General features: G+C 42.7%; 1 protein-coding gene and 1 long non-coding RNA gene across 4 annotated transcripts; one reads left to right on the forward strand and one right to left on the reverse strand.

Moving 5' to 3' along the window:
- The first annotated feature begins 293 nt into the window (after positions 1-293).
- On the forward strand, positions 294-34189 carry snupn (snurportin 1). 3 transcript variants are annotated; one of them, XM_021564755.3, is made up of 9 exons: positions 294-422; positions 16948-17118; positions 25278-25461; positions 25770-25874; positions 31540-31636; positions 32042-32139; positions 32312-32389; positions 32700-32780; positions 33170-34189. In XM_021564755.3, exons 2-9 carry the CDS (start codon positions 16961-16963, stop codon positions 33512-33514), a joined length of 1146 nt encoding a protein of 381 aa, XP_021420430.3. In that variant the 5' UTR covers positions 294-422; positions 16948-16960; the 3' UTR covers positions 33515-34189. The 3 variants fall into 3 exon arrangements, with proteins under 3 accessions (XP_021420430.3, XP_021420423.3, XP_090057901.1); XM_021564748.3 differs by having other exon boundaries at positions 306-799; XM_090201775.1 differs by lacking the exon at positions 294-422 and adding an exon at positions 16449-16577.
- Positions 34190-48612: 14423 nt separating this feature from the next.
- LOC118940482 (uncharacterized) lies at positions 48613-52861 on the reverse strand. Its single transcript, XR_016487090.1, has 2 exons — positions 49984-52861; positions 48613-49798 (listed from the first exon to the last, which is right to left on the reverse strand). It is a non-coding gene; the product is annotated as an uncharacterized LOC118940482 (long non-coding RNA).
- Between the last annotated feature and the right edge of the window lie 592 nt (positions 52862-53453).

The following is a 53453-nucleotide window of genomic DNA, read 5'->3' on the forward strand; positions in this document are numbered from 1 at the left end:
TACATTGAAAGTGGTGGGGAAACATCCGACTGGGAGTTGTAATCATTGTCAGGAGAAGTTGGAGGCAATGTTCTATTTCAGTGCCAGAAATATGTGAGAGAAGGGGAGCGATTGTTATTAGATTTGAGGAGTAATGGGGTTGAAGAGACAGGATTAAGTGAACCGCTGTGGAAATCTTCAGGGGATGTAGCATTTATTATTGGGTAGGATTTAGACCTTCACTGTCACTGGTCTACACTCCAGTCCAGTTGGTGGCGGTAATACACCTTAAAGTTGGTTGCCAACCGCTATATAAATCTCCCAGTAGAAGAAAGGACCTGGAACAATGCCCGACTCTGGGAAGTATTTTGCTTGGCCAACAAAACAATCTGCTGGTAGGAGAAACGTGACATCTCAGCCCGCCTGCCTCGTTCTTCGTCAAGGTAGTTTACAATCTGGCTAGCTAGCTAACCACTTAGCTAGTCGGTTTATTTATTTTAACAACAGATCGCACAAATGTGAAGAGTTTAAATGCAAGGCAACCAGCCAGCTAAAAGTATTTGAATGAATGCTGCGGTGGATGTAGCTAGCTACAACAGCTAACGTTAGCTGCTAATGCGTATCCATTTGGTCCAGCTCGCTGTTTCTTGTCAAGTTGATACAATGTGACACTGACTGACACCCTCTCAGTTGTTACATTTTACATCACCCAGTCGTCGCGCACTAAATTGTGACATGCAGTGAGCAACGTTACAGAACATAGAAGTAACGTTGGAAACAAACGTATCCAGGACATGAATTATTCCCATGGCAGCCCCAGGTCTGTAACCCGGGTCCTACGTCTAGCTATTTTATTTATTTTTTATTTCACCTTTATTTAACCAGGTAGGCTAGTTGAGAACAAGTTCTCATTTGCAACTGCGACCTGGCCAAGATAAAGCATAGCAGTGTGAACAGACAACACAGAGTTGAGCTAGCTCAGCCACAAAGTCAAAATTGGCTATATCGTAATGGAAACAAATTACTTTTGGGCCTTTAATATAAGTTTAGGGTTCGTCATAAAGTTAACGTTGTGGTTTGGTTTAACATTAGATTTTAAGATAAATTGTAGAAATAGGCAGGGTTTATTAATGGTTGAGCGCAGTGGCGTCAGTTCCGCTAAACCAAGAGAGCTAAGGCCCCTTTACATGTCACCTTGTCAAACCTGTTTTACGGGTAGTCAAATTCTCAAAGAAAAACCTCAATGCAGAGCAATGTGTGTTCTTAGCTTATTTTTGCATTTGCTTGTCTGCATTATTCTCCAGGGAAGGAACAGTGGTTAAAAATAAGTGTCAAGAGTTGTGGAACAGGGAGAGTAAGGGAAGACCCCTGTATAACATCCAGGAAAAGGTGGGGGCAGGAAGGTCCTCAGGCTGAGAGAGACGGGAGGAAAGTGTAGTCACACAACGCTAAATAGTACATTGAAAGTGGTGGGGAAATGTCCGATTGGGCTCCAGAGTGGCACAGCGGTCTAAGGCACTTTATCTCAGTGCAAAGCGTCACTAGTACCTGGTTCAAATCCTTGCTGTATCACATCTGGCTGTGATTGGGAGCTCCATAGGGCGGCGCACAATTGGCCCAGCGTCGTCAGGGTTTAGCCGGAGTAGGCCGTCATTGTAAATGAGAATTTGTTCTTAACTGACCTGCCTTGTAAAATTTAAAGGTTAAATGTATAAAAAGAGAAACATGCAAATATTAAAGCATTTATCAACAAAGTGGCTCTGAGAATATTGAAACATTGTATAAAGGAAACAAACAACAATAGTATCAATCAACAATATCATCAATAGTCTTTTATCCTTCTTTCCATATACCATAAGGGTCAGGCAACATGCACTGACCACTCCTGGGACTTTAGTAAAAAGGGACTCGTTAGAGCTAGATGACGACACTCCAGATATAACTCCTTTGGCAGGGTCCTGCTCCGAAGATGAATACAGGTTTCTTCCGACATGGGCAATTTTGCTAGATCCAGTGCATGCATCTATTCTTCATCTCCATAATTAACCAAAACAAGACCACTTCTAGTCACTTTGATTGAATCCACCTTTCCCACTGCTCTCTTCACGGTCCTTGATAGTACAAATGTACCTCCCAAATGAATCTTCTTGTCCAAAAAACGCAGTCCAACTGAAAAGGCTTTATTGGAACGATCTTTGTCTTCCACTATAACTTTTGCTAATTTTGTCCCATTCTTCAATTTCTCCATTTTCCTTTCATTGTCACACACTTCACTTGCCGCACTTTCAGATTCAAGCAACATTTCCATGGATGCTGCCATTTTTTTACCTTCATCCATCCTCTCCTCAATCAGGCCACTGAGGTATATTAAGAACAGCAGTTCAAATCTTCTTCTTTGGGATTGGGTCAGGGGATCGCATTCAACTTAAAGGTGCATACACTGCCTCCTATTGTACTACATTGAGGCCAGTAATGGCCTACCTATATTAAATTATCTTCATTATTCCTGTTCCTAAAATTGTACCACCAACGAACCCTTCACCTATATACCACTATTTCATAAACTTATACATTACCACCCCATTAACTCTTCAACAGTAAAATCTCATACACCCAGGTACTTCTCTGCAATTTCCACCTAAACTCATTAACAACCCACTACTAACAGCCTGGGAGGTCAGCACACCACCCTTCAACACATCCTGTAACTCATCTGAAGTCAAATCTTGTGTACCCAAATACTTACCTGCAGCTGCCATCATAACATCTATTTCCTGTGATTTAGTTTCCACTTCTGCAGTACAGTTGATAACCATTGCAATGAACGTCAAGAAGCCAACCTTACTGAAGCATAACTCACTCTGTACCCTATCACTCGGAACTGGCACAAATCTACTATTCACTGGGATCCTCTCAGGATCCCTCATCCTTGACCCATCCTCCTGCACTTTCTTCACTGCCTCAAGATATGACACCCTCTGCACTACTCTGACCTTTGCCATTTCAATCTGCCTCAATTGCACCGGACATTTCTGATCTCCAGCAACATGAGCACCCCTAAAATTGACAACTTTATCCACCGAAACTTCACAATCATCTGTCCCATGCCTTCCTGCACACTTCCCACATCTTTGAATTTCCCTCTTCACACTGCTGCAGCATGACCATAAACATTGCATCTGAAACAGCGCGGTGGATTCTCCACAAAAGCTTTAACAGGAGAATGGATGTATTCTAACATTACATGATTTTGCCTGGTAGACTGACTCAAAACTCAAAAGAACTGTCAATGACTCTTCTGGTTCAGCACGCTCCCCACTGGGTCTGTCGAACCAAACGGCGGGCATCGCAAACACCCAGATTTTTCAACTTCAATTGCTCCACCTCTGCACTTAACGCTACCCCAGAAATCCCTCCTTTCAATGGTGCCCTATTCCTAAGAGCAAAGCAAGAAACAGATCTTGACCCAAGTTGCTTGACACAAAGTGCCTTCTCCCGCTGGTCAGAAGTAACACAAACAAATATAACAATTCCACTACAGGTTACCTTCACTGATTCAACTACACCCAACTCCTTTCTTACCCACCCTGAAACCACAAATGGATCCACATAGGCAAGGCTCCACTTTCTGCAAAAATGTACTACTACTGGTCCAGATTCCTCTTTATCATGTCTTATGCCATTTTTCCTCAACACACATCTTGGCTGTTCTTCCTCACAGTCCATAACGATGTCTATCCATTCACCACGCTCTTTCCGTGCCTTCATCCGCCGCATTGCTTGCAAAGCACTCACTGATGCCATTTCTCCAAAACCCAACTTCTGTTCCTTAGCCTACTGGCTACCTCTCCATGCTTCCTCAGTTTCTTTCCGAGCACCTACACGTATGCTATCCGGTTCAAATATTACAATCAGAAACAACATTTATAGGAAACACGTGAGCAGAGTCCAGGTGCTTCTAATCAGTGTAATTGGTCCTCTGCATATCAGGGATGGCCTCTCTCGTCTACCTGTGTGTTAAAATCACAAGGAGAAGGAAATAGATTTTTAATTTTATTATTTCACCTTTATTTAATCAGGTAGGCTAGTTGAGAACAAGTTCTCATTTGCAACTGCGACCTGGCCAAGATAAAGCAAAGCAGTGTGAACAGACAGAGTTACACATGGAGTAAACAATAAACAAGTCAATAACATAGTAGGGGGTAAAAAATCATCTATATACATTGTGTGCAAAAGGCATGAGGTAGGCAATAAATAGGCCATAGGAGTGAATAATTACAATTTAGCAGATTAACACTGGAGTGATAAATGATCAGATGAACATGTTCAGGTAGAGATACTGGTGTGCAAAGAGCAGAAAAGTAAATAAATCAAAACAGTATGGGGTGAGGTAGGTAAATTGGGTGGGCTATTTACCGATGGACTATGTACAGCTGCAGCGATCGGTTAGCTGCTCAGATAGCAGATGTTAAAAGTTGGTGAGGGAGATAAAAGTCTCCAACTTCAGAGATTTTTGCAATTCGTTCCAGTCGCAGGCAGCAGAGAACTGGAAGGAAAGGCGGCCAAATTAGGTTTTGGCTTTAGGGATGATCAGTGAGATACTGATCTCCAGCATTCCTGTGTTTTTATAGCAAAGCCTCATCTTCAATCAATTGTTTTATTTGTTTGTTCCTCTTGGTGGTATTAGCAATATTAATGGATTTATGCTGGAGCGCGTGCTACGGGTGGGTGTTGCCATCGTGACCAGTGAACTGAGATAAGGCGGAGCTTTACCTAGCATGGAGTTGTAGATGACCTGGAGCCAGTGGGTCTGGCGACGAATATGTAGCGAGGGCCAGCTGACTAGAGCATACAGGTCGCAGTGGTGGGTGGTATAAGGTGTTTTAGTTACAAAAAGGATGGCACTGTGATAAACTGCATCCAGTTTGCTGAGTAGAGTATTGGAAGCTATTTTGTAGATGACATCGCCGAAGTCGAGGATCGGTAGGATAGTCAGTTTTACTAGGGTTTTGCGGTGTGAGTGAGCTTTGTTGTGAAATAGAAAGCCGACTCTAGATTTGATTTTGGATTGGAGATGTTTGATATGAGTCTGGAAGGAGAGTTTGCAGTCTAGCCAGACACCTAGGTACTTATAGATGTCCACATATTCTAGGTCTGAACCATCCAGGGTGGTGATGCTAGTCGGGCGTGCAGGTTCAGGCTGCGAACGGTTGAAAAGCATGCATTTGGTTTTACTAGCATTTAAGAGCAGTTGGAGGCCACGGAAAGAGTGTTGTATGGCATTGAAGCTCGTTTGGAGGTTAGATAGCACAGTGTCCAAGGAAGGGCCAGAAGTATACAGAATGGTGTCGTCTGCATAGAGGTAGATCAGGGAATTGCCCGCAGCAAGAGCAACATCATTGATATATACAGAGAAAAGAGTCGGCCCGAGAATTTAACCCTGTGGTACCCCAATAGAGATTGCCAGAGGACCGGACAACATGCCCTCCGATTTGACACACTGAACTCTGTCTGCAAAGTAGTTGGTGAACCAGGCAAGGCGGTCATTAGAAAAACCGAGGCTACTGAGTCTGCCGATAAGAATATGGTGATTGACAGAGTCGAAAGCCTTGGCCAGGTCGATGAAGACGGCTGCACAGTACTGTCTTTTATCGATGGCGGTTATGATATCGTTTAGTACTTTGAGCGTGGCTGAGGTGCACCCGTGACCGGCTCGGAAACCGGATTGCACAGCGGAGAAGGTATGGTGGGATTCGAGATGGTCAGTGATCTGTTTGTTGACTTGGCTTTCGAAGACCTTAGATAGGCAGGGCAGGATGGATATACAGTGCCTTGCGAAAGTATTCGGCCCCCTTGAACTTTGCGACCTTTTGCCACATTTCAGGCTTCAAACATAAAGATATAAAACTGTATTTTTTGGTGAAGAATCTACAAGTGGGACACAATCATGAAGTGGAACGACATTTCTTAGATATTTCAAACTTTTTTAACAAATCAAAAACTGAAAAATTGGGCGTGCAAAATTATTCAGCCCCCTTAAGTTAATACTTTGTAGCGCCACCTTTTGCTGCGATTACAGCTGTAAGTCGCTTGGGGTATGTCTATCAGTTTTGCACATCGAGAGACTGAATTTTTTTCCCATTCCTCCTTGCAAAACAGCTCGAGCTCAGTGAGGTTGGATGGAGAGCATTTGTGAACAACAGTTTTCAGTTCTTTCCACAGATTCTCGATTGGATTCAGGTCTGGACTTTGACTTGGCCATTCTAACACCTGGATATGTTTATTTTTGAACCATTCCATTGTAGATTTTGCTTTATGTTTTGGATCATTGTCTTGTTGGAAGACAAATCTCCGTCCCAGTCTCAGGTCTTTTGCAGACTCCATCAGGTTTTCTTCCAGAATGGTCCTGTATTTGGCTCCATCCATCTTCCCATCAATTTTAACCATCTTCCCTGTCCCTGCTGAAGAAAAGCAGGCCCAAACCATGATGCTGCCACCACCATGTTTGACAGTGGGGATGGTGTGTTCAGGGTGATGAGCTGTGTTGCTTTTACGCCAAACATAACGTTTTGCATTGTTGCCAAAAAGTTCAATTTTGGTTTCATCTGACCAGAGCACCTTCTTCCACATGTTTGGTGTGTCTCCCAGGTGGCTTGTGGCAAACTTTAAACGACACTTTTTATGGATATCTTTAAGAAATGGCTTTCTTCTTGCCACTCTTCCATAAAGCCTGAAGCCTGAAATGTGGCAAATGGTCGCAAAGTTCAAGGGGGCCGAATACTTTCGCAAGGCACTGTAGGTCTATAACAGTTTGGGTCCAGGGTGTCTCCCCCTTTGAAGAGGGGGGTGACTGCGGCAGCTTTCCAATCCTTGGGGATCTCAGATGATACGAAGTACAGGTTGAACAGGCTGATAATAGGGGTTGTGACAATGACGGCGGATAGTTTCAGAAATAGAGGGTCCAGATTGTCAAGCCCAGCTGATTTGTATGGGTCCAGGTTTTGTAGGTCTTTCAGAACATCTGCTATCTGGATTGGGGTAAAGGAGAAGCTGGGGGGGGGGGGGCTTGTGGCCGAGGTTGGAGTAGCCAGGAGGAAGGCATGGCCAGCCGTTGAGAAATGCTTGTTGACGTTTTCGATTATCATGGATTTATCGGTGGTGACCGTGTTACCTAGCCTCAGTGCAGTGGGCAGCTGGGAGGAGGTGCTCTTGTCCATGGACTTCACAGTGTCCCAGACCTTTTTGGAGTTAGAGCTACAGGATGCAAATTTCTGCTTGAAAAAGCTGGCCTTTGCTTTCCTCACTGACTGCGTGTATTGGTTCCTGACTTCCCTGAACAGTTGCATATCGCGGGGACTATTCGATGCTATTGCAGTCCGCCACAGGATGTTTTTGTGCTGGTCGAGGGCAGTCAGGTCTGGAGTGAACCAAGGGCTATGGTCGGTTCCTTGATGATTTGTGAGATTGAGGGCATCTAGCTTAGTTTGTGGGAATGCTGGGGTGTTAAGCATATCCCAGTTTAGGTCACCTAACAGAACAAACTCTGAAGCTAAATGGGGGGCGATCAATTCACAGATGGTGTCCAGGGCACAGCTGGGAGCTGAGGGGGGTCGGTAGCAGGCGGCAACAGTGAGAGACTTATTTCTAGAGAGATTCATTTTTACAATTGGAAGTTCGAACTGTTTGGGTATGGACCTGGAAAGTATGACATTACTTAGCCTGCAGTAGACTGCAACTCCTCCCCCTTTGGCAGGTCTATCTTGACGGAAAGTGTTATAGTTGGGTATGGAAATCTCAGAATTTTTGGTGGCCTTCCTAAACCAGGATTCAGACACGGCAAGGACATCAGGGTTGGCCGAGTGTGCTAAAGCAGTGAGTAAAACAAACTTAGGGAGGAGGCTTCTGATGTTGACATGCATGAAATCAAGGCTTTTTTGATCACAGAAGTCAACAAATGAGGGTGCCTGGGGACATGCAGGACCTGGGTTTACCTCCACATCACCGAGGAACAGAGGAGGAGTAGGATGAGGGTGCGGCTAAAGGCTATCAAAACTGGTCGCCTATAGCGTTGGGTACAAGGAATAAAAGGAGTAGATTCATGGGTGTGGTAGAATATATTCAGGGCATAATGTGCAGACGGGTATGGTGGGGTGCGGGTACAGCGGAGGTAAGCCCAGGCACTGGGTGATGATAAGAGAGGTTGTATCTTTGGACATGCTGGTTATAATGAGTGAGGTCACCGCATGTGTGGGAGGTGGGACAAAGGAGGTATCCGAGGAGTGGAACTAGGGGCTCCATTGTAAACTAAAACAACGATAACTAACCTGAACAACAGTATGCAAGACATATTGATATTTGAGAGAGACATACAGCAAGGCATAAAGTAATCGCAGGTCTTGATTGGGAGAGTTTGCAAAAAAAAAACAGGTGAGACAACAACAGCTAGTCAGCTAACACAACAACAGCAGGTAAAATGGCGATGAGAGGGTCGGATTAACTACACACAGAGCCTGAGTTCGCGTCTGGGGCCGACAGATAAAATATAAATAAACAGAATGGAGTACCGTGATTAATGGACAGTCCAGCAAGCATCAGCTATGTAGCCAAGTGATCCTAGTGTCCAGGGGGCAGCAGTAGATGGAACAGGGAAGGCGCCACTACGCTAGCATGCGGGCGACACAGCGTTTAAAGTTAGTAGCCCGGGGGTGGTAGGGTGGTCTGCTCAGATGGAGGCCGGTTGAAAGCATAGCGGATGGAGTATTCGTCGGCAGACCAGTCGTGGTGGTGGTGCGGCGGGGGGCCGTGTCGACAGAGAATCAAAGCCAGATGGCGAAAGAGGTATTGTAGAATTTAGTTTGTTAGCAGGGAGATGTGCCTGGCTCACGGCTAACTGGTGCTAGCTTCGTGTTAGTGGCGTTAGCCAAGGTCCAGAGTTTCCAGCAAGGATCCGGTGGAGTATTGGGCTCTAGCCGTGTATGAGTGGGGTTCGGGTGAACAGCTGAGTAAGCCAGGAGGTGGGCCTCAGGGATAGCTTCGGTGCTGGGTGCAAGCTAGCTGTGAAGATCAGAAGTATTGGTCCAGGGATTACGGCAGGAATCCGGCGTTGTGGTGGTGAGACAGTTCGATACTGGTAGACTGGCGAGTATTATCCAGGCTAGAAACAGGGCTGGCTGTGCAGAACGTAAAAGCCGCTAACAATGACTAAACAGCTTGTAGCTAATTAGCTGGTTAGCTTCTGGAGGTTCTTGAATGTATTCTAAACTTAAAAATAATAGCAATTCCGTATCACATTGGGTGAGGCAGGTTACCGGAAGGTATAATCAAATAAAATATTGAAAAGAGATTGAAAATAAATATGGGTCCAGTGAGTGAGTGAGTGGTTGGGCTGGCTGGGGACACGGCGATTCAGACAGTTAGCTTGTTAGCACAGGCCTGCTTACAGTTAGTAGGCCGGGGCTAAACAAGCTAGCAGTTAGCAGACCGGGGCTAAACAAGCTAGCAGTTAGTAGACCTGGGCTAAACAAGCTAGCAGTTAGTAGACCGGTGCAGGCTAGCAGTTAGCAGGCCCAGTTAGCAAGCAAACAGATAGGGGCTAGAAAGTTAGCCTTTGGGGGACGTTGCGATGGGGTTAAGTCTGTTTTTGCCTCTTCATGCGGTGACGTCGATAGACCGGTCGTGGAATAAGTAGTGTTCCAAGTAGCTCTAGGTAGCTAGCAGGCCTAGCTGGTTAACATAATGGGCCTTCAGCGGGCGTCGCGCCTGAGGGGCCTGTTGGAGTCCTCGGGCAGATTATGTCGGTATTCCAGTCGTAGGGGATCTGCGGGGTTCCATGCCCCGTACCGGCTGTAGAAGGGGTCCGGATATTGTAGCCCAGGACTATGCTTCGGTGGTAGCACAGGAGCTCTGGCCGGGCTAGCTTCAAGCTAAGTGGATGGAAACGCTAGCCAGGAGTAGTCATCCGGGGTTGCGATTAGGTAGTTGTGAAAATCCAGATGAAAATGTTCAGTTTGTGGTGGGAATCGGGGGATAAAAATAATAGGTTCGTTATGCTCTGGTTAGAGTTACGTTGTTCGAGCTGGCAAGAGCTATTCGAGCTCAAATCAAATTTTATTTGTCACATACACATGGTTAGCAGATGTTAATGCGAGTGTAGCGAAATGCTTGTGCTTCTAGTTCCGACAATGCAGTAATAACCAACAAGTAATCTAACAATTCCAAAACTACTGTCTTATACACAGTGTAAGGGGATAAAGAATATGTACATAAGGATATATGAATGAGTGATGGTACAGAGCAGCATAGGCAGTATACAGTAGATGGTATTGAGTACAGTATATACATGAGGTGAGTATGTAAACAAAGTGGCATAGTTAAAGTGGCTAGTGATACATGTATTACATAAGGATGCAGTCGATGATATAGAGTACAGTATATACGTATGCATATGAGATGAATAATGTAGGGTAAGTAACATTATATAAGATAGCATTGTTTAAAGTGGCTAGTGATATATTTACATTTCCCATCAATTCCCATTATTAAAGTGGCTGGAGTTGAGTCAGTGTGTTGGCAGCAGCCACTCAATGTTAGTGGTGGCTGTTTAACAGTCTGATGGCCTTGAGATAGAAGCTGTTTTTCAGTCTCTCGGTCCCAGCTTTGATGCACCTGTACTGACCTCGCCTTCTGGATGATAGCGGGGTGAACAGGCAGTGGCTCGGGTGGTTGATGTCCTTGATGATCTTAATGGCCTTCCTATAACATCGGGTGGTGTAGGTGTCCTGGAGGGCAGGTAGTTTGCCCCCGGTGATGCGTTGTGCAGACCTCACTACCCTCTAGAGAGCCTTACGGTTGTGGGCGGAGCAGTTGCCAAACCAGGCGGTGATACAGCCCGCCAGGATGCTCTCAATTGTGCATCTGTAGAAGTTTGAGTGCTTTTGGTGACAAACCACATTTTTTTCAGCCTCCTGAGGTTGAAGAGGCGCTGCTGTGCCTTCTTCACGATGCTGTCTGTGTGAGTGGACCAATTCAGTTTGTCTGTGATGTGTATGCCGAGGAACTTAAAACTTGCTACCCTCTCCACTACTGTTCCATCGATGTGGATAAGGGGGTGTTCCCTCTGCTGTTTCCTGAAGTCCACAATCATCTCCTTAGTTTTGTTGACATTGAGTGTGAGGTTATTTTCCTGACACCACACTCCGAGGGCCCTCACCTCCTCCCTGTAGGCCGTCTCGTCGTTGTTGGGAATCAAGCCTACCACTGTTGTGTCGTCCGCAAACTTGATGATTGAGTTGGAGGCGTGCGTGGCCACGCAGTCGTGGGTGAACAGGGAGTACAGGAGAGGGCTCAGAACGCACCCTTGTGGGGCCCCAGTGTTGAGGATCAGCGGGGAGGAGATGTTGTTGCCTACCCTCACCACCTGGGGGCGGCCCGTCAGGAAGTCCAGTACCCAGTTGCACAGGGCGGGGTCGAGACCCAGGGTCTCGAGCTTGATGACGAGCTTGGAGGGTACTATGGTATTGAATGCCGAGCTGTAGTCGATGAACAGCATTCTCACATAGGTATTCCTCTTGTCCAGATGGGTTAGGGCAGTGTGCAGTGTGGTTGAGATTGCATCGTCTGTGGACCTGTTTGGGCGGTAAGCAAATTGGAATGGGTCTAGGGTGTCGGGTAGGGTGGAGGTGATATGGTCCTTGACTAGTCTCTCAAAGCACTTCATGATGACGGAAGTGAGTGCTACGGGGCGGTAGTCGTTTAGCTCAGTTACCTTAGCTTTCTTGGGAACAGGAACAATGGTGGCCCTCTTGAAGCATGTGGGAACAGCAGACTTGTATAGTGATTGATTGAATATGTCAGTAAACACACCGGCCAGCTGGTCTGCGCATGCTCTGAAGGCGCGGCTGGGGATGCCGTCTGGGCCTGCAGCCTTGCGAGGGTTAACACGTTTAAATGTCTTACTCACCTCGGCTGCAGTGAAGGAGAGTCCGCATGTTTTCGTTGCAGGCCGTGTCAGTGGCACTGTATTGTCCTCAAAGCGGGCAAAAAAGTTATTTAGTTTGCCTGGGAGCAGGACATCCTGTTCTGCGACTGGGCTGGATTTCTTCTTGTAGTCCGTGATTGACTGTAGACCCTGCCACATGCCTCTTGTGTCTGAGCCGTTGAATTGAGATTCTACTTTGTCTCTGTACTGACGCTTAGCTTGTTTGATAGCCTTGCGGAGGGAATAGCTGCACTGTTTGTATTCGGTCATGTTACCAGTCACCTTGCCCTGATTAAAAGCAGTGGTTCGCGCTTTCAGTTTCACGCGAATGCTGCCATCAATCCACAGTTTCTGGTTAGGGAATGTTTTAATCGTTGCTATGGGAACGACATCTTCAACGCACGTTCTAATGAACTCGCACACCGAATCAGCGTATTCGTCAATATTGTTATCTGACGCAATACGAAACATGTCCCAGTCCACGTGATGAAAGCAGTCTTGGAGTGTGGAGTCAGCTTGGTCGGACCAGCGTTGGACAGACCTCAGCGTGGGAGCCTCTTGTTTTAGTTTCTGTCTGTAGGCAGGGATCAACAAAATGGAGTCGTGGTCAGCTTTTCCGAAAGGAGGGCGGGGCAGGGCCTTATATGCGTCGCGGAAGTTAGAGTAACAATGATCCAAGGTTTTTCCACCCCTGGTTGCGCAATCGATATGCTGATAAAATTTAGGGAGTCTTGTTTTTAGATTAGCCTTGAAGGTTAGCTGATGACCGCTGGCAATGGTTTGCTGACTGATAGCTGGTAGTTAGCTGGCTAGCTTCAGTTGAGGGATTCCAGATCCGAAGTAAATATACATACTTTAGAAGAAAAAAAAGCAGATCCATGCTACATTGGATGAGGCGGGTTGCAGGAGAGTATTTAGATGTTGAGGTTTAGCAAAATATTTTAAAAGATATGCGAAGAAAAATATGTTTAAAAAACGATATATACAAGGGACACGACAGGACAAAGACGTCTGACTGCTACGCCATCTTGGATCACACAGAGCATAGTATAAGGGCAATTGGGAGTAATATCCGGCGTGAACGTTCATGAGTCAATTGCCTTGTGTCGACTCACTTGGGTACATAATATCAACAGGGCGGTTCAGGGATATTGATATTGCAACTAGTGATGCACCGATATGACATTTTTGGCAGATACCGATATCCAATATTTTCCTTGCCAAAAGAAATGATACAGATAACCGATATAAAACAAATTGCGGCCGTTTTAAGCATTCTAGCACAGTTAAATAGTTAACACACACGGATGCAGCGGTCTAAGGCACTGCATCTCTTTGCAAGAGGTGTCACTACAGTCCCTGGTTCAGATCCAGGCTGTATCACATCCGGCCGTGATTGGGAGTCCCATAGGGCGGCGCACAATTGTCCCAGCGTCGTCTGGGGTAGGCCGTCATTGTAAATAATTTGTTCTTAACTAACTTGCCAAGTTAAATGAAGGTTAAACACGCACACCACACTGACCAAAAAGTTATTTTGTTGGCATTTACATATGTCCCCATTACCAGTAAAACATAATCAAAACCTATTTCTTTCACGTACTTGCTGTGCTGTTTCGTTGTTCAGTCGTTTCATTCTCTTTTTTTTTTTTTTTTTTTTACCCCTTTTTCTCCCCAATTTCATGGTATCCAATTGTTGTAGTAGCTACTATCTTGTCTCATCGCTACAACTCCCGTACGGGCTCGGGAAAGACGAAGGTTGAAAGTCATGCGTCCTCCGATACACAACCCAAACCGGCCGCACTGCTTCTTAACACAGCGCGCATCCAACCCAGAAGCCAGCCTCAAATAAATAAAAAAAATGTTACTGTATCTGTATGAATTTTCTTTTTAATCCTAAAAATTAACTATATCGCCAGACTGGGTAGAATGCTTATCTATACTGGATGACCTTGGCTCTAGGCGAGGTGGGAAGGCTAGAGAACTATAGAGCCTTTCTACCAGTGTCAAGAAGAGACGGAACATTTAGAAAACGCTGACGTCATTTTCAGTTTATAACCTGTGGTAAAATGTGTAAGGAGCAGTACTCTCGTGAATAAAAGCTGCTGTTTGACTTTAAGACTGGGCTCTGTCCATTTCTATAAAATAAGGGTCATACAAATCCTTGTGAATTGACCGTGTTTAATTTTAATTGGGTGTTATAACATAGAGGAATTAAATTCCTACAACAGTCTTTTACTTTCAGTTTTGTACGCCAGCTTCAACCAGCTGAAAATACAATATTTTGGTTATGGGAAAATATATTTCAGAGGTTTAATGGTACAATGATTCTCTACACCTCTTAAACTCAACTCTGGACCTTTTTAAGCCAGTTCCACTGCATTGTTCTCCTCTAATCAGGGACTGCTTTAAACCTGGGACACCAGGTGTGTGCAATTAATTATTAGGTAGAACAGAAAACCAGCAGGCTCAGGACTGTGGGGTAAGAGATGAGTACCGCTGCTCTACACTATAGTTGCTTGTTTTGTCACAAACTGAGATTAGGTAAACTTAGAATTTTAGCAACCAGGAAATGGCAGAGAAATTTCTGCATAGTTCATATTTTTGATATTTCTGTTACAAAGCAATTTGAGCATTTGTTTACTGAAAGTACATTTATTGCCATGGTGGATGAAGTTTAGAACTTTATCTGATTTACTAGCCCCTTTAATGGTTTCTTAACTGGTCATTCTGTGTGATTTTAAAATATTGATTAGTTATCCTCAGCCTCAGATCATTTTAAAGAGTATCTTTATCGATTTCAACTTAAAAGGATAATTCAGGATTTTGGCAATTAAGCACTTTGTCTACTACCCTAGATTCAGATGAATTTGTGGATACTATTTGCAAATCAAAGTTTATTTGTCACGTGCGCTGAATACAACAGTGAAATGCTTACTTACAGGCTCTAACCAGTGGTGCGAGGGGGGGGGGGGGGGGGGGGTATATGTAAGTAAAGAAATAAAACAGTAAAAAGACATTTGAAAAAAGAGTAGCAAGGCTAAATACAGACATCTTTTAGTCAGGCTTATTGAGGTAGTATGTATATGTACAGTGGGGAGAACAAGTATTTGATACACTGCCGATTTTGCAGGTTTTTCTATTTACAAAGCATGTAGAGGTCTGTAATTGTTATCATAGGTACACTTCAACTGTGACAGAATCTAAAACAAAAATGCAGAAAATCACATTGTATGATTTTTAAATAATTAATTTGCATTTTATTGCATGACATAAGTATTTGATACATCAGAAAAGCAGAACTTAATATTTGGTACATAAATTGTTGTTTGCAATTACAGAGATCATACGTTTCCTGTAGTTCTGGACCAGGTTTGCACACACTGCAGCAGGGATTTTGGCCCACTCCTCCATACAGACCTTCTCCAGATCCTTCAGGTTTCAGGGCTGTCGCTGGGCAATACGGACTTTCAGCTCCTTCCAAAGATTTTCTATTGGGTTCAGGTCTGGAGACTGGCTAGGCCACATTCTTATGGAGCTACTGCTTAGTTGCCCTGGCTGTGTGTTTCGGGTCGTTGTCATGCTGGAAGACCCAGCCACGCCGCATCTTCTTTGCTTTTACTGAGGGAAGGAGGTTGTTGGCCAAGATCTCGAGAAACATGGGCCCCATCTATCCTCCCCTCAATACGGTGCAGTCGTCCTGTCCCCTTTGCAGAAAAGCATCCCCAAAGAATGATGTTTCCACCTCCATGCTTCACGGTTGGGATGGTGTTCTTAGGGTTGTACTCATCCTTCTTCTTCCTCCAAACACGGCAAGTGGAGTTTAGACCAAAAAGCTCTATTTTTGTCTCATTAGACCACATGACCTTCTCCCATTCCTCCTCTGGATCATCCAGATGGTCATTGGCAAACTTCAGACAGGCCTGGACATGCGCTGGCTTGAGCAGGGGGACCTTGCGTGCGCTGCAGGATTTTAATCCATGACGGCGTAGTGTGTTACTAATAGTTTTCTTTGAGACTGTGGTCCCAGCTCTCTTCAGGTCATTGACCAGGTCCTGCCATGTAGTTCTGGGCTGATCACTCACCTTCCTCATGATCATTGATGCCCCATGAGGTGAGATCTTGCATGGAGCCCCAGACCGAGGGTGATTGACCGTCATCTTGAACTTCTTCCATTTTCTAATAATTGCAGTTGTTGCCTTCTCACCAAGCTGCTTGCCTATTGTCCTGTAGCTCATCCCAGCCTTGTGCAGGTCTACAATTGTATCCCTGCTGTCCTTACACAGCTCTCTGTTCTTGGCCATTGTGGAGAGGTTGGAGTTGGTTTGAGTGTGTGGACAGGTGTCTTTTATACAGGTAACGAGTTCAAAGAAAAACTAGCAGGTCTGTGAGAGCCGGAATTCTTACTGGTTGGTAGGTGATCAAATACTTATGTCATGCAATAAAATGCTAATGAATTACTTAAATATCATACAATGTGAATTTCTGGATTTTTGTTTCAGATTCCGTCTCTCACAGTTGAAGTGTACCTATGATAAAAATGACAGACCTCTGCGCATGAATTGCTAGTTTGGTGCAGCAGACTGCAGGGGTGTAGTGTTGCCGGGGCATCCTATCAGCCACGGTGTGTTTCATTGACCTCTTTACTGCATCTATCCTTGTAAGGTTCCAAACGTTGCACCCCCACTGACTTCATATAGCATATAATTGATTGACTTCCACAGAGAGCTTGTATTAGATGTGCAAATAGCTTGTGATGGGAAGAGGTACTTCACACATGCCAAATTGCCTGGGGTGGTGACACTATATGCACTATAGCAAATTAGCTAACGATTTTGGCATATTGATCATTCAACTTGCATTAACGTCCTGTTTGAGTTGTGTAGCTCTGTCAGCTCCATATTGTGCTCTAGTAGAAGTGGCTCCTTGATATATCAAGGGTCCGCTGAGCTCACCATACACCTCCTAACTCATGCCTTTGTGTGTATTTCCAGGCTCCCCATCACCATGGATGACCTCACCCAAGCTCTCTCGGCCAGCTTCGCCGTCTCGAAGGAGGCCAACAGCACAGCGGCCCCCCACCCACGGATGGCCCAGTACAAGACCAAGTTCAGCGTTTTGGAGCAAAGCGAACGACGACGGCGCTTTCTAGATCTGCAGAAAACGTTAGTTCCCTAACCAATTACAGGCCAAGTCCATACACAACTTGGCCTATTAGCCCCTAGGAACTTCATATGGATGTGGGCAGCTTCATCCTGCCCTCTAATAGGCTATGTGGGTTTCAACAGATGGCTTATTGCTAGCTGCTAATGAATATATCTGACTGAAGCGCTGTAGCTGTTAACAACTTCGTTACAGGGGGCAGTATTGTCACGTCCGGATGAAATGCATGCCCAAATTCAACTGCCTGCTACTCATCCCCAGAAGATAAGATGCATATTATTAGTATTTGGATTTGGATAGAAAACACTCTGAACTTTCTAAAACGGTTTGAATCATGTCTGTGAGTATAACAGAACTTATTTAGCAGGCGAAACCCCGAGGACAAACCATTCAGATTTTTTTTGAGGTCACTCTCTTTTCAATGGGTTTTCATTTGGAATCCATTTCTAAGGGACCTTCTTGCAGTTCCTATCGCTTCCACTGGATGTCAACAGTCTTTAGAAATTGGTTGAGGTTATTCCTTTGTGTAATGAAGAAGTACGGCCATCTTGAACAAGGGTCACTTGAAGTGTACTGTTAGAGGCGCGTGACCAGAAAGCATGTTTCAGTTTGTTTTCTTCCTGTATTGAACACAGATCATCCCGTCTTCAATTTGATTGATTATTTGCGTAAAAAAATACCTAAAGATGTATTACAAACGTAGTTTTGGCAAAGTTTACAGGTAACTTTTGAGATTTTGTAGTCACGTTGCTAAAGTTGGAACCAGTGTTTTTCTGGATCAAACGCGCCAAATAAATTGACATTTTGGATATATATCGATGGAATTAATTGAACAAAAGGGCCATTTGTGATGTTTATGGGACATATTGGAGTGCCAAAAAAGAAGCTTGTCAAAGGTAAGGCATTAATTATATTTTTATTTCTGCGTTGTCGCGCCTGCAGGGTTGAAATATGCTTTCTCTCTTTTGTTTATGGAGGTGCTATCCTCAGATAATAGCATCGTTTGCTTTCGCCGAAAAGTATTTTTGAAATCTGACATGTTGGCTAGATTCACAAGTGTAGCTTTAATTTGCTATCTTGCATGTGTGATTTAATGAACGTTTCATTTTTATAGTAATTTATTTGAGTTTGGCGCTCTGCATTTTCCCTGGCTTTTGGCCAGGTGGGACGTGTCCCACATATCCCAGAGAGGTTAAGCCCGTATCCATATCAGACTCATTACAAAAGGTCAGACAATTTAACGGTAATTTATATCTGGATGAGTCGGAAAAGGTAGCCCTTACCTGGACACTGATAAGCTTCTAAATTGGAATGCAGTGGCTGTACAGTAACATGCTATACATGACATCAGAGCTCAAGAGTCGCCACTTCACAAATCTGTATATGTTTTGACTGACAGCCGTTCTGAATTTGAGCACCACACGACAAGAAGTTGCCCCCATCCCTCCAGCTAATTGGGCAACTTTTGCAAATGTTTTGTTTAGGGATGCACCGATATTTTTGGTTGATACTGATATCTGATATTTTCTTTGCCAAATAAAACGATACCGATAACCGATTCTTTTTTTAAGCATTCTAGTACAGTTAAATAGTTGAAACACACACATAGACCAAAAAGTTGTTTTGTTGGCATTTCCGTATGTCTCCATTAGCAGTAAAACATAATCAAAACCTATTTTGTTCACTTACTTGCTGTGCTGTTTCGTTTGATCAGTCTCAACCAGGATTTCATCATACATATCAAGAGGTGAAGTTTCAGCTCTGTCTGTCCGTGGCCTCTCTTCCTTGTGCGCACTGTCACTGTGTCCATTTCCATCTTGTCCAGCTGTGTGTAACATTCAATGTAAACCCTGTTTCTTGTCTGCATCGAAGTAGCAGACTTTGTACCTAGCATCGAGCATGATGGTGAGGCTCAGAGAGAATACCACAAATCGCTTGTTCACAGCCTCTAGAGTACTTTACCAAGTTAACCCCACGGTCTGTCGGCAGTTTTGTTGAGCAGGCATTTCAATGCCATGACAGAGGGTATCACGTCTGCTGCAGACACAGTTGACATCGCAGGTCCAAATTGCAGGTCCAAATGTCAGCCGTGAAGCTAATAGCAGTGACGCTCATAGCAAGAAGTACATGGATGTGAGTGTCAACAATACTGTGTAACTCCGGTAGGGCAACATCTGAAAAATAGTGCCTACTTGGTAGTGTGTACCGGTGCTCGACCAGTCGGCAAAAGCCAACATCATCCACAACAGAGAACGGTTGATTGTCAAGGGCAATAAATTCCATTATCTTGGCATTAATGGATTTCGCCTTTGAGTTGTCTTGCTGAAATGTCCTTACTCTTTAAAATGACTGCTCGACTTGTTGACTGATTGATCCACACAGCAGACATTGTGGGCTAGGTTAGGAATGCTGTGTTGCGCGTGTAGCGCTATATTTGTCTTGGCATCATTACTTCATGTACCTACGTTATATAGGTATGCACGTCAGCTTTGACATCAGTTTTACACATCGCTGTTATACTAGACATCGGGCCAATGTTAACATTTTTAGCTTATATAGGCCGATTCCAATAGGCTCACCGATTTAAAAAAAAAAAAAAATTTTATTTAAAATATTTTTTATATCGTGCATCCCTAATTTTGTTGTCTGGGTTAGGGAAATGTTGTAAATTGTTTGATGTACAGTTACAAGATGACATGGCGTTATACCCTGGGTTGTCCTGAACAGAATGGTTGTATTGTGAAGAGAATTTGTTACGGACCAAGCATCTAAATGCACTCATGACTCCATTCTATGCATACCAAAATTACGATTTATTTCTCTGAATTGTTTAGTGGAAGCCTAGCACTGTAAGATGGTATTTAATAATTTAGCTTGTAATCTTGGCAATAGAACAAGCGTTCAAATGATGCACACCTGACCCAAATTGACATATGCAGAACCAGTCAAAAGTTTGGACACATCTACTCATTCCAGGGTTTTTCTATTTTTGACTATTTTCTACATTGTAGAATAATTGTGAAGACACAAACTATGAAATGACACATGGAATCATGTAGTATCCCAAAAAGTTTTTAAAAATCTAAATTTTATTTTTGACTAGCCTCCCTTTCCCTTGACAGCTTTTGCGCATTCTCTCAACCAGCTTCATGAGGTAGTCACCTGGAATGGATTTCAATTAACAGGCGTGCCTTGTTAAAATGTAATTTCTTTCCTTAATGCGTTTGAGCAAATCAGTTGTGTTATGACAAGGTAGGGGTGGTATACAGAAGATAGCCCATATTAAAAATAAAATATTATTTCACCTTTTATTTGATCAGGTAAGCCAGTTGAGAAAAAAATAATACTGGCGTGCAAAAGAGCAGAAAGACAAACAAATATGGGGATGAGGTAGCTAGTTGGATGGGCTATTTACAGATGTGCTGTGTACAGCTGCAGTGATCCATAAGCTGCTCTGACAGCTGACGTTTAAAGTTAGTGCGTGAGATATGTCTCCCTAACTTGAGTGAATTATTTTTTTTTTCTCAATTTGTCCCAGTCATTGGCAGCAGAGAACTGGAAGGAAAGGCGGCCAAAGAAGGTGTTGCCTTTGGGGATGACCAGTGAAATATACCTGCTGGAGCTACGGGTGGGTGTTGCTATGGTGACCAGTGAGCTGAGATAAGGCGGAGCTTTACCTAGCAAAGACTTATAGATGACCTGGAGCCAGTGGGTTTGGTGACGAATATCTATCGAGGACCAGCCAACGAGAGCTTACAGGTCGCAGTGGTGGGTAGTATATGGGGCTTTGGTGACAAAACTGATGGCACTGTGATAGACTGCATCCAATTTGCTGAGTAGTGTTGGAGGCTATTTTGTAAATGACATCTCTGAAGTCAAGGATCGGTAGGATAGTCAGTTTTACGAGGGTATGTTTGGCAGCATGAGTGCCATATTATGGCAAGAACAGCTCAAATAAGCAAAGAAAAACGACAGTCCATCATTACTTTAAGACATGAAGGTCAGTCAATCCGGTAAATTTCAAGAACTTTGAAAGTTTCTTCAAGTGCAGTTGCAAAAACCATCAAGCGCTACTATTAAACTGGGTCTCATGAGGACCGCCACAGGAAAGGAAGACCCAGAGTTACCTCTGCTGCAGAGGATAAATTCATTAGCGTTACCAGCATCTCAAATTGCAGCCCAAATAAACGCTTCAGAGTTCAAGTAACGGACACATCTCAACATCAACTGTTCAGAGGAGACTGTGTGAATCAGGCTTTCATGGTTAAATTGCTGCAAAGAAACCACTACTAAAGGACACCAATAAGAAGAGACTTGCTTGGGCCAAGAAACACGTGCAATGGACATTAGACTGGTGGAAATATGTCCTTTGGTCTGAGTTCAAATGTAACATTTTTGGTTCCAACCACCGTGTCTTTGTGAGACAGAGTAGGTGAACGGATGATCTTCGCATGTGTAGTTCCCCCTGTGAAGCATGGAGGAGGAGATGTGATGTAGAGGTGCTTTGCTGGTGACACTGTCTGATTTATTTAGAATTCAAGGCACACTTAACCAGTATGGCAACAGCAGCATTCTGCAGTGATACGCCATCCCATCTGGTTTACGCTTAGAGAGACTATAATTTGTTTTTCAACAGGACAATAACCCAACATACCTCCAGGCTGTGTAAGGGCTATTTTACCAAGAAAGATGACCTGTCCTCCACATTCCCCCGACCTCAACCCAATTGAGATGATTTGTATTAGCATCTGAGGTTATTAATCAATAACACAGACCCCAAAGCAAATCAGGGGGAGAAATGTATTTGAGCAGGACAAATCATAGGTGCTATGCTGAAAAGTAGACGCAGTCTTCCCTGTCCTTCAGTATTTCTCCACAGAACAAAGGTCAGGATGCCACTTATAACCCCCCCACCCTAGCCTGGGGTTGGCCAATCAGAAGTCATTGCAGGACAACTTGGCCAATGGCCAAATAACAAGTATCCCACTCCAGACTCAATGTACAGACAAATGAAAATGTGGCCCATGTAGCTCTGTCATGACTGACATCCCACAGATCCTTAACAGATGTTGAACTGAAAACCAACTCTTATTGATTGTTAATCCTTGTCCTCTCATCCCCTGCGTTGTGTATTTATCTTCAAAATATTCTTATTTGGGTTGAGTTGGACCGCAGAGTGAAGGAAAAGCAGGTAACAAGTGCTCCGCATATGTGGGAACTCCTTCAATACTTTTGGAAAAGCATTCCAGCCCTACCATATCACAACACAACTTGATTGGCTCAAATGCATTAAGAAGGAAAGAAATCCCACAAATTAACTTTTAACAAGGTACACCTGTTAATTGAAATGCATTCCAGGTGACTAACTCATGAAGCTGGTTGAGAGAATGCCAAGAGTGTGCAAAGCTGTCATCAAGGCAAAGGATTGCTACTTTGAAGACTCTCAAACACTTTTTTTTGCTTACCACATGATTCAATGTGTTATTTCATAGTTTTGATGTCTTCACTATTCTACAATGTAGAAAATAGTAAAAAATAAAAAACCCTTGAATGAGTAGTTTTTGTCAACTTTTCAGTTTTTTAAATTTATTTAAACATTTCTAAAAACCTGTTTTTGCTATGTCATTATGGGGGTGTTGTGTGTAGATTTGAGGAGGGGGTAACAATTTAATACATTTTTGAATACGGCTGTAATGTAACAATGTTGAAAAAGTCAAGGGGTCTGAATATTTTCAGAATTCACTGTATCTGATTGACATTGCGGTTGCATAAGTGTTCGAAATTAAGGGTGTCCCGCAAACAAATTCTGGGACGTTCAAATCAACTCTGGGACCTTTCTGGGACGATGGTTACAAAGTTCAACAACCGCTGTCAATCCCAAAATGTTAAAACATATGGGACTGATGGAAGAGATCCGAACACTTAGCTTAAAATGTTGATAAACGATTATTTCTTCACATTATAAGCACAAATGTACCAAAATGCAAGTAGCAGGAAAACACTGTTCTGATGCGCACTGCACATGCCAGTGGTTTCAAATGACAGAATAATTTGGAGGGTAGCTCTAAAGATGCATCAACTAGCATGGGTTGCTAATATGGCTATTATTGTGACGTTGGCTGTTAAACATTGACATCCTAAATTATATTTGTGAAATCTGACTGGTGTTTAGCCCATCTCTTATGTAATTAAAAGGAATGTTTTTGGATTCATTTTCTGCTGCCTCCCTCATGTCAGCATCGGTGTGCACATGAGGCTATAGCCAATGCACATATCACCTTTACCATGTGGGACAATTATTTAAGCACATTTTAAAGCAACTATTTTCAAATATTATTCCAATGTTGGCCTTTTTAGAGGTACCTTTTTTTATTTTTTCTGGCTCAGTTGACAGACCCATTCATCTATTTCAGTAGGCCCTGTACTCTTATTTGCCTATTAAATCACTGTTATGCACAAAACAATGAACCATCATTTTGTGTTCTCTCCCAGCTTCATGGTTTGAAAGAGGTGCGTAATTCCAGTCCATATAATAGGCCTACAGTATGCTTAGCCGAATCACTGATACAATTTCTGCCTCAAGGCTCTGCCCCTTTCTTTGTGTGCTGTCGGGAGCAACATTCGGACTGATATAAATTGCTAGTTGGACCATAGGGTGGGGGTATTACAATGAGTTGGGTCCGGGGCTGTTGGAACCGAATCTGTTTTATATTTATAGCTAACTTAACAAGTCACCTAATTAATACAGTGCCTTGCAAAAGTATTCAGACACCATGGATTTGTTCAAATTTGATTTTGTTACGTGGGATAAAAATGGATTTGTCATTTTTTTTGTTAACAATATACACAAAATACTCTATCGAAGTGGAAGAAATATTCTGTCCCGATACATGCAGCATCTATAACATCCCTTAGTCAAGTCAACTACAAAGACCAGGAAGCTTTTCAAAGCCTTTTTTTTTTTAAAAGGGCCGTGATTGGCAACAATAACAAATCAGACATTGACTATCCCTCTATGCATGGTCTAGTTAAATTATGCTGTGCATTGTATTATATCACCCAGATACCTCAAAGATAGTCGTTCTTCTGAACTGAGCTGCAGGACAGGAATGAAACTGCTCAGGGATATTACCATGAGGCCATTGGTGAACTCCATGGTTGTGATGGGACAGAACTGAAGATGGATCAACAACATTGTAGTGACTCCATAATAATGACCTGAATTACAGTGAAAGAAGACCAATCTAAAAAATGCATCTTGTATGCAACGGCACTAAAGTAATACTGGGGGAAAAAAACATGGCAAAGGGATACATGTTTTGGCCTAAATACAAAGCCCTATGTTTGGGGCAAACACAACACATCGCTTAGTAACTGCCACCTTATTTTCAAGCTTGGTGGTGCCTGCACTAAGCTAAGGACCCTGGGACTCTGCTACTGGAGCCTGTACTTTCTAACGGGTAGCTCCGAGGTGGTAAGGGTAGGCAACACATTCGCCACGCTGATCCTCAACACGGAGGCCCCTCCCATGACTGCGTGGTTAAGCAGGGCTCCAACCTGATCACCGACAACGATAACACAGCCTATAGGGAGGAGGTCAGAGAACTGGCAGTGTGGTGGCATGACGACAACTTCTCCCTCAACGTGATCAAGACAAAGGACCTGGTCGTGTACTACAGGAAAAGGAGCACCGAACACACCCCCATTCACATTGACGGGGCTGTAGTGGAGTAGGTTGAGAGCTTCATGTTCCTTGGTCCACATCACCAACAAACTGTCATGGTCCAAACACGCCAAGATAGTCACGAAGAGGAAACGACAATGCCTATTCCCCCTCAGGAGACTGGAAAGCTTTTGCTTGGGTCCTTATCCTCAAAGTTCTATAGCTGCAACATTTGAGATTGAGGGAGGCAGCAGATTTATGAATCTTTATTTTTTAAATAGATTTTATTACCACTTTGACATTAGTGTAGATATTTTACAAAAAAAAGTCCATTTTAATCCCATTTTGTAACACCAATCAATTGAAGAAATCCAAGGGGTCTGAGTACCTTCGAATGGCACTATATGCAATTTGCCAACACCACCGGAGAGAAACGGACATCATTACTAATTACGTTTCCATTTCCCCTTGACTTCATGTGTGCTTTCTTGTCTTTAGGAAAAGGCTGAATTATGTGAACCATGCACGCCGTCTGGCTGATGGGGACTGGACAGGGGCAGATAGTGATGAGGAAGCAGTGGAAGTGGACAGAAAGGAAGAGGAACAGCAGAAGGAGAAGGATGCAGAGGATGATGGGATGGAGATTGAGAGGAAGAAGTTGCCAAAGTACTATGCCAACCAGGTCAGAGCAATATTTCTGACAATGCATTATTTTACCAAGAAGAGAGCACATGACTTGCCAAGGTAGCATTTTCCTTCTGCCAGTATTTATACATCTCATTTGTTTCTGAAATATACACATCCCTTTAAATGAACTGGTTAAAGCAGTTAGGCTGGACAGAAACAGTTTTATGACATAGTACTGATTTTATGATTTGAAAAGGTATTTTACAGAAAATGTAATTGTGTACTAAACTCTGTAATTGAGTCAAAATAAATCACAGGAATCCTAGTAATGTAACTGGAACTAAGGTTTCTCTTCCTGTCCAGCTCATGCTGTCAGAGTGGCTAGTGGACGTCCCTCAGGAACTGGATACTGATTGGCTCATGGTGGTCTGTCCCGTGGGGAAGCGCTCTCTCATCGTCGCCTCCAAGGTAAGGACCAATCAGTGGTTCCCTTACATGTCACATTTGTATTTATTATGTATCTCCATTAGCTGCTGGCAAAAGCTCCTCTTCATGGGGTCCAGCAAAATTAAGGCAGTTATACATTTATTTATTTTCTCCCCAATTTCGATCGAATTATCGGTCGAGTTATTCGGTCGAGTTATGTGTCCTCCAAAAACATGACCTGCCAACCCGCTCTTCATTAACGCCTGTCCCCTTAACCCGGAATCCAGCTGCACCAATGTGTCAGAGGAAACGCCTGTCAACTGACGAGGTCAGCTTGCAGGACCCCGGCCCGCCACAAGGATTCGCTAGAGCGCGATTAGCCAAGTAAAGCCTGCCCCTAACCCGGACGCCGCTGGGCCAATTGTGTGCCGCCCTATGGGTCAGCCGATCACAGCCGGTTGTGATACAGCCCGGGATCAAACCCGGGTCTGTAGTGAAGCCTCTAGCACTGCCAAGCAGTGACTTAGGCCGCTGCGTCACTTGTTAAAAAAACATTACAGTACATTCACAACAGATTTCACAACATATTAAGTGTGTTCCGTAAGGTCCGTATTCTACTACCACATATCTACAACACAAAATGAATGTGTATAGTGCGTATGTTATTGTGTGTTTGTATGCATGTGTCTGTGCCTATGTTTGTGTTGCTTCACAGTCACTGCTGTTCCATGTTTTTGAAATCTAATTTGACTGTTTGCGTGAGTTACTTGCTGTTGAATAGAGTTCAATGTAGTCATGGCTCTATGTAGTACTGAGCGCCTCCATAGTCTGTTCTGGACTTGGACTGTGAAGAGACCTCTGGTTGCATGTCTTGTGGAGTATGGATGGGTGTCCGAGCTGTGCGCCAGTAGTTCAAACAGACAGCTCGGTGCATTCAACATGTAAGTACCTCTCACAAAGTAGTGATGAAGTCAGTCTCTCCTCCACTTTGAGCCAGGAGATATTGACATGCATATTATTGTTAGCTCTCTGTGTACATGCAAGGGCCAGCCGTGCTGCCAAGTTCTGCACCAATTGTAATTTTCCTAAGTCCCTCTTTGTGGCACCTGACCACACAGCTACACAGCTAAACATTAGTCCAGGGGCCACAAAACTGTAGGACTTGCCTTGACAGTGCAGCGCTTAATTATGGACAGACTTCTCCCCATCTTAGCTACTATTGTATCAATATGTTTTGACCATGACAGTTGTGCCGGGATTCATCCAATGGCATTGAGGAGTGTACCACCTCAGTCACCGGCTTTATCAATAAGTGCATCGACGACGTAGTCCCCACAGTGACTACATATACAGTGCCTTGCGAAAGTATTCGGCCCCCTTGAACTTTGCGACCTTTTGCCACATTTCAGGCTTCAAACATAAATATATAAAACTGTATTTTTTTGTGAAGAATCAACAACAAGTGGGACACAATCATGAAGTGGAAAGACATTTATTGGATATTTCAAACTTTTTTTAACAAATCAAAAACTGAAAAATTGGGCGTGCAAAATTATTCAGCCCCCTTAAGTTAATACTTTGTAGCGCCACCTTTTGCTGCGATTACAGCTGTAAGTCGCTTGGGGTATGTCTCTATCAGTTTTGCACATCGAGAGACTGACATTTTTTCCCATTCCTCCTTGCAAAACAGCTCGAGCTCAGTGAGGTTGGATGGAGTGCATTTGTGAACAGCAGTTTTCAGTTCTTTCCACAGATTCTCGATTGGATTCAGGTCTGGACTTTGACTTGGCCATTCTAACACCTGGATATGTTTATTTTTGAACCATTCCATTGTAGATTTTGCTTTATGTTTTGGATCATTGTCTTGTTGGAAGACAAATCTCCGTCCCAGTCTCAGGTCTTTTGCAGACTCCATCAGGTTTTCTTCCAGAATGGTCCTGTATTTGGCTCCATCTTCCCATCAATTTTAACCATCTTCCCTGTCCCTGCTGAAGAAAAGCAGGCCCAAACCATGATGCTGCCACCACCATGTTTGACAGTGGGCATGGTGTGTTCAGGGTGATGAGCTGTGTTGCTTTTACGCCAAACATAACGTTTTGCATTGTTGCCAAAAAGTTCAATTTTGGTTTCTTCTGACCAGAGCACCTTCTTCCACATGTTTGGTGTGTCTCCCAGGTGGCTTGTGGCAAACTTTAACCGACACTTTTTATGGATATCTTTAAGAAATGGCGTTCTTCTTGCCACTCTTCCATAAAGGCCAGATTTGTGCAATATACGACTTATTGTTGTCCTATGGACAGAGTCTCCCACCTCAGCTGTAAATCTCTGCAGTTCATACAGAGCGATCATGGTCCTCTTGGCTGCATCTCTGATCAGTCTTCTCCTTGTATGAGCTGAAAGTTTAGAGGGACGGCCAGGTCTTGGTAGATTTGCAGTGGCCTGATACTCCTTCTATTTCAATATTATTGCTTGCACAGTGCTCCTTGGGATGTTTAAAGCTTGGGAAATCTTTTTGTATCCAAATCCGGCTTTAAACTTCTTCACAACAGTATCTCGGACCTGCCTGGTGTGTTCCTTGTTCTTCATGATGCTCTCTGCGCTTTTAACGGACCTCTGAGACTATCACAGTGCAGGTGCATTTATACGGACACTTGATTACACACAGGTGAAATATCCAATAAATGTCATTCCACTTCATGATTGTGTCCCACTTGTTGTTGATTCTTCACAAAAAAAATACAGTTTTATATCTTTATGTTTGAAGCCTGAAATGTGGCAAAATGTCGCAAAGTTCAAGGGGGCCGAATACTTTCGCAAGGCACTGTATATCCCAACCTGAAGCCATGGATTACAGGCAACATCCGCACCGAGCTAAAGGTTAGAGCTGCCGCTTTAAAAGGAGCAGGACACTAATCCGGACGCTAATCCGGGCACTACAAAACCTCTTGTATTTCCTCTTATAGACTATATTAGGCCCAGCCTTTGGAACTTTTGTTTTCCTAGATATGGCTACTATATTGTGATCACTACATTTCGATGGATTTGGATACTGCTTTCAAATACATTTCTGTAGCATTAGTAAAGATGTGATCAATACATGTTGATGATTTTATTCCTGTGCTATTTTTAACTACCCTGATTCGATAACCTGAACCCGGTTGCACACACTAGTTACAGTTTGAAGCTTTCTCTTGAGTGGGCAGCCTGATGCAAGCCAGTCAATATTTAAATCACCCAAAAAATATACCTCTGTTGATATCACATACATTATCAAGCATTTCACATATGTTATCCAGGTACTGACTGTTAACACTTAGTGGTCTATAGCAGCTTTGTTTTACTTTAAAAAGTCAAAGAAAAGCATGCGTCAATGGGCATGTGTGAAGGCAAGTCGAGACTGCCTGATTTACAAATCACCTTGCATCGGAAATAAATAAAAATCGAAGTTTGTTGGTCACAAACACAGATTTGCACGTTATTGCAGATGCCTGCAATGTGTTTCTAGTTCCCAAAAGTGCAGTAAAACCTAGCAAGAAAATAAAATAAACAATACACATATTATTCTGATGTATTTGGATATATTTTTTTATAGTTGTACGAGCAATGTCAGACCGGAATATATAGTGTGTGTACTAGATTTTATTGGAGGACCAAAAAAGCCAATACCGATTAATCGGAATATTTTTTTAGATATTTTTTGTAATAATGACAATTAGAGCAATACTGAATTAACACTTATTTTAACTTAATATAAAACATCAATAAAATAAATTTAGCCTTAAATAAATAATGAAACATGTTCAATTTGGTTTAAATAATGCAAAAGCAAAGTGTTGGAGAAGAAAGTAATATGTGCTATGTAAAAATGTGTGCCATGTAAGAAAGCTAACATTTAAGTTCCTTGCTCAGAACATGAGAACATATGAAAGTTGGTGGTTCCTTTTAACATGAGACTTCAATATTCCATGATAAGAGATTTTAGGTTGTAGTTTAATATAGTATTTCTAGGACTATTTCTCTCTCTACCATTTGTATTTCATATACCTTTGACTATTGGATGTTCTTATAGGCACTATAGTATTGCCAGTGTAACAGTATAGCTTCCGTCCCTCTCCTCGCCCCTACCTGGGCTCGAACCAGGAACACATCGACAACAGCCACACTCGAAGCATCGTTACCCATCGCTCCACAAAAGCCGCGGCCCTTGCAGCGCAAAGGGAATAACTACTCCAAATCTAAAAGCGAGTGAAGTTTGAAACAGTATTGGCAAACACCCAGCTAACTAGCTAGCCATTTCACATTGGTTACATAAACAGCGCTGTGCTTGCGAAGAGCTGCCGGCAAAACGCAGGAAAGTGCTGTTTGAATGAATGATTACGGGCCTGCTGCTGCTCAGTCAGACTGCTCTATCAAATCAGACTTAATTTTAACATAATAACACACAGAAATACGAGCCTTTGGTCATTAATATGATCGAATCCGGAAACTATCATTTCGAAAACAAAACGTTTGTTTCGGTGAAATACGGAACCGTTCGGCATTTTATCTAACGGGTGGCATTGGAACACAGCAGTAATGGTTGCTGATAATGGGCCTCTGTACGCCTATGTAGATATTCCATAACAAATCTGCTGTTTCCAGCTACAATAGTCATTTACAAAATTTAACAGTGTAGCGTCTACACTATTTCTGATCAATTTGATGTTATTGTAATGGACAAAAAAATGTGCGCTTCTTTTAAAAAAACAAGGAAATTTCTAAGTGACCCCACACTTTTGAAGTTCATTGACTATAGCTCAGCATTCAACACCATAGTACCCTCCAAGCTCATCATTAAGCTCGAGGCCAAAGGTCTGAACACTGCCATGTGTGACTGGGTCCTGGACTTCCTGACGGGCCGCCCCCAGGTGGTGAAGGTAGGAAACAACACCTCCACTTCGCTGATCCTCAATGCTGGGGCCCCACAAGGATGCGTGCTCAGCCCCCTCCTTTACACCCTTCTCACTCATGACTGCGTGGCCACACACGCCTCCAACACAACAGTAGTAGGCCTGATCACCAACAATGACGAGACAGCCTACAGGGAGGAGGTGAGGGCCCCCTGGGAGTGTGGTGCCAGGAAAATAACCTCACCCAACGTCAACAAAACAAAGGAGCTGATCGTTGACTTCAGGAAACAGCAGAGGGAGCACCCCCCAATCCACATATAGATGGGACTGCAGTGAATGTGGAAAGCTTCAAGTTCCTCGGCATACACATCACTGACAAACTGAAATGGTTCACACACAAAGTTTGAAGAATGTGCAGCAGTGTCTCTTCAAACTCAGCAGGCTGAAGAAATTTGGCTTGGTACCTAAAACCCTCACAAATGTTTACAGATGCACAATTGAAAGCATCCTGTTGGGCTGTATCACTGTCTAGTACGACAATTACACCACCCGCAACAGCAGGGCTCTCCAGAGCCTGCATACTACTTCAAATGCAGCTATTTAGTCCTATAGTACATCTGTGATTCGACTTGTAGTCTGTAAAAGGGTCAGAACAGTCTGATTCCTCAGTAGAGTGAATCTCCTCTGTTTGCTTCTCGACACTCTTGGGAAAGAATGAAGTGTACTTCATAGAAGGAACACACATTGCTAGTCTAGTTTGATTTGACTGAAATAACAATGAAAAGGTTCTCACGTCTCTGTTTCCCACCATTTTGAAGGGGTCCACTGCAGCATACACCAAAAGTGGCTACTGTGTGAACCGCTTCCCTTCTCTGTTGCCTGGAGGGAACAGACACAACTCAGCAATGGGAAAAGGTACGTGGGCCTGATCCCATTTCAATCTGTAGCTTCCAGTTCCTCCACCCCGTCAGGGTTCACAGATTTAACTGGACTGGGTGGGGGTTTGGTTTTGTACGTATTGGCTGGTGCAATCAAATTTTCCCTTTTGAAGATTATTAAAGTACTATCTTATCTTATCAATATAGTGATGGCTCCAATTAGACCAATGGGCAAAGCAGAGCATCCACCATTATTACTTAACCTATCCAATACTTTCAGATCTGTGAACACCCAGAGGGTTTGGAGCTAGGAGGGGCTAGGAATCAAAATGGAACCCAAAAAAGACCCATCCCATCTATTCTACCACTGTCCTTGCAAACTGCATCCATGCAAAAAATATATGACCACACATGGTAGTGCTAATGTTCGGTCTGTGTGCAGATTACACCATCCTGGACTGTATCTACAGTGAGGTGGAGCGGACCTACTTCATCCTGGATGTCATGTGTTGGAGGGGCCATCCAGTGTACGACTGTCCAGTAAGCACACACAGATTGATTAGCAGAGCATTGAAGTTCCAGTGGAATTACAGTGCTGTAGTACTAGTGTCTGGGATACAGATGTGCTCTTTTTGCCATGTTGACCAATTCATCAGTCATTTGGGGATTTTAGTGATAGCTTTGTTGATGGTGTTTGTTTTTCCATCAACAGACAGAGTTCCGGTTCTACTGGCTCCAGTCGAAAGTCCAGGAGACGGATGGCATGGCTGACATTGCCAAGAGGAACCCTGTAAGAGCAATACACAATAATAAATATATTGTGTATATAGACCTTTTCAATTTAGTCCAAATGAGGATGATTAGAGGCACACAAAAAAAGTATAAATAAAAAAAGGACCAAAGATGTCACCTCCTTTTCCATGTTTATTTTGATTTGACCATGACCGCCAACACATGCAGTTTCTTTTGGTGTATTAAACTGAAAAAAAGTGTACTCGTGAGATTGTGGAAAGATAGTCATATTGTCATTAGATGATCAATTAACTGTGGCCTGTGTGCTGTCTGACAATATGGTTGTTGCTGTTTTTTTTTCTCCATAGTTCAAGTTTGTGAGTCTTCAAAGCACTGCCTGCTCAACGGAAGCCATTCAGCAAGCACTTGCAACAGAGTACAACTTCAATGTAAGAACAACTACAACTGCATACTACTTCAAATGCAGCTATTTAGTCCTATAGTACATCTGTGATTCTACTTGTAGTCTGTAAAAGGGGCAGAACAGTCTGTGATTCTTCAGTAGAGTGAATCTCCTCTGTTTGCTTCTCGACACTCTTGGGAAAGAATGAAGTCTACTTCATAGAATGAACACACATTGCTAGTCTGGGTTTCCCGGTTCAATGCGCCATCTCTCAACTTATAGCTCCCAATAGAACCTCTCTCAACCTCATTGACTTGTCTAGAGTCTGTTTTGCTGCTCAGCCCACCACCATTGAGGTTAAGTGAGACTGCTCTCTGGGGGCATGATGAGGCAGTTGTAACAAGCCCAAACTGAGTGGATTCTGTGTGTCCTCAGGTGGACGGACTTCTGTTTTACCACCGGCAGACCCACTACACCCCCGGCAGCACCCCTCTGGTGGGCTGGCTGCGGCCCTACATGGTCGTCGATATCCTGGGCATGGAGGTCCTGTTGGGGCCCCTCACCGCCAAGCCCGAGTATGCCGGCCACCAGCTGGCCCAGATCCGGGAGCACAAGAAGACCTCCGACCATGTCCGGCCAGGGGACCTGAACGGCCGCTACGAGCTGGAGCACCTATCCACCCCCGACCAGGAAAAGGGAGATGGCGACGCCGCCACCTCACCCCGCAGCAGACCGCTGAAGGAATCTCGCATGGAGACCTCAGAGAAGAGCACAAGTTAGCTAGCCACTGAAGGCCAACTCAGTTGGCTAGCTGCTAAAGGCTAACTCTGTTCTGCTAACCAATAATATTGTAATGCTTTGCTGCTCGCCATGCCAGAAAGACAAATTACAAAAAACTTCAGACTACGTTGTGGGGAGTTTTTTTTGGACAGTTACATTGCGAGGTATTTAATGAGCGGGAGTTCAATGAAATAGCAAGTTAGTCACTGTGCTTCATTTGGAGCGCCCTGAGTTCAGGCATCGCTTGGTTCACCAGAGCTGTATCCACATTTTCATTACACTGTGCTAGTTAGTGTAATGCAGTGGATTAGACTATGTAAAATGCAAGGGCCCTGTTAAAGAAGCCGGTTTCCAGGACCTAGATTAAACGCATTCCTAGATTAAAAAACACTTTGAATTATATTTTTCCATTGAGAGACCACTGGGGCTGGGCAACTTACTTTAGTGTTGCCGAAATGAACACTGTTCTTCTGCTCATTTTGCCAGGCCTTGTGAATGGACAACTATACGTCATTGCACTTTCAGAGGTTCAATAAATAACACAGTTGGTTACACAGGCCCTTTAGACCTAAATTGACAGCGTCTGTCATGGCCAGATGTGTAACAAATGCAAAAGTTGATTAATCTGATTCTTTTAAGTGTATGTTTATTAAATTGTTTTAATTGACTTTTCAATTTTTGTTCTCAGACTTTTATTCAAGAGGTAAGAATGATTAGGCATTGACCATGGATAGATGAGATGGGAATCATTAAGCTAAATCAAGATGAATTCAGTTATTTTGATTGAAATCTAACATCAACTGCTTAAAAAGCTATAGAGCAGGGGTGTCAAACATACAGCCTGTGAATTTTTAGGGGGGGGGGGGGCGAACTCAATATACTTTAAAATTACTAAAACCAAATCGAAACTGTGTAGAAATTATAATGGACCTACAGTTCCTTCAGAAAGTATTCACACCCCTTAACTTTTTCCAAATGTTGTACGCCTGAATTAAAAATGAATTAAATTGAGATTTATTTTGTCACTGGCCTACACACAATACCCCATATTGTGTGTAGGCCAGCGTAATTATGTTTTTTGATTTTTTTTACAAATTAAATACAAATGAAAAGCTGACGTCTTGAGCCAATAAGTATTCATCCCCATTGTTATGGCAAGCCTAAATAAGTTCAGGAGTAAAATGTGCTTAACAAGTCACACGGACTCACTCTGTGTGCAATAATAGTGTTTTAATATGATTTTGAATGACTACCTAATTTCTGTACCACACGCATATAATTATCTGTGAGGTCCCTCAGTCGAGCAGTGAATTTCAAACACAGATTCAACCACAAAGAACATGGAGGTTTTCCAATGCCTCGCAAATAAGGGCACTTATTGGTACATGAGTAAAAATGGATGTCATAGGAGAACTGAGGATGGATCAACAACATTGTAGTTACTCCACAAGACTAACCTAAATTACAGAGTAAGAAGGAAGCCTGTACAGAATAAGAATATTGCAAAACATGCCACTCGCCATATTTTCAAGCATAGTGGTGGCTGCATCATGTTATGGGTATGCATGCAATCGTTAAGAACTGGGGAGTTTCTGGATAAAAAATAAATGGAACAGAGCTAAAAACCTGGTCTGCTTTCCACCAAATACTGGGAGAAGAATTCACCTTTCAGCAGGACAATCTAAAACGCAAGGCCAAATCTAGACTAGTTGCTTACCAAGAAGATATTGAATGTTGACCACAGTGAAGGGTCCCTTTTACATGGGCTGCAAAGTAGCCATGTAATGTGTGAGTTCCATACCTGTATGGCTGACCGGGATGGTCTATCATACATTTATGATAGACAGGAGACACTACTTAGTCTCAGAGGGGACATCACATCACAGTGGCTACTAGAATTCACCCCTGCTACAGTCACACCCCTTTCACTTCCTCCTATGGCTACGACAGTATAAATCAGCTGTATGATCAGAGTCAATGTAGCAGAAAGAAATACCCACAAAATGTGTTCTGTGGGTGCTAGATTAACTCAGTTCACACAGTGTGCTCTGCTGGCTGTTAAGGTTGATGCGGAGGAGGTGGTGGTCAGTGAGTGTAGTAGAGGCGAGTTTGTAGCACGTGAGCTAGTTGACAGGTGAGTGCTAGACTCTTCCTCAATAAATCCTTCCTCGATTCCTCTCATCGCCTCCTTCTCAAAACCCATTGGAGAAGGTCAGTGGGGAGGAACCTTGTACCTTCTGCTCCAACAAAGTTGTGATACAATACAGGTGAGGAGATAGGATGTGAGTAATCAAGGAAAGAAAAAGTGAGACAAAGCCCAAGTAGCCAGTTAAATCAAAGAGGCAATTGAGGTAATATGTACATGTAGGTAAAGTGACTATGCATCAATAATAAACAGAGTAGCAATTTGGTTAGCTGTTCAGGAGTCTTTTGGCTTGGGGCAGAAGCTGTTAAGAAGCCTTTTGGGCCTAGACTTGGCACTCCGGTACCACTTGTCGTGTGGTAGCAGAGAGAACAGTCGATGACTTGGTTAGCTGGAGTCTTTGGCAATTTTTAAGGCCTTCCTCTGACAACACCTGGTATAGAGGTCCTGGATGGCAGGAAGCTTGGCCCCATTGATATACTGGGCCGTACTCACTACCCTCTGTGGTGCCTTGCGGTCGGAGGCCGAGATGTTGCAATACCAGCCGGTGATGCTATCAGTCAGGATGCCCTCGACGGTGCAGCTGTAGAACTTTTTGAGGATCTGGGGACACATGCCAAGTCTTTTCATTCTCCTGAGGGGGAATAAGCATTGTCGTGCCCTCTTCACGACTGTCTTGGTGTGTTTGGGCCATGACAGTTTGTTGTTGATGTGGACACCAAGGAATTTGAAGCACTCAACCTGCTCCACTACAGCCCCTTCAATGAGAATGGAGGCATGCCAAGCCCTCCTTTACCTCTTAATGATTTTGTTAGAACACACAGAGATCTTTAGGTTTCCAGGGTTCACTTCCACTCCTCCTAAAAAAATCTGTTAAAAGAATAAAAATTTTAAGAACGACAATTAACAATACTGTTAAGACCTATTGCGGTCATTCCCGCAGTGTCAATCCAAGATCATGCTGTTCAAAGTGGCTAGAGGACTCCTTAACGAGAGAAATAATTAAACATGGAAAATGTTAGCTTACAATATTTAAATCGAGCTGCTTCATCATTCTTCACACACATACTGATCATCATGACTTGCTTACAATTGACAATTTTGATATGCTCATTTCAGTTGTATTATTTGTCCTTCCTCTTTGAGATGGCGTCCAGACAGGCTACTTTAGGAAATGTTATATTTGTCCTATAAAATAATGTAGCAAGAAAAATTAAGGGGGAGATGGGACAGCTATAGTACTACTAAAGAAGTTGGTTATGTCATTATTATCCCAGCATGTGCCTTATTCCAGAGGATGATTTGCCTAGGATTCGTTTTTCCAAACCCCCCCCCCCTGTAACTATATATATATATATATATATATATATATATTAAAATTCAATTGAGTCTATGACGTGGTTTTTCATTCTCGGCATGAAGATATTTCATGTTTAGACGATAAAAGGCTACACCAATCATTCGTGCTTGGCTGCCAAATGTATAGGTGTCCCCTTAGGCATAATACTTAAATTGAGTACATGTGATCATAATCATTATTTTAGCAATCTACATCCCTCCTAGCAAGGTTATTATAATTGTGGTTTTATATTTGTTGTATTTCTATTAATTTCAATTCGTTTACAGACATAATTTACTAGTTTGTTGTATAAGCATTTCTATTTCCTTTTTATATGAATTAGTTTCAGTTTGTGTTAAATAGTTTATTTTTGTTGTGTTTTTTGGGATGCCACTTCTTGTAAATGGGGGCAGTAATACATAAGGTGATGGGTCAGGTCATAGGTTTGGTTTAAATGATAAAGTAAAATTCAATGTGATTTGGAATTAAAAGGAATAGTGCCGAAACTGATCCAACAATATGGCGCAAGGAAACTCTTTGCCCATCTTCACGCCAATTCAACTTGAACTTTGGTAGTACATGTAAGAATAATGAAGTTAGCTACCGCCCCTGTTAGCTAGTGAGATCTAGTGTTAGTGATGCACAAGCTAGGCCTATTTGAAACAGAACAGAATTCGTGATGTTTTTTTTTTTTGTTTCAGTATAGTTTTAGTTTTTCAAACGGGTTTGTTAATTATTTTATTTAACTTCATTTTACTATAATAACCGTGCCTCCTAGCTGTTGGACAGCGTATTTGCACTTGATATGAATTTATGGATGAGAAAGTGAACTTGCCATTTAAAAAAAGGAGCAAAGTGGGGAAATCGGGGATTCACTGCCTTGAGATTTGTTGCCTACGTCGTCAGCCAGGGTTTCATTAAATAGGCCTAGGCACTGCGCTTTTTTATTGCACGTAATTAAACTGACGCATTTGGTGATGTTCAACTTCAATTAATTTGCACAAAACATGCATCAGACCAAATTATTTTTTGTTGGTCTCTGGCTTGCATAACACAGATTGTGGTTGCCTAAATTCAGTAGTAGCATCTTGCTTTTGCTTGCTGGGTACGAAATAGACTACAGTTTTCACAATGAACTGGGGGGAGTGGGGGGAGTTTGTACGGCCAGAGCTTCTCTGCTGTGATCACATTGGCTGGTGGTAAAACATTCAATAAACGGGAATCCTCTGTTCTTCCCGCACCCAATGTTTATGTTTACAATTAAATGTATTACGTCATAATGGAAACATTCTAACATTAGGCAATCAAATGTATGAATTAAGTTATACAATTTTCCCACAAGTCTAATTTGCATAAAACATTGTGATTGGCTGATAGCTGTGAGGTTTATCAATCAGGATCAAATCCTCTGATCTCTTTGAGCTCAATAATAGAATGTTCATATTTGAAGATTGATTTGCCAAAGAGACTGCCTTTCGGCAATCAAATGTATTTATAGAGCCTTTTCAGCAGATGTCAAAGTGCTTATACTGAAACCCAGCCTAAAACCTAAAAGAACAAGCAATGCTGATGTAGAAGCACAGTGGCTAGGAAAAACTCCCTAGAAAGGCAGGAACCTAGGAAGAAACCTAGAGAGGAACCAGGCTCTGAGTGGTGGCCAGTCCTCTTCTGGCTGTACCGGGTGGAGATTATAAGAGTACATGGCCATTAAGGCCAGATCATTCTTCAAGATCTTCAGACGTTCATAGATGACCAGAAGGGTCAAATAATAATCCCAGTGGTTGTAGAGGGTGCAACAGGTCAGCACCTCAGGAATAAATGTCAGTTGGCTTTTCATAGTCGAGCATTCAGAGGTTGAGACAGCAGGTGCATTAGAGCAGGAGAGGGAGGGAGAGGGTCAAAAACAGCCAGGAGTCGTCAGGCCAGGTAGTCCTGAGGCATGGTCCTAGGGCTCAGGTCCTCCGGGAGGGGAGAGATGGGAGAATTAGAGGGAGCATACTAAAGTTCACACAGGACACCAGATAAGACAAGAGAATTACACCAGATAGGACAGAATGACCCTAGCCACCGGCACATAGACTATTGCAGTATAGATACTGGAGAATGAGACAGGGGGGTAGCGGGGGACACTGTGGGCCCCGTCTGACGATTCCCCCCGTACAGGGTTAACCAGGTAGGATATAAACCATGCCCACTTTGCCAAAGCATAGCCCCACACCACTAGAGGGATGTCAACAGACCACCAACTTACTACCCTGAGCGAAGGCTGAGTATAGCCCACGAAGACCTCCCCGACTGCACGAGCTCGAGGGGGCGCAAAACCGGACAGGAAGACCACGTCAGTGACTCAACCCACTCATATCAAGTATAGCAAAAAAAGCCTGACACGACGTGACCCACCCCTCCTAGGGAGAGAACTAGTGGGAGAGAACTAGTGAGCCAGCCCCTGTAATAGGGTTAGAGGCAGATAATCGCAGTGGAGAGAGGGTAGCCGGCCAGGCACAGACAGCCAGGGAGGTTTGTCACTCCAGTGCCTTGCCGTTCACCTTCGCACCCCTGGGCCAGACTACACTCAATCATAGGACCTATTGAAGAGATGAGTCTTCAGTAAAGACTTAAAAGTCGAGACAGGAGTGGAATGTAATAGGAACACCTTCCTAATATTGAGTTGCATGCATCTTTCGTACTGTCAGCAGTGAGCGTCTGAGTAAGGCTGCAGAGGTTGTGTTCCCAGTCTCACCACACGTAGATAGGCACACACCTCCTTCCTGTTGACAGGCTCTTTCCACACAACTCAACTCTGTCCCCCACAGTTACTCAAATGTCACCATGCATACTGGGGCGTCAGAGGGAAGATGCTAATTAAGCCATTTTGTCTTAATGAAATTAGTCACGTTCCAGAGCTGTCTATATGACTGTTTTCCACAACACAAAATGTGGTCTTCAACGAGGTGCAGAGGGCCACAGTGAAAATTGGTTATATATTTCCTTGATGTCAATTTGCAAAAAATATTTACTAACTGGACAGTCAAGAAACTGTATGAATATACAGTGCCTTCAGAAAGTATTCATACTCTGACTTATTCCACATTTTGTTGTTACAGCCTTAATTCAAAATGTATAAAAAATATTTAAAAAATAAGTCTCACCCAAGCTACACAATACATCATAATGACAAAGTGAAAACATGTTTAGACATTTTTGCAAAATTATAGAAAATGAAATACAGAAATCTCTTTTACAGTATTCACACCCACGAGTCAATACATGTCAGAATCACATTTGGCAGCGATACAGACGTGAGTCTTTCTGTGTAATTCTCTTAGCACTTTGCACACCGGAATTATACAATATTTGCACATTATTATTTTCAAAATTCCTCAAGAGCTGTCAAATTGGTTGTTGATCATTGCTAGACAATCATTTTCAAGTCTTACTATAGATTTCCAAGCAAATTTAAGTCAAAACTGTAAATCGGCCACCAGGGTATTTTTCTCTTGCCTCCACTATCCATGCTGTACCCTCTTGGTTCCATTGTTTACAATGGATATGAGATTATTTGGCATGCATTCCCAATACAGACATATGTTGGGATTAGTATTGGCCTTGTGGGAATGTCCAATGCACTTGTACATGTGGCATGTCATTTCTATACTGAAACGAGATTAGCAAATCCTCACACATTGTTTACAATCTGTTCAGATGTTTTCTCCATTTGAAATTATACTATTTGAAATAGGAAAAGCACTCCTCGATCTGAATTTGTGAGTGGGAATAATTTTTCTAATAATTTGAAAGAAAACCAAAAGCTGACACTTTTTTTCATTAGACAATTAATGAAGTTGACCATTTTTAAGGATACCAAATTTGACTTTTACAGCTACTGTACATGCCGTCATGAAATGGATTAGTGCAAACCCTGCTAATGAAGGTAGGCTTTAAGGATGACATGCACAGGAGAGCGAGATCATTACCAAATACCACTATCATGAGGGTGTGCAGAAAGGAATATTTTAACATTCATTTGATTTTATTTAAAAATGTATGTTGCTTGAAATTAAGTTGCAATTCGTTCGCTTCATTTTCTGTGTCATCCTGGTGTAATTATATGCAGTTCAACATTATCACCACAAGGTGCCAGCGCTAGCATTTTTGTATTATAATCTAGTTTTACTACATGGAAACAAACTTCTAGCTAGTTCTTGTAACGTGAGGTTGGAAATACATGCCAATAGCTAGTTCATTAATACTACAGTATGTTTCTTATTTGAAACTAAATTGACAATACACCTGGTAAAATATACTTGCGTTTTGGAGAAAGCAGATGAAGAGCTAGGAGAGATTGGTGAGGGGGAGAGAGGGATTGATAGCTAGCGGCAGAAATAACCCCACTAACTTTTGATATGAACAATGTGGCCATCAAACATTGGACTCATATTTAGCTACATTTAGTTTAGTTATATTGTTGGCTGTTGTGAGAGATTCATCTATCTAGCTGGCTAACAAGGTCAATGTATCTTTCTCTACCTTCACAGTACCTCTTGTGGTTATTTGCTGTGCTAGCCAAATGTAACTAATACCACCAGAGCAAACGGATAATTGTTGTCTGATTTTGTTTAGTGGATCTGGTAACAGCACGTACAGTACCAGTCAAAAGTTTGGACACCTACTCATTCAAGGGTTTAAAAAAAATATATATATATGTTCTACATTGTAAAATAATACTGAAGACATCAAAACTATGAAATAACACATAAGGAATCGTGTAGTAACCAAAAAAGTGTTAAACAAATCTAAATAGATTTTAGATTCTTCAAAGTAGCCACCCTTCGCCATGATGACAGTTTTGCACGCTTATGGCATTCTCTCAACCAGCTTCACCAGGAATGCTTTTCCAACAATCTTGAAGGAGTTACCACATATGCTGAGCACTTGTTGGCTGTTTTTCCTTCACTCTGCGGTCCATCTCATCCCAAACCATCTCAATTGGGTTGAGGTCGGGTGATTGTGGAGGCCAGGTCATCTGATCAAACACTCCATCTCTCTCCTTCTTGATCAAATAGCCCTTATACAGCCTGTAGGTGTGTTGGGTTATTGTCCTGTTGAAAAACAAATGATAGACCCACTAAGCGTAAGCCAGATGGGATGGCGTATCGCTGCAGAATGTTGTGGTAGCCATGCTAGTTAAGTGTGCCTTGAACTCTAAATAAATCAAAGACAGTGTCACCAGCAAAGCACCACCACACCATTACACCTCCTACTCCATGCTTCACAGTGGGAACCACACATGCGGATATCATCCGTTCCCCTACTCTGCGCCTCACAAAGACAGTGGTTGGAACCAAAAATGTCAAATTTGGACTCATCAGACCAAAATACAGATTTCCACTGGTCTAATGTCCATTGCTCGTGTTTCTTGGCCCAAGCAAGTCTTTTCTTATTATTGGTGTCCTTTATGTATGGTTTCTTTGCAGCAATTCGACCATGAAGGCCTGATTCACCTCTGAACAGTCTCCGCTGAACAATTGATGTTGAGATGGGTCTGTTACTTGAACTCTGTGAAGCATTTATTTGTGCTGCAATTTTTGAGGCTGTTAACTCAAATGAACTTATCCTCTGCAGCAGAGGTAACTCTGGGTCTTCCTTTCCTGTGGCAGTCCTTGTGAGAGCCAGGTTCATCATAGCGCTTGATGGTTTTTAAAACTGCAATTGAACATTTCCACTGACTGACCATGTCTTAAAGTAATGATGTCTTAAAGTATTTTCTCTTTGCTTATTAGAGCTGTTCTTGCCATAATATGACCTTAGCCCTATTTGGTAAAATACCATCTTCTGTATAACAACCCTACCTTGTCACAACACAACTGATTGGCTCAAACACATTAAGAAGGAAAGAAATACCACAAATTAACTTTTAACAAGACACACCTGTTAATTGAAATGCATTCCAGGTGACTACCTCATGAAGCTGGTTGAGGGAATGTCAAGAGTGTGCAAAGCTGTCATCAAGGCACTTTGAAAAATCTCAAATTTAGATTTGTTTAACACTTTTTTGGTTACTACATTATTCCATATGTGTTATTTCATAGTTATGAAGTCTTCACTATAATTCTACAAGATGTTAATGTGAGTGTAGCATTTCGCTACACTCGCATTAACATCTGCTAACCATGTGTATGTGACAAATACAATTTGATTTGATGTAGAAAAAAGTGAAAATAAAGAAAAACCCTTGAACTTTTGACTGTTACTGTATGTATGTTTGTTCTGTTTGTTCTGTGCACCTTGTGCTGGGGACAATAAAAGGCCACTCTAAAATGTGCAGTTTTGTCACAACACAATGCCACAGATGTCAAAAATTGAGGGAACGTGCAGTTCGCATGCTGACTGCAGGAATGTCCAACAGAGCTGTTGGCAGAGACTTTAATGTTCATTTCTCTAACATAAGCCGCCTCTAACATAATTTTAGAGAATTTGACAATACGTCCAACCGGCCTCACACGGAGACCATGTGTATGGCGTTGTGTGTACGAGTGGTTTTCTGATGTCAACGTTGTGAAGAGAGTGCCCCATGGTGGCGGTGGGGTTATGGTATGGGCAAGCATAAGCTACGGACAACGAACACAATTGCATTTTATCGATGGCAATTTGAATGCTCAGAGATACCGTGACGAGATCCTGAGGACCATTGTGAGGCCCTTTTTTTTTAAAGGTATCTGTGGCCAACCAATTCATATCTGTATTCGCGGTAATGTGAAATCCATAGGTTAGGGCGTAATGAATTTATAAAAAAATTTGAAAAAATCTTTATGAACTGTAACTCAGTAAAATCTTTGAAATTGTTTCATGTTGCGTTTATATTTTTGTTCAGTTGTGCAGGCTAGCATTTATGGAACTCTGCATGCAGCACTAGATATTTACTGCGGAATTGCTAGGTTGCACGTGCGTATACAGTGCATTCGGAAAGTATTCAGACCCCTTTACTTTTTTTGTTACGTTACAGCCTGTCTAAATTGGATTAAATACTTTTTTCTCTCATCAATCTACCCCATAATGACAAAGTGAAACAAGTTTTTAGAAATGTTTGCAAATGTATTAAAAATAAAACATGTAAAACATAAATACCTTAATTACATAAATATTCAGACCTTTTGCTATGAGACTCAATTGAGTCCAGGTGCATCCTGTTTCCATTGATCATACTTGAGATGTTTCTACAACTTGATTGGAGTCTACCTGTGGTAAATTCAATTGATTGGACATGATTTGGAAAGACACACACGTGTCTTTATAAGGTCCCACAGTTGACAGTGCATGTCAGAGCAAAAACCAAACCATGAGGTTGAAGGAATTGTCACCTCCCTGACCATGACTCTTCCTAGAGCTGGCCGCCCAGCCAAATTGAGCAATCGGGGGAGAAGGGCCTCAATCAGGGAGGTGACCAAGAACCCAATGGTCACTCTGACAGAGCTCCAGAGTTCCTAAAGGGTCTGATTACTTTATGTAATAAATATATTTCAGTTTGTTATGAATTTTTTTTATTACAGGAAAGTTCCCTCACTAACCCAGCTTGCAGTGAGAGACCTTGGACTGTCAATGATCTCTTTCAAAGCCATCTATACTGCTTTGGTGATTTTCTGTCCCCCTACTTGTCTTACTAGTGTTGTTACATTTCCCATTTTGTGTTGTGCTTTGGTTCTATGAAAGCCAATAAAATATTAAAAGTGCTGAAGCACCATTTTAATGTGTCTTAGAAATTAGGGTCATATTTCATTAAAAAAAAATGAAACATCTGCATATTACTCATTAGTACAAAATATATTAAATCTCAGAATATTTCCTAGGTTGTTTTGCTATTCTAGAGTGCCTCACTTTTGGTTAAAAAAATAATATATATATACTTGTGCAAGTGTTTTCAATGTTTTGAAAGGTCAAAAGCTTATGCATGAATTCCGCTCATGTGGCCAACGTATTTGAAGAGTCAAGTGTTCTCAGAAGAGGGTAGTTAGCTAAAGGAACAACAGATAACTTTTTTTCTCAGTTAGACAGTCGCGTCACAGTGAAAATACGACTGAAGAGAGCTGAGGCATTGTGGTTAGAGTGGTGTTAATGCATTAGTCATCCTGATACAGCTTTCCAGGAACAATGTGTACCTGTCAGCTCACAACCACACTTTTCAAACTTTTTGTTCTCGCTCTCATGCTCATTTTAATTGACACACAGACACTTTTAGAAACTAGAGTTCAGGGTCAAACTTCAGTGCATGACCTATCATCACAACACTTCCAAGAAAATAGCTCTTTCCCTCTTCCACAGCATAGTTTGAAACAGCCTTAGTTTCCATTTAGTGTGTACTTGTATGGTTACAGTCTATTAGAACTAAGTTGGATATGTATGCTTAATTCTCAGGTGAAAACATGTCTTGTAGAAGTTTTAATCTCAAAACAAACTGTGAAAGGGACACAGGTGACGTTTAGAGATGGTGGTTTACCTTCAATTGTACTACTGGTCTGTCCAAATCCGCAACATGCTAACATGGATCACAAACAGACAAGAGTCAACATGGATTCAGATAGAAGCCCAATCCTGTGGTTCATTGCGCCTAAACTCAATTATATTCATGAATAACTTTAGTGAAGTGGGCAACATAGCCAAAACCTTTGTGATTTACAGCACCCTACTAGCGCGGAGGGACTGTAAGAAATACCTGGGCATTTCCTCCCAAATATGTTCACACTCGCCTATAGTATGCAACCCAGACTTGCCAAAAGCCCTGATTGATGCCAACTTTAATCTTTGGCATACTCTAGGAATCAGGACCTTTTCAGACCTATTTCATCAGAAAACCACTACACTGAAATCCTTTCAATAGCTCTGCAGTGAATTCAATGAGCCAAGATCCCTTTTTTTGTGTATATCTTCAAATTAGACATGTCATTTCCTCATTTACTTCCAAGAGGAGGTTTAGAGCTCAGCTGAATAAAGTTGAAACACTTCTTGCTACAGCACAATCCATCAGGCAAAATCTCCTATATCTATAGACTCCTTTCTGAGAAAGGAGGCTCCTCCTTTACTCCTTTGAAAATAATCTGGGAAAAGGACCTTGGTCTGACTATCAGTGATGAGTTATGGGTGGAGTTTTGCGACAGGGTATACTGCTCCTCTACTAATGTAAAAATGAAATAATCTAATTCCAAATGTTTGTACAAATTTTATTACACTCCAATGAGACTCCATAGAATGAAAACAGACATTTCTCGTAACTGTAAAATATGTACATCTGAAAGTGGAACCTATATGCATGTATTTTGGAGCTGTGGAAAGATTGACAGATTTTGGTAATCTATACATACTGCTGCACAGGAAATACTAGATGTACAGTTTGATATGACCCAGTGTATCTATCCATCTTAATGTCCAGCAGGACTTTGTTCTTGATCCTGACAGAAAATGTGTTTATGACTATTACATACTTTGCTAAGAAATGTATTATTCTATTGTGGGCCTCTAATACTTCTCCTACATGTAAAATGTGGATTGACCAGATTGTTGACTTTCTCCCTCTTGAAAAGCTCACTTATGACTTCCGCAAGAGACAGCCCAAGTTTGATAGACCTTGATAGTGATAGTGATAAGAACCTTGATAGTGCTGCTGTAAGTTTTTATATATATATTTGTATTTTTATTTTTTAATAATGATTTTTTATTGTATTCTTTTCATTTTTATTATTATTGTTCGTTTTTTGTTTTTTTTAAGTCTGTCACATCTCTGAATGTGGAATGTGTTTTGTTGGTTGATTGAAAAACTTGAAAACTTAATAAAACTTTAAATTGAAAAAAAAAGATGATAGCTAATGTGGTAATCCACATGTTAGCAAGTTGTCTCTATATATTTCTGTACACTGAAACAGGATTTTATTTTATTAACTGCAATCATAATGGTAGCGCTTTACAGATAAAAATAGTGGTTATAACATGGTAGTTGTATGGTAACAAGTATAGTTATCCATTGCGTTACGAAACCAATTAACTAGCCTGCCAATATTGTTGTCTAGGGTTCTTTGGCCTAGTTAACTGGTTGTTTTGGCTGTGTGCTTAAGGTTGTTGTCCTGTTGGAATGTGAACCTGAGGTCCTGAGCGCCCTGGAGCAGGTTTTCATCAAGGATCTCTCTGTACTTTGCTCCGTTCATATTTCCCTTCATCCTGACTAGTCTCCCTGTCCCTGCTGCTGAAAAACATCCCCACAGCATGATGCTGCCACCACCATACGTCATTGTACGGATGATGCCACGTTTCAAGGAGCTCTTTTTGTCAGTGCTGACATGGAAGGTAGGTGATTTGAGGGCCTGTCAATCAAGTTGTCCAAATGACAAATCTATTGTTGTTACCTTGGTTTCCAACATTGACTTTCTCACACTTCATTATTTACAGATATTCTGAGGTTTCTTCATTTAAACCATGAATAATGTGTAAAATGATTATTGTACCTTCCAATATACACATTGGCAGTAGTAGTAGTCATGGTAAATATACAGGTGCTCACACAAGCCATTGCAAGTCAGTCCAGTTAACCTGAACACAGATTTTATCAGCTATTATTAAAAGGGCAACTTCACCACTTTTTTCAAGCTCATTTTCATTATCTCCAGCACATGACCAATGTCTACACATGTGAAAAGTGATAATTTCTATGTTTTGTAGAAAAAATAAAGTTCCCACACAAAAATACTACATCTTATTATAGAATACTATATGACTTATTATAGAATGCTGTAGAAAACTGTAGAATACTATAATACTACACACGTTGATCATGTGTAGTACTTTCAAATGTTTTAGTATACTGGAGAAGTCTATACTACACACTGTAATATCCCTCGGTCGAGTAGTGCACTGTTTACTTTAGAAGTTTGTAGTTGATGGGTTCTGACTTCTAAACTTGAAAATATGAAATATCCTTATTTATGTCACTGAGGGAGAAAGGGGAATTGTTAGATATCGGGGATCCAATGGGAAGGAGAAGGGCCACAGTCTGGTACAAGGACAGCCATGAGTTGGGGAGGAGTGAGGAATTTGGGCTGAGGTCAGGTCAGATGAAGTGAGGAAGAACAAATATCACTAAAGTTCTGTCTAGCAACAGAGATGTATTGGCTATCCAGATGTTTAAGGTGGAAACTCAGTATAGGAGGAAGGGTTAAATACCAATGCTTTTGTGAATGTCTTTGTCTGTTCAGCTGTCTGACCAAGTGGGTGAATAAACTTGGTTTGAGCTTTACTAATCGTCTGTGTGTTTTTACTCTTCTTTTAGAACCTATATTGGAGAATTCAATACTATGCACTGTAGTTTCGTATCCCTCAATCGTGTAGTCGTGCTTACTATAGAATTGTGTAGTATACTGGAGAATTCTATAGTGAAGTATCCCTCGATCATGTAGTGCTTACTTTTAGATTTTTTTGCTCAATTTGACTGCTAGCTGCTAGCTTAGTCGATGCTGTTTTGATTTGAACTTGCTGTCCTTTGGGAGCACAGGCCAGGGATTTCCTTTGAGGTTCCCCCTCGATCATGTAGTGCTTTCTATAGAATTGTGTAGTATACTGTAGAATACTACTCCACACTGTCGTATCCCTTGATTTATTTTATTTGTCTATTTAAAAACACAATACAACCATAATACAAAAATACAACCAAGTGGATAGAATGCATTTAGACGTTTGTTCAAACATGTTACACATTTACAGCTAACCCACATAAAAATATTACAGTATACTGTGGTTTAAATACTGTAGTATTACTATATTTATATACTATAATATTCACTGTAGTGTTTTTGCAGACATAACTCTGGTATACTATAGTATTTACTGTAGTGTTCCACCACTGGGGTGCCAGGACAGAGAAGAGCTTGGACTGGGCTGAGCGGGAAGGGCCAAAAGACCAGAGGTGGCAGAACAGAGTGCTCGGGTTGGGGTGCAGGATTTGAGCATAGCCTGAAGGTAGGGAAGGGCAGATCCTCTTGCTGCTCCGTAGGCAAGTACCATTGTCTTGTAGTGGATACAAGCTTCGACTGTAAGCCAGTGGAGTGTGTGGGGGGAGCTGGTGACATGGGAGAACTTGGGAAAATTGAACACCAGGCGGGCTGCAGCATTCTGGATAAGTTGCAGAGGTTTGATGGCACAAGCGGGAAGCCCAGCCAACAGCGAGTTCCAGAAGTCCAGATGGTAGATGACAAGTGCATGGATTAAGACCTGCGCCACTTCCTGTGTGAGGTAGGGTCATACTCTACAGATGTTGCAGAGAATGACATGGTGTTGTCCAGGGTCATGCCAAGGTTCTTTGCACTATGGTAGGGGGAGACCGTAGAGTTGTCAACAGTGATGGTAAGGTTTTGGAGTGGGAAGGCCTGGGAGGAGGAGACGTTCGGTCTTTTCGAAGTTGAGCTTGAGGTGGTGGGCCGACATCCAAGCGGAGATACAGTATCTGCCAGGCATACAGAGATGTGTGTCGCCACCTAGGTGTCAGAAGGGGGGAAGGAGAAAAGTAGTTGAGTGTCATCCACATAGAAATGGTAGGATATGACGGAGCCGAGTGACTTGGTGTATAGAGAGAAGAGGAGAGGGCCTAGAACTGAGCCCTGGGGGACACCAGAGTACATGGTGCAGACACAGATCCTCTCCATGTCACCTGGTAGGAGCGGCCTGTCATATAGGATGCAATCCAGGTGTGCAAAGCCTGAGATGCCCAGCCCTGACAGGGTGGAGAGGAGGATCTGATGGTTCACGATATTGAAGGCAGCGGATAGATCTAGGAGGATGAGAACAGAGAGAGAGTCAGCTTTGATAGTGCAAAGAGCCTCCGTGACACAGAGAAGAACAGTCTCGGTTGAAACCTGACTGGTTAGGGTCAATAAGATCATTATGAGCGAAATAGCCAAAGAGATGGTCGGAGACAGCATGCTCAAGTGTTTTGAAAATAAAAAGAAGGGATACCGGTCTGGATATTTTGAAGTCAGTGGGGAACCAGCCAGTGGTCAGGGATAAGTTGATGAGGGAAGTGATGCATGGTAGTTCTCCAGAGTTGGTCTCGAGGAGGGGATCGGGTCGAGCGTGCAAGTTGTTGGGCGGACGTACCTCACTAGTCACAGGATTTCATCTGAAGAGAAAGGGGAGAAAGAGTTCAAAGGCGTAGGGTAGTTCTGTGTGAGTGGGACCAGTGGACTCAATAGGCTGAGTGAATGAGGAGTGGATGTCATCAACCGTCCACAGAGAGGAAGGGAGGGAGGGGGTGGAGGATTAAGGAGGGAGCAGAAGGTGTAAAAGAGTTTCCTAGGGTTAGAGACAGAAGCTTGACATTTAGAATGATAGAAGGTGGCTGTAGCAGCAGATACAGAGGAAGAGAAGTTAGAGATGAGGGAGTGCAAGGTCCCTGGAAGTTTAGTTTTCCTCCATTTTCACTCAGCTGCCTGCAGCACTGTTCTGTAAGCTGCAATGAGTCACTTAGCCACACAGCAGGAGGGGAGGGCCAAGCCGGCCAGGATGAAAGGGGACAGTGTGAGTCATAAGATGCAAAAAGGGAAGAGAGTAGGGTCAAAGAGGCAGAATCAGGAGACAGGCGTGAGAAATATTTAGCAGAAGGGAGAGATGATAGGATAGAAGAGGAGAGAGTAGTGGGAGAGAAAGAGCAAAGATTTTGACCACGCATGACCATCTGGGTAGGGGCTGAGTGACTAGGGTTAGAGGAGAGGGAGACAGAAAAGAAAACAAAGTAGTGATCTGGAGGGGGTTGAGACCTGGAGGGGGTTGCAGTGAGATTAGTAGGCCTCTAGTAAAGATGAAGTCAAGCATTTTGCCTGCCTTGTGAGTGGGGGTGGGGGGAGAGACTGGGAAAGAGTGGTGTCAAAAAAGGCAAGGTGAGGAAATAAATGTATCGAAAGACGTTGGGACGTTGAAGTCGCGAAGTACGAAGAGCGGTGAGCCATCAGGAAATGAGCTTATCAAGGTTTCAAGCTCATCGAGGAGCTCTCTTAAAGGGTCTACACAAAGTATGCAAAAAGGGCCAACGTTTTTCGTCACACGGCTCCTTGTAATATGCTCCGTCGTTCAACAGTTTTTTTTCTATCTGGAAATTGATGCACAACGTATCATTCCATGTGAAGACTGAGGGCTAAGTATTGATTGAGTCCCGCCCCTGTGTCTACATCACATATTTTCCGGAATCCCTTGTGATATAAACACGAAAGATGGATATTCTGCCACTTCGCTTCTACTACTTGCAAGCTTCCTTTTTTGTGCTTTTATTTCGAGATTTGCTATCTGCAATTATGTCCGACTCTGTCTAGTTTTGAGGAGCGTCTGTGTGAGCTGGTGAGACAATACAAGAACCTTTACAACCCTTCAATGCGGTTGTATTCAGACAAGCACACAAAAGACAACAGCTGGCGGGAGATACTGTGTAACAACATTTACTGATGTCATAGAAACATGTAGAAAGATTCAGGACCGGTATGTTCGGAATCTGAAAAGGGTAAAGGAGAGGAGGAGTGGGGCTGGCGTGTGTGTCCCACCGATTGTCCGACAACTGGATTGGTTTCGTGTTCACAAAAAAACACCAATATGCCAGATATGGCATGTACTCTTGTCATACAGCTAAGTCCTTTTGTACGGTGTGTGTTTTTCTGATCCTATGTTTACAGACTTAGTTAGAACATGTGAAATCAGCTCCTTTCTGGATGGGAGAAATTGTGTGGGAAATAGTCCGTGCTTGTGATATCAGGGCTAGTTAAAACATCTGAAAACAGACACTGTGGTGTGTCAAAAAAAATGTATTTGTCACATGTGCAGAATACAACAAGTGTAGACTTTACCGTGACATGCTTACTTATGAACACATTCTCAACAAAGTAAGAAAATTAACAAATAGATCAAGAAAAAAGTAACACAATAAAATAACACAAAATAACAATAACGAGGCTATATACAAGGAGTTCTGGTTCCAAGTCAATGTACAAAGTAGTTGGAGTGATTGATTGAGGTAATACTTAGGTTTGATTAGGTGAGTGATTGAACACATTGTACATGTAGGTAGGGGTGAAAAGCATAAAGACCGGGTAGTCATTTGATTAACTGTTCAGCAGTCTTATGGCTTTGGGGTAGAAGCTATTCAGAAGCCGTTGTCGTGCCCTCTTCACGACTGTGTTGGTGTGTTTGGACCATGATAGGTACTTATTGATGTGGACACCGAGGAAGCTCTTGACCGTTTCAACTACAGCCCTGTCGATGTGAATGGGGGTGTGCTCGGCCCTCCATTTCCTGTAGTCCACGATCAGCTCATTTTGGCTGCACACAGCCAGGTTGCTGACCTCCTCCCTGTAGGCTGTCTCTTCATCATCGGTAATCAGGCTTACCATCGTCGTGTCGTCAACAAACTTAATGATGGTGTTGGAGTTGTGTGGGTGGGTGAGTAAACAGGGAGTACAGGAGAGGGCTAAGCATGCACCCCTGAGGGGCCCCCGTGTTGTTGCCTACCCTTACCTGTCAGAAAGTCCAGTATCTAATTGCAGAGGGAGGTGTTTAATCCCAGAGTCCGTAGTTTAGTAATGAGCTTAGATGGGCATTATGTTGTTGAACGCTGAGTTGTAGTCACGAAGGTGTGTGGCGAAATCCTGCACGGAGCCTTCACCGTGCCCTGCCACTTTCAGAGCACATCAGCAGTCAGGAAGGAGAAAATAAAGATAGCTCTTCCGGCTCTGTGTAAGAGCTCTCGGTTGGCGTAGCAGTTTGATAGTGTGCGCAACACTGCAGAAGTCTTGTTAATTTTCAGCGTGCTCAGTTTGTAAAGTGTTTAACTCAATCGCTGGTGTTACCGCTCTAGGTCGTGGTTGTATCTTTTTGGACTGCACCGGTCATTGATCGCATGGATTAGTAGCAACATTGTTGCGAAGCTTTGACATACAAACCATCAGACGGACGGACAGTGCAACTGCAAGCCTGAAGTCAACAGCTAAGACCCCCTCTGTCTCTCTTACTGTCATTTCCCCTCTATCGCACCAGTGCTTTACACTGCAGCAGACATTCATTTTTTCCCCCAATGTGCTCCCTTTGATGTTTAGGTCCAGTGTGGAGTGCAATAGAGATTGTCTTCTGTGGATCTGTTGGGGCGGTATGTGAATTGGAGTGGGTCCGAGGTATCTGGGATGATGGTGTTGTGAGCCATGACCAGCCTTTCAAAGCATTTCATGGCTACAGATGTGAGTGCTACGGGGCGATAATCATTTAGACAGGTTACCTTGGCATTCTGGGGCACGGGGACTATGGTGTTCTGCTTGAAACGTGGGTATTACAGACTGGGTCAGGGAGAGGTTGATAATGTCAGTGAAGACACTTGCTAGCTGTCCTGGTAATCTGTCTAGCCCAGTGACCTTGTGAATGTTAACCTGTTTAAAAGGTCTACGGAGAGCGTG

The sequence above is a fragment of the Oncorhynchus mykiss genome, chromosome 2, assembly GCF_057628025.1.
Source record: "Oncorhynchus mykiss isolate SJ-2025 chromosome 2, ASM5762802v1, whole genome shotgun sequence".
NCBI lineage: Eukaryota > Metazoa > Chordata > Actinopteri > Salmoniformes > Salmonidae > Oncorhynchus > Oncorhynchus mykiss.

What these genes read in the sequence shown, in the direction of transcription:
- snupn (XM_021564748.3), top strand. Translation starts at nt 774, where the DNA reads ATGAATTATTCCCATGGCAGCCCCAG. An exon ending in TATTCCCATGGCAGCCCCAG is followed by an intron (nt 800 to 16,947) that starts GTCTGTAACCCG and finishes GTGTATTTCCAG; the next exon opens with GCTCCCCATCACCATGGATG. An exon ending in CAACAGAGTACAACTTCAAT is followed by an intron (nt 32,781 to 33,169) that starts GTAAGAACAACT and finishes GTGTGTCCTCAG; the next exon opens with GTGGACGGACTTCTGTTTTA.